Source organism: Pleurodeles waltl, chromosome 11 (genome assembly GCF_031143425.1).
Source record: "Pleurodeles waltl isolate 20211129_DDA chromosome 11, aPleWal1.hap1.20221129, whole genome shotgun sequence".
Classification (NCBI taxonomy): domain Eukaryota; kingdom Metazoa; phylum Chordata; class Amphibia; order Caudata; family Salamandridae; genus Pleurodeles; species Pleurodeles waltl.
In genome coordinates this window covers 303,090,044-303,162,132 of record NC_090450.1, presented here as the reverse complement: position 1 = coordinate 303,162,132, position 72,089 = coordinate 303,090,044, and positions in this window count along the sequence as shown.

Genomic DNA, 72,089 nt, shown 5'->3' with positions numbered 1-72,089 from the left:
CTCGAAGACAACAACATCCTCGACCCCTCCCAATCCGGTTTCAGATACAACCACAACACCGAAACCGGCCTCCTTGCCGCCACAGACGACATCAGAAGCCACCTCGACAATGGAGAAACATCAGCCCTCATCCTCCTAGACCTATCAGCCGCCTTTGACACCGTATGTCACCACACCCTAAAATCCCACCTCCATGCAGTAGGAATCCAGGACCAGGCCCTCGAATGGACTGCATCCTTCCTCGCCGGCAGAACCCAAAGAGTCCGCCTCCCCCGTACCAATCCAAAGCCTTCAACATCATCTGCGGCATACCCCAGGGCTCATCCCTCAGCCCGACGCTGTTCAACATCTACATGGCCCCCCTCGCACAAGTGTCCCGTCAGCACAACCTCAACATCATCTCCTACGCTGATGACACCCAACTCATCCTCTCCCTCACCAAGGACCCGCACACTGCCAAAACTAACCTCCACGAGGGACTAAAAGCCATCACCGACTAGATGAGAGACAGCTGGCTAAAACTGAACTCGGACAAAACAGAGGTCCTCATCCTTGGGCACACCCCCTCCGCCTGGGACAACTCATGGTGGCCGTCCGTACTGGGTCCCCCACCGACGCCCACTGACAGCGCACAAAACTTCGGCTTCACCCTCGACTCCTCACTCTCCATGTCAAAGCAGGTCAGCGCCATCTCCTCCTCCTGCTTCAACACCCTCCACATGCTTCACAGAATTTACAAATGGATCCCAACAGAAACAACAAAAACAGTAACCCAGGCCCTCGTCAGCAGCAGACTCAACTACGGCAACGCCCTCTACATCGGTATCTCATCCAAACTCCTCCAACGCCTCCAACGCATCCAAAACGCCACCGCCCTCATCCTCAACATTCCTCACCACTGCCACATCACCCCCCACCTAAGAGACCTTCACTGGCTCCCCATCAACAAGAGGATCACCTTCCAGCGCCTCACCCACGCACACAAGGCACTCCACAACACCGGACCATCATACCTGAACAACAGACTTAGCTTCTACACCCCCACCCGGCATCTCCGCTCCCCTAACCTCGCCCTCGCCTCCGTCCCCAGCATCCGACGCAAATCTTCCGGCGGCAGATCATTCCGTACCTCGCCGGCAAGACCTGGAACACCCTCCCTCCAGATCTACGACAGACCCAGGACGTTCTTTCCTTCAGAAAACTACTCAAGACTTGGCTCTTCGAGCAGTAGCACCTCCCCCCACCAACGCATTGAAACCCTCACGGGTATGTAGTGCACTTTACAAATTAATTGATTGATATGATGCAGTAACCTTAAAAGTCATTGTGTGAGTGTAGTGCTTGATTTCAATAAGTTGAAGTTGTAATTGGGTCCGACATGGCCTAAGATTCCAGGATAGTATTAAAAAGTGTAGAAGACACTATGGGGGTTATTCCAACTTTGGAGGAAGTGGTAATCCGTCCCAAAAGTGACGGTAAAGTGACGGATATACCACCAGCCGTATTACGAGTCCATTATATCCTATGGAACTCGTAATACGGCTGGTGGTAAATCCGTCACATTTGGGACGGATTACCACCTCCTCCAAAGTTAGAATAACCCCCTATATTGTAATTGTCTGCTAAATTTGGTTGTGCTTTCCCAGAGACATCGTGTACAGCACAATTCAGAGAGGGATTTTTATCTTTGGGTAAAAGAGGTGTGATTGGTGTGGCGGATTCTTAGGGCCATATTTATACTTTTTGACGCAAAACTGCGCTAACGCAGTTTTGCGTAAAAAAAATTAGCGCCGGCTAACGCCATTCTGAAGCGCCATGCGGGCGCCATATTTAATCAATGACGTTAGCCGGCGTTAGCCGCCGGCGCTGCCTGGTGTGCGTGGAAAAAAACGACGTAAACCAGGCAGCGCCGGCGTAGGGGGATATGGAGCTTGGGCGTCAAAAAATGGGGCAAGTCAGGCTGAGGCAAATTTTTCGCCTCAACCCGATTTGCGCCATTTTTTTCGACTCCCAACCCCCATAGAAATGACTCCTGTCTTAGCAAAGACAGGAGTCATGCCCCCTTGCCCAATGGCCATGCCCAGGGGACTTCTGTCGCCTGGGCATGGTCATTGGGCATAGTGGCATGTACGGGGGCACAAATCAGGCCCCCCTATGCCAAAAAAAAAATTACAAAAAATACTTACCGGAACTTACCTTAATGTCCCTGGGATGGGTCCCTCCAGCCTTGGGTGTCCTCCTGGGGTGGGCAAGGGTGACAGGGGGTGTCCCTGGGGGCATGGGAGGGCACCTCTGGGCTCCTTCCGAGCCCACAGGTCCCTTAACGCCTGCCTTGTCCAGGCGCTAAAAAACGGCGCAAAAGCGGCCGTACGTCATTTTTTTTGACCCGCCGACTCCCGGGCGTGAATTTTGCCCGGGAGTGTAAATACGGCACACATGCCTCGGAGTCAATTTTTTAGACGGGAACGCCTACCTTGCATCTCATTAACGCAAAGTAGGTGTCCACGCAAAAAAATGACGCAAACTCCATGGACTTTGGCGCTAGACGCGTCTAACGCCAAAGTATAAATATGGAGTTAGTTTTGCATCGGAATTGCGTAAAAAAAAACGACGCAATTCCGGCGCTTAGTGTACAGGAAAACACTACACCAATCCAGGTGATTCCCCACAGATTGAGGTTTTATTCAAGAGTGAGTCAGAGTGTGTGGAAAAATGTAATTCCGAACAGTTTCTTATGTGATTGATTACTTTAATTTCTTCAGTTGAGCAGACAAAGTTGTTTGTTGAATTTGCTTTGCAATTTGTTGTGCGTGTTTACCATTAAGCAGAGTGTGCCGGTGAAAATTATAAAGAAGGGTGAACCACTGTGAAGAGTGAGGCTGACATCACAGTGTGAGGTGCTGGGATTGGTCGGTTGATGTCGAGCCATGCTGGTTTTGGTCGACTATGTCATAGAGTGCTGCACTGCTATTGGCTGTTACTGTAAGACAGTAAAAGTAGATTTAGGGGGTCATTACAACATTGGCGGTAAAAGCTGCTTACCGCCGTGCAGAAGACCGCCAATACACCGCCGCGGCCGTGGAATTCCGCCACAGCTATTATGACCAACATCTCGGAATCCGCCGAAAACCAGACACCCACACAAGTCCGCCACACCAAAGGTCAGTGTTAAACTGGCGAAAACAAATACTCCACCTCCACGCCAACAGAAACACGCCCATGCTATTATGACTCACGAATCCACGCGGCGGTCTTTCAACCGTGGTATTCCATTGGCGGTACACACCGCCGCTTTCAAAATACACACACATCTCCAAAACACCGCCACATTGGAAAATTCCAAATACAAACACCTGATACACATACACACACCACTCCCACACACCCAATTCAATATAAAACACACACCCACATCACCCACACACCCCTACGACCAAAAATTAGTCACAAAGGCCAGAGAGACAGCACAGAATAGACAATCCCACCACACTGAGGCACACAACACCATCACCCACACAACATCCACACACAAAACACCACACACCACTACACATCACCACACACATCATCACTGACACCGCCCCACACATCACACACACCACCCCATGTCACGCCAAAGACACCCCCGCTTTTCTGAGGAGGAGCTCCGGGTCATGGTGGAGGAAATCCTACGGGTAGAGCCACAGCTATTTGGCTCACAGGTGCAGCACACATCCATAGCCAGGAAGATGGAGCTATGGCGCAGAATAGTCGACAGGGTCAACGCTGTGGGACAGCATCCAAGAAATCGGGAGGACATCAGGAAGAGGTGGAACGACCTACGGGGGAAGGTGCGTTCAGCGGTCTCCAGGCACAACATCGCGGTTCAGCGGACTGGCGGCAGACCCCCACCTCCTCCCCCACAACTAACAACATGGGAGGAGCAAGTCTTGACCATCATGCATCCAGAGGGCCTTGGAGGAGTCGGTGGAGAAATGGACACTGGTAAGTCAAATCTTAACTATCAGATCCCCCACCCTACCTGCATGCTATCACACACCCCCACCCTCACCCCCTCCCATATCACCCAAACTCCTCACTAATGAACTAAGAACACGAACCACACATTCCAACACCAAGCCCTGCATGACACAACTAAGCATGGACACCCATCACTAAAGCATGCTCACTGCACATACACATAACAACCCCTAACCATCATCACACAAGCCCCCACACAGGAATGCTTGCACTGGGGTACACGCACACCCACCCATTGCACACCATGACACACACACATGCAATAATCATGCTCTTATGCCCCTGCAGGATCACGAAGGACCGTCACCACACCGGAGGGTCCAGACAACTCCACTCCACCCACAGAAGAGGCCCACAGTGACAATAGCAGCTCTGCCCTACTGGATCCTGATGACCAGCCCGGACCATCGTGGGCCTCGGGACAGTCGGTTCCCCTTGCAGAGGCACAGCCCAACACTGACCTTCCACCCTCTGGTAACACCAGCACAGCACCCACCCAGCGGGCCCAAACCTCCGTACCCAGGACAGCTCAATCAGCTGTGTGTCTACCACTACAGGGAACCCAGGATAACCCACCACCCCAACAACAACAGGGACCTGGGGCAGTGGTAGTGGGCACACGGTCCAGGGGACGGAGGCACATGAACACAGGGGAACTGAGAGGGCTGCTGTGCGACAGGGGGCGGACAGGCCAAGGGAACCCACTCTCCACGAGGTCCTCTCATCCATCATGGGAGCATACCACCACTCCCAGGAGACGATGGCGACGGTCCTGGTCAAGTTTCAGGAGACCCAGCGCCTGCAGGAGGACAAGTATTTGGGGTTCAGGGAGGAGCTCAGGACCATCAGCTCCGCCTTTGACACCATCGTAGGGGTGCTGAAGGACATACAGCAGACCTTGAGGGACACCGTGGTACTCCAAGGGGCCCCTGACACTAGCATGGACGATGAACTGCCCACCACCTCCGCCGGCGCTAGTGGACAGGACGACCCGCCACAGGACCACCACACCAGCAACCCACCCCCTGCAGACAGACAACCACCATGCAAGCGGTCCCTGAGATCCAGGAACAGGACAGAGCAAGATGGCAAGATCCCCGCCAGGAAATGAGACCACCCTGATTGTCCTCCCACTGTCCCACTTTGTTACCCTGTCCATACTGAAACTGCCCCAGCTCCACTTCCTATGCCCATATGGGCAGTGCACCTGTGTGATCAATAGACGGGACTATGCCATGGACATTCCTCCACCGTCCCCCATCACCATTTTACAACCCCCCTCCATCTTTGAGCACTTAAATAAACACCCTTGAACCACAAAACAATCTGGAGTCAGTCTGGGAGTTGGTTAATTTGTATAATCAATGACAGTGTCAAAATGCGTACACTATTGTAAAGCCAACATACCTATGCCACACATCACAAGTCCTTGAAGGATGCAAGCAGATGACACACGTTGGTAACCACACCTGTAAAACCATAATGGAAAGGTACAACTCAGTGACCAAATACTGCTATTAAGTAACAGACAGGATAGAGGTAGAAGTGTGAAAGTGAATGTAATGTGAAAAAAAGTTTTTCTCACCTGTGTGTCACTGGAAATATTGCTGTATGACTGACTCCCTGTTGTTGCTGTCTTCTTCCTCAGCTTCCTCCTCATCACTGTCCACAGGCTCCACAGCTGCCACAACACCGCCATCTGGACCATCCTCCTGCAGAAAAGGCACCTGGTGTCGCAAAGCAAGATTGTGAAGCATTGAGCAGGCGGTGATGATCTGGCACACCTTCTTCGGTGAGTAGAATAGGGAACCACTTGTCATATGGAGGCACCTGAACCTGGCCTTCAGGAGGCCGAAGGTGCGTTCGATCACCCTCCTAGTCTGCCCATGGGCCTCATTGTAGCGTTCCTCTGCCCTGGTCCTGGGATTCCTCACTGGTGTCAATAGCCAGGACAGGTTGGGGTAACCAGAGTCCCCCAATAGCCACACACGGTGCCTCTTGAGTTGACCCATCATATCAGGGATGCTGCTATTCCGCAGGATGTAGGCGTCATGCACTGAGCCAGGAAACATAGCATTTACCTGAGAGATGTACTGGTCTGCCAAACATACCATCTGTACATTCATTGAATGATAACTCTTCTGGTTCCTGTACACCTGTTCACTCCTGTGGGGGGGACCAGAGCTACATGGGTGCCATCAATAGCACCTATGACGTTGGGGATATGTCCAAGGGCATAGAAGTCACCTTTAACTGTAGCCAAATCTTCCACCTCAGGGAAAATGATGTATCTCCTTACGTGTTTCAGCAGGCCAGACAACACTCTGGACAGCACGTTGGAAAACATAGGCTGGGACATCCCTGATGCCATGGCCACTGTTGTCTGAAAAGAGCCACTTGCAAGGAAATGGAGCACTGACAGCACCTGCACGTCAGGGGGGATTCCAGTGGGATGGTGGATTGGTGACATCAGGTCTGGCTCCAACTGGGTATATAGTTCCTGGATTGTGGCACGGTCAAACCTGTAGGTGACGATTAAATGTCGCTCCTCCATTGTCAACAGGTCCACCAGCGGTTGGTACACCGGAGGATTCCGCCATCTTCTCAATTGTCCCAAATGACGGTGCCTAGGAAGGACAACAGCGACCACAGAGTCAACATTTTTCCAGGTATATACCCACAGTTACACAGAACCCGACACCAAACACAAAACCCTTCCTGTATGTGTGTTGAGTGTAGGCCTAGGTATGTGTGACGCAGAAGTAAATGAAGCCATGTGGGCCCCTGAAATGGCGGCTGCCTGACCTCTAAACTGGGACAATGGGATTGTGGGGTAACTGCATTGCCGTTGCACACCGTTGCGGTAGGCGGTCATAGACCGCGGCGCAATGCTGCATTGGTAAACATTGGAACCTATGGGTCCCAGGAGCCAATGAACAAGTGCGCTGCCGGTGATGATACGCACCGCCGCGGACGTCACTGCCACGGACGTCACCGCTGCGGACGTCACCGCCATTTTCTATCTGTTCAATCACTAGATACCTGATCTTTGACAGGAGAGGACCTACACTGCAAGTGCTGCTGTGACCTCGGTCTGGAAGCGACGGTGGCTGCTGCATCTGGGAAAAGGGCCCCTGCCTTCACCCCCAGTACACGCTACTCTACGGTCCTCCAGACCAACAGGTTAGTACACAGGTAGCACGTTGTATGGGCGAGGCCTGGGTGGAGAGGGCTGGTTGTAAGAGGGAAGGGGGCAGAGTTCAGGGAACATTAATGCATGTGAATGAATGTGCCACATGGCTAGGGTAGGGAGGGGGGACACTCACTTTGACGGTGCAGTTGGTAATGACTTCTCATCTTCCCTTGTGCATGTCATGTAGGTCAGCACCCACCAGAAGAAGGACATTTGGCGTGCCATCGCCAAGGACGTCCGGACCCTGGGGGTCCACCAGAGACGGGGCACCCACTGCCGTAAAAGATGGGAGGACATTTGCCGCTGGAGCAAGAAGACAGCGGAGGCTCAGCTGGGGATGGCCTCCCAACGTGGGACGGGTGCCCGTCGCACCATGACCCCCGTGATGTTCAGGATCCTGGCGGTAGCCTACCCTGAGTTAGATGGGCGCTTGAGGGGATCACAGCAGACACAGGGAGTACAACCTCATTCTGGTTACTTGGCGCGCAGTGGAGGGGCTGGCTGAGGGAGGAGGGCTGTGGGTGTACCTAGGCCAGACAGAAATACGTAGGCTAGGCCCCTCCGTAATGCAGGCCATGTGGCACTCTACCCCACCGCAGTAGAGTGCCAAGTACAGGTATACATGCCCCTGTGGCATCCATGTGTGCAGATGTCCACCATAGCCATGTAGGCCAGATCCCAGAAATTGCATCTGTAGAGGCCAGTAGCACGGCGTAGTGCAGGGGGCTGCTGTGTCTGTATTGTCCGCCAACGGTAGCGGTATGCCATGCACTCAACCTGTCTTTCTACTGTCTCCCCCCCCCCCTTTTTGTGCTCTCCCTGTTCTTTTGTGCATCAGCATCATCAGGCGGAGTTACAGTGGCACCGGAGCATGAGGGAGCTGCATCCTACATGGCCATGGAGGGCCACACCACGGACTCAGAATGCACCAGTGGGACGGAGGGCGAGGGGAGCTTCACGTCGTTCACCGGATCACCAACCAACGACACGGACTCGTCCGCAGATGGGAGCTCCCTTGTGGTGGCGGCACCATCTGTGCGCCCCACTTCTACAGGTACAGCCGCCACCTCCCCTACCAGCACCGCCCTCCCAACAGCCCCTCAGCATTTGCCCCGTGCCCGCTTACCCAGGAGGGTGGGCATCACCTTCGCACCAGGCACCTCAGGCCCTGCCCCAGTCACCCCTGCTGCCCTCAGTGAGGAGGCCATTGACCTCCTCAGGTCACTCACTGTTGGGCAGTCTACCATTGTGAATGCCATCCAGGGTGTAGAAAGGGAGTTGCAAAACGGTAATGCATTCCTGGAGGGCATTCATTCTGGTCAGGCTGTCCTTCGGCGAACCCTGCAATCTCTGGCCTCAGCACTGATGGCAGCCATTGTCCCTGTGTCTAGCCTCCCCCCTCCTACTTCCTCCACCCAGACCCAATCCCCTGTACCCCAGCCTATCCCAAGCACACCATCAGACCAGCATGCACACACCTCAATATACAAAAGTAGCTCAGGCAAACATAGGCACCACACAACCCACAGGCACTCACGCAAGCATCACCCACATACAAACACAGCAACATCCACTGCCTCCACTGTGTCCCCCTCCTCGTCGTCTCCCTCCTCCCTCCCGTGTCGTCTACACTCTCGCCTGCATGCACTACATCTACAGCGACTAGGACTCGCACCACAACACCCAGCACCACACCCCGCTCACCTGCATTCACCACCTCCACTCCCATTTACACGTCCCCTGTGTCCTCTCCCAGTGTGTCTGTGATGCCCCCTCCCAAAGTACACAAAGGCAGGCACCCACACACCCAACATCCATCCACCTCACGACAGCCTCCACTACCTGCACCTGCACCCAAAACACCTAAAGTGACACCTCCTACAGCCACCTCCTCTTCCTCCACTCCCAGACCCCCTCCAGCTACCCATCCCAGTGTATGTCAGAAACTGTCCCTCTGCAAAGTTGACCTTTTTGCCCCCACACCCCCCTCCAATTCATCAGTCCCATCGTAGCGCCTCAGCCAAAAAGCCTCCAGTACCAGTGGTGCGTGTTCAAGGTGTGTGGAGTGCATCGGCCACCAGGGCAGGCAGTGTGACATGGAGTCAAGGAACTGGCAGTCCACCCCCTGTAAAGGCTCTGAAGTTGGAAAGTGGCCGACAGGACTGTGTGAAGACTCCTGGAGGCAAAACAACTCACAGGGGTCCCATGGGGATTGCAGAGTAAGCTGTGACTCCTCCAAAGGTGGGGAAGGGCCAGAAGAAGTCTGCACAGCCTGGTGTGAGCATCACGGCGGAGAAGGGCGGCATCCTTCCCGGCGGCCGGGACGCCACCGCCAGCACCGTCGTCACTGGTCAGGAGACCACCGCCACCGCCGGAGTCAGTGCCCAGGAAGGCCCAAGTATCGTCACTGGTCAGGAGACCACCGCCACCACCGGAGTCAGTGCCCAGGAGGGCCCAAGTATCGTCAATGGTCAGGAGACGACCGCCGGAGTCAGTGCCCAGGAGGGCCAAAGTATCGTCACTGGTTAGGAGACCACCGCCACCGCCGGAGTCATTGCCCAGGAGGGCCCAAGTTTCGTCACTGGTCAGGAGACGACCGCCGGAGTCAGTGCCCAGGAGGGCCCAAGTATCGTCACTGGTCAGGAGACCACCGCCGGAGTCAGTGCCCAGGAGGGCCCAAGTATCGTCACTGGTCAGGAGACCACCGCCGGAGTCATTGCCCAGGAGGGCCCAAGTATCGTCACTGGTCAGGAGACCACTGCTGGAGTCATTGCCCAGGAGGGCCCAAGTATCATCACTGGTCAGGAGACCACCGCCGGAGTCAGTGCCCAGGAGGGCCCCGGCAGCCGCAGCCCCAGCCCCACTGGGCAATGAGGGACCGTCATGCCACACACCAATGCCCAGTCCAGAGAACGTCATGCCACACACCAATGCCCAGTGCAGAGAACGTCATGCCACACACCAATGCCCAGTCCAGAGACCGCCATGGCAAAGAACTCCTGAACAGTCCAGAGACCGCCATGGCAAAGCACCGCTGTACAGTCCAGAGACCGCCATGGCAAAGCACAGCTGAACAGTCCAGAGACCGCCATGGCAAAGCACCGCTGAACAGTCCAGAGACCGCCATGGCAATGGACCGCTGAACAGGGCAAGCACCGCTGAACAGGGCATGCACCGCTGAACAGTCCAGAGGCCGCCATGGCGAAGCACCGCTGAACAGTCCAGAGACCGCCATGGCAAAGCACTGCTGAACAGGGCATGCACCGCTGAACAGTCCAGAGACCGCCATGGCAAAGCACCGCTGAACAGGGCATGCACAGCTGAACAGTCCAGAGACCGCCATGGCAAAGCACTGCTGAACAGTCCAGAGACCGCCATGGCAAAGCACCACTGAACAGGGCATGCACCGCTGAACAGGGCAAGCACCGCTGAACACGGCATGAACCGCTGAAGAAGGAAAAGGCCGCCACATCAAGCATCGTTATCCCATGTGCAGCTGGGACAGTGACAGGACAGGAACTGTCACGGGGAGACTAATCCAGTCTGGGCACCAGTCCCCCTCCAGAACTAGTGGAGAGATCCATCCACTCTGACTGTCCTTCACAGGATGAAGCACTCTGGGCACCAGTCCCCCTCCAGAACCAGTGGAGGCTGTTATCTACTTGAGAGACGGTGGCTTTGCACTCCCCAGGATGGTACAGTGGGCAAATCAACCACTGTAGAGACTTGAGAGACTGTGGCTTTGCACTCCCCAGGATGGTACAGTGGGCAAACCACCCACTGTAGAGACTTGTGAGACTGTGGCTTTTGCACTCCCCAGGATGGTACAGTGGGCAAACCACCCACTGTAGAGACTTGTGAGACTGTGGCTTTGCACTCCCCAGGATGGTACAGTGGGCAAACCACCCACTGTAGAGACTTGTGAGACTGTGGCTTTGCACTCCCCAGGATGGTACAGTGGGCAAACCACCACTGTAGAGACTTGAGAGACTGTGGCTTTGCACTCCCCAGGATGGTACAGTGGGCAAACCACCCACTGTAGAGACTTGAGAGACTGTGGCTTTGCACTCCCCAGGAAACATCAATGGGCATGGAGCCCCGTCATGGATCTGGCTTTGCACTCATCTGGCTGAGGTGCCCCCCCTTTCCTTCCCCCTGAGGTGCCTGTTGTATTTCTCTCTGATGCCCCGGCAGTGTTCTCACCGTTTGTGGACAGGTATCTTGTGTGGGCCTTGCCCATGCATTTTTGGACTAGTGGTGCACGGACATTGATATGTGCTTATCTGCACTACTTCTCGTAATGTATATACTTTTGAATGGTTTTATAATATATATGTATATATTTGAGACATGTATATTGCTACATTACAATGTTTGAACTGATTTCATTTTGTCCATGCATTCTTCCGGGGGGGTTGTGGGTTGTTACTGTGATGTTTCTAAATGCATTGGTGTGTGTGTTGTAGTGGGTGAGGGTGGGTGTGGGGGTGGGGGTGTTGTGTGTGTGTCCCCTTGACTTTTGCCTCCCCCCTCCCCTATGTCGTAGGTGCAGTACTCACCGTTGTCTTCGTCGGCGCTGGCGTTGGTCTTCTTAGATGAGTAGGAATACAAGGACCAGTAGAATTTGTAATTCCGGCTCCTTGGTGCCCTCCTTCCTCGTGGGATGTGTTAAGGTGAGCATTTTCCCATTGCAGACACTGTTTCCGCCGTGTTTTTATCCACAGTGAATCCACAACGGAAAAGGTGGCGGATTGGTGGGTTGTGATACTATGGCTGGTACATTGTCTTCCGCCTGTCTGTTGGCGGTGACCGCCACGCTGCTTGTCTGTACCGCCGTGGCGGGCGGTGTGTTAAAGTGGCTGTCTTTGTTGGCGGTTTCCGCCAGGGTCATAATTCCCTTTTTTTGACCACCGGGCTGTTTGCGGTATTACCGCACCTTTAACACCGTCCGCCAGGGTTGTAATGACCCCTTTAATCTGGAATTGATTTCAAATTGGAATTGTTGGAAACTCTTGTTGAAAAATGAAATGTTTTAGAGCCTTACTAGACTTATTGAGAGAAGATGTGTAAACACCTGTTAGAGTAGGGGACGCAGCAGCACCCGAAGATACACCTTGTATTTGTATAAATGATAAGATCATAGAAAACAAGAGTGCAATAGGATTTCCACATAATGGCTTATTAACACTTTAGAATTATTAAGAATTTGAGTAAAGTACTATGAGGCAAAACCAAGACCTGGACTAGCACAGAATGAAGTGCTGCTCAAGCCAAGCAAAGTGAGAAATTTCAGGGAAGGGTACAAAAGGCAATGCACATGCTAGATGGGATTTTCATCAGAAAACGTGGTGAACTGATATGATAGAAGGAGCCAGATTGTACTCAGTTTAGTAAGCAAAGACACAGGTCAGGAGAAAGGAACGTTAAGGACACTGAAAGGGGAGAAAGGAAGGGAAATTAGAAATATAGACAAAGATAGTAGCATTGACTTTAGTGATGACATTTTGAATATGCTGTTATCAGCATGCCCACCCCTATACAATGAAACCCAATTTGGAGGAATGAGCGATGTATTTCCAAATGTAGGTTTAGCAGTGCTTTTTGCATCAGCAAATACAGGAGTAGATGTGAATCCAACACAGATGGGAGAAAATTCAGGAGTTATTACCCCTGATAACCCTGTAGTTCAGAATACACCAGATGTGATTACTGTTCCAGCCATGATTGGTCCTGCAGTACCATTGTACAAACCTGATTCATCAGGAGCTGCAACACATGCTTTGATAGTTCCTACAGGAGAAACTCCATTAATAGAGATAAATACACCACACAGTTCCCCTCTGAGCTCAACAGTAAATCAGACAGAATTTGTTCCAGAGGGTCTACTCCAGGATCACTAAACATTGATTGGTCTTTTTGGAGTTCAGTTCTGGGTGCAGTTAGTAATAATTCTGGAGAAAGAGTTGAATCCAGTACCCCTATTGTGCAAAATGGCAAAATGGAAGTAATTCCCATGCCCTAGATGATTTGGTTATGTTCTTTAATGTGTCAATAGCAGAAGGTGAAAGTTCAGGATCAGGCTGAGAAATAGCTCAGACTTCAGTGCGAGAAAATACAGTGGATGTGATCAGACTGAAGCTACAATTAGATGAGATGTGTCTGGAAATCGTGAAACTTCCCACTTGGACGCATATCAGAAGAAGCTTGTAGTTATGTGCAAAGATATTGCTAAATGTGCATTACAAGATCATGATAAGCTGTCTGAATTGGCCTAAACTTATGAGGTAGGTCTGAGTCAAACTATGTCACTGCAGAAAAACTATGGCACATGTTTTGATGAAGATGACATTTGTAGTATGAGAACAAGAATGAAAATGCAAATTAGAGAATTTATCAAGGGCATTTGAAAATGGAGTGAGTTTGATCAATGGAAAAGTAGGTGGATGGAAAAGAAGGAACAAAAGAAGCTGAAGGGAGAGCCGCCTTTGTCCTCAAGGGATAGAGAAGGTACCTCAGTTTTCCCATTAAGAGAAGTGCCTGGTGGAAGTTATGACTATGGCCCTCATTACAACCCTAGAGGTCGGTGATAAAGTGGCAGTAATACCACCAACAGGCTGGCGGTAATTACTGCCAAATTATTACCATGGCAGTGAGAACTCAGATAGACAGCCACTTTACCACACCAACGGCCAGGGGGAAAACAACAGCCACCACGGCAGTAGCTGCCTACTGCCAGGCGGAAACCAATCTCCGGCCCACTGGATTAAGACCCTGCAATCCGCCACCATTCCAGGACGGGACCAACAACATCAAAACCCTGGCAAAAACACTGCACAGAAGTGAAAGGACTCCCCATTGGAGACACAGGGAATGACAACGGTGAGTACAGCCGCCTAGCGCACAAAGGGGGGTAGGAAAAAGAGAGTGACACACACATGCACAACACACCCACCCACCCCCAACACCATACACACCATCAGCTGCAGTAATAAAACATATATACCCCGTACCTCGGATGAAAAATGCAAGGACAACATGAATTTACCAAAGTGAGTGTAATAAGATCAACAGAGTAGAAATAAGAAATATGCAATGTAACTGGTATATACAAAAGTACAGTTCCAGGGACACTGCCCAGTCCTCAGTGTGCGTGGGCCACAGGCCAAAGTCCAAGGCCCCACTTGTCACCTGCACCAACACGGACAGAACTCTACAGGGGCATCAGTTGGAAAATTGGCAGGCACCTCAGGGGGATGGGGAACGGGGGGCACCTCAGCCGGCAGATGGAACAAGACCACTGGTTCTGGAGGGGGCCCGTGCTTGGTCCTCTGTAGTGCAAGGCCACAGTCTCTCGAGTGGGTGACTTGCTCACATGCTCTGGAGTGGGCAACATGCCCATGCTCTCTCCTGGGGAGTGCAAGGCCGCTGTCTCTTGAGTGGGTGACTTGCCCACATGCTCTGGAGGGGGCAACATGCGCTGTGCTTGGTCCTATGGAGTGTAAGGCCACAGTCTCTCGAGTGGGTGACTTGCCCACATGCTCTGGAAAGGGCAAAATGCCCTGTGCTTGGTCCTGGGGAGTGCAAGGCCACAGTCTCTAGAGTGGGTGACTTGCCCACATGCCCTGGAGGGGCAACATGCCCTGTGCTTGATCCTGGGGAGGCTGGGGTTGTCAGGTGTCTAACCCACTGGTTCTGGAGGGGGCATCGTGCCCTGTGCTCTTGATCCTGGGGAAGCTAGGGTTGGTGGGTGTCTTACCAACTACTTCTGGAGGGGGCATTGTGTGATGTGCTCTTGATCCTGGGGAGGCTGGGATTGGTAGGTGTCTTACCCACTGGTTCTGGAGGAGGCATCGTGCCCTGTGCTCTTGATCCTGGGGAGTCTGGGGTTGGTGGGTGTCTTACCCACTGGTTCTGGAGGGGGCATCATGCCCTATGCTCTTCATCGTGGGGAGTGCAAGGTCTCAGTCCCTCAGGTGGATGTCATACCCACTGGATTTGCAGGGGCCAGGCTGCACAGCAGCCCATGGAGGCAGGACTACATACTGTCCGCTGGCAGTGATGGCTGCTCAGTGGTGGTGGTGCTGCTGGTGCTGGTGGTGGGTGGAGGCTCCAGCCCATCCCCTGCAGCCTCAGACAGCTGCTCAATGGTGGTGGTGGTGGTTCTGGTGGGGGGAAGCTCCTGCCCATCCCCTGCTGCCTCGGACGGCTGCCCACTGCTGGTTGTGGTGCTGCTTCTGCTGGTGGGGTGAGGCTCCAGCCCATCCCCTGCAGCCTCGGATGACTGCACATCCATGGTTGGTGGTGGGGACTCTATGAGTCTCTGCCGCAAGCCCCTTGTCCTTCCTGTCTGCTGGTGCTGGCTCCTTGCACTTCCTGGCAGCAGCTGGGGCTAGCTCCTTGCCCTTCCTGGCAGCAGCTGGGGCTGGCTCCTTGCCCATCCTGGCAGCAACTGGGGCTGGCTCCTTGCCCACCCTGGCAGAAGCTGGGGCTGGCTCCTTGCCCTTTTGGGCAGCAGCTGGGGCAGGTACCCTTTCCTTAAGGCTGCCTTCACCCTCTGCACAAGTGCCCTGGATCCTTTCCTACCACGAGTGGGTGAGGAGACTACTGGGCTCGTGGTCGGGGTGGCCTGAGGTGCTTGACAGGGTTTTTCCCACCCTGGCCAGATGTGAAGGATGGGGGAGAGGGGTAGGGAAGAGGTCAATGGTGGAGAGGAAAAGCTTCTTAGGGAAATTGGGCCGGGAAGAGGGAGAAGGTTTGGGAGTGGAGTAAAAGGGTGTCGTTGTAGGAGGTGTCTGTCTGCTGATTTTGGATGCAGTTGCATGTGCTGGATGCTGTTGTGAGGTGGATGGCTGTTGAGTGTCTGAGTGCTTGTGTTTGTGTACTTTAGGAGGGGGGACAGACACAGTGGGAGAGGACACAGGGGACGTGTGCATGGCTGTTGTAGAGGTGTCTGCCAGTGAGGTGTGTGTTCTGCTAGGTGTGGTGATGATGCTGGTAGTGGATGAGGATGTAGTGCATGCAGGTGTGAGTGTAGCGGCAACTGTGAGGGAGGTGGAGGAGGAGGGGGATACAGTGGAAATTGTGGATGTTGGTATGTCTGCATATGGATGGAGTTTATGTGCGTGCCTGTGGAATGATGTGTGGTGCTTCTGTTTGCCAGTGCCACTCTTGTGTGTTGTCTTGTGTGCATGCTCTTCTACCTGTGTGCATGGGATAGGTTGGGTTTGAGGGGAATGGGATTGGGAAAAGGATGTTGGAGGGGGAAGGTGGAAACAGGAACATTGGCTGCCATCAGAGAGGAGGCAAGAACATGGATCGATCTCTGTTGGGCCACCAAGCCAGTAAGAATGCCCTCCAGAAACGCATTAATTTGTTGCATTTGGGCTGCCAGCCCCTGGATGGCATTCACAATGGTTGACTGCCCTACAGAGATGGATCTCAGGAGGTCAATAGCCTCCTCACTCAGGGCAGCAGGGCTAACTGAGGCAGGGCCTAAGGTGCCTGGGGTGAAGGAGATGCCCACCCTCCTGGGTGAGAGGGCACGGGCAACTCGCTGAGGGGCTGCTGAGAGGGCGGTGCTGGTACGGGATTGGTGGATGTACCTGTAGCTGGGTGGTCGGAGAGGTGTCTGCCACCACCAGGGAGCTTCCATAGGAGGAGGTATCTGTGTCTGAACTGTCCCCTCCAGTCTCTGCCGGTGTGCTCCCCTCGCCCTCCATCCCACTGGTGCCCTCAGTGTCTCCTGGGACCTGTGGGATGCAGGTCCCTCCGTAGCTGGTGCCTCTGCTTCCCTGCCAGATGATGCTAATGCACATAAGGACAGGGTGACAAAACCAAAAGGGGGGGGAGACAAGGATTCACCTGGTCAATGGCTGCACCAACACCACCGTTGGCTTACACACCACTGTTAGACCTGACAGTGGTCACCCCTAACTTTTTGCCTGCCTCCCTCCACTTTTTGGACACTGTTTTTGCTGGCTTTTAGACTCTGCGCACTTTATCACTGCTAACCAGTGCTAAAGTGCATATGCTCTCTCCCTTTAAACATGGTAACCTTGGATCATACCTGATTGGACTATTTAATTTACTTATAAGTCCCTAGTGATGTGCACTATATGTGCCTAGGGCCTGTAGATTAAATGCTACTAGTGGGCCTGCAGCACTGGTTGTGCCACCCACTTAAGTAGCCCCTATACCTTGTCTCAGGCCTTCCATTGCAAGGCCTGTGTGTGCAGTTTCACTGTCACCTCGACTTGGCATTTAAAAGTACGTGCCAAGCCTAAACCTCCCCTTTCTCCACATATAAGTCACCTCTAATGTGTGCCCTAGGTAACCCCTAGAGCAGGGTGCTGTGTGGGTGAAAGTCAGGACATGTACCTGTGTAGTTTACATGTCCTGGTAGTGTAAAACTCCTAAATTAGTTTTTAAACTACTGTGAGGCCTGCTCCCTTCATAGGTTAACATTGGGGCTGCCCTCATACAGCATAGAAGTGGTAGCTGCTGATCTGAAGGGAGTAGGAAGGTCATATTTAGTATGGCCAGAATGGTAATACCAAATCCTGCTGACTGGTGAAGTTGGATTTAATATTACTATTCTAGAAATGCCACTTTTAGAAAGTGAGCATTTCTTTGCACTTAAATCTTTCTGTGCCTTACAATCCACGTCTGGCTGGGCTTATTTGACAGCTCCGTGTGCATTCACTCCGACACACCCCAAACACAGGATACTCAGCCTCACTTGCATATATCTGCATTTTGAATGGGTCTTCCTGGGCTGGGAGGGTGGAGGGCCTGCTCTGACACAAAGGACTGCCACACCCCCTACTGGGACCCTGGCAGACAGGATTGAACTGAAAGGGGACCTGGTGCACTTCTTAGCCACTCTTTGAAGTCTCCCCCACTTCAAAGGCACATTTGGGTATAAAACGGGGCCTCTGCCCTACCTCATCAGACACTTGCTGGAGAAGAAACCTGAACCAGAACCTGCATCCTGCCAAGAAGAACTGCCTGGCTGCCTAAAGGATTCACCTGTCTGCTTTCTACAAAGGACTGCTGCCTTACTGTTGCCCTGCTGCCTTGCTGAACTCTTGCCTTGCTGCTGAAGTGCTCTCCAAGGGCTTGGATAGAGCTTGCCTCCTGTTCCCTGAAGTAAAAAAGACTTCTCTTTTCCACTTGGATGATTGTGCGCCAAAAATTTGATGCACAGCTTGCTCCGCAGTGAAAAATTCACCGCACGCCGATCTGGAAAGACACTGCTCGACGCGACGCCTGCGGTGCGACCGGAACTTCGACGCACGGCCTCACCTGGACAAACGCCGCCCAACTCCAGAAAGGAAATCGACGCGACGTCTGCCGTGAGGGAGAAGATTCCATGCACAGCCCACCGGAACGACGCGCAGCCGGAAAACAAGCCTAGGATTCCACTCAGAGACCCCGGGACATCTGGTAATCCCGCGAACCACGGAAAGAGACTGTCCGCGTGCCGGAAAACGACGCCCGACTTCACCACTTGAAAAATAACTATGCAAGTTTCTGGTTTCTTGCAGCGATCAGAACCGAGCACCCTATCTGGAGTCTCATATTACTCCTGATGCCTGGCTCTTTCATTTCAAGGAACTGTATGGCCCTCCACCGGCCAGTGATGTACCAAGTCTGGGAGAGTCGACAACTTTGGGTGAGCCTACGCCCTCCTTGCCTCCCTTCACATTGAATGAAACTGTGCTGGCCATCACTGCCCAGAAAGCTGCAATGGCCCCAGGGTCGGATGGGATTCCCTCTGACATGTTTAAAGCGGACCAGAACATCTGGAGTCCATACATTAACAGGCTCTCCAACGCCATTTTGATTACCAGAACTTACCCTGAATCATGGAAAGAGGCAATTATTGTGCCCATACATAAGAAAGGAGAGAGGAATTCCCCGGGAAATTATAGACCCATCAGCCCTCTCGACAATCTTCAAAAAATATTTTGTCATCAATTGTTGAGCAGGCTGAGCAAATGGATAGTAGAAAACCAAATCCTAAATCACCTCCAAGCGGGTTTTAGAGAAAAAATCAGTACAATAGATCAGATATTCCGTTTTATCTCTGTCAAATGGAAAGTTGTTGATGTAGACTTAGGTCATCTATATGTAGCATTTGTTGACCTAAAATCAGCCTTTGATCTAGTACCCCGCTACAAACTGTGGGAGGTCTTGTCCAAAACAGGAGTTCCTTGCTCTATTCTAAATATTATCAGAGATCTCTATACTGGCAATTATGGAAGAATCAGATGGGGCTGTCAAGGTAAATTAACTGAAAAATTTCCTACCGCTTGCGGCGTAAGACAAGGCTGTGTGCTTGCCCCTACCTTATTTCTCCTTTTCATAAATGCATGTATTCCTTATCTTATGGAGTGTTCCAATGATGCCCCCAAACTAGGAGGGCAGAAGATCCCCTGCCTCCTATTTGCCGATGACACCTTGCTGATATCCCAAACAGCCACAGGTCTTTCAACCCTGCTCTCGAGGTTCATGGATTTCTGTAATGACCATGGCCTTGAAATTAATCGACTAAAAACCAAGTGTATGGTGTTTGGGGATAAAAAAGGCAGGATGCGACGACCTATCTATCTAGAGGGTGCCACGCTGGAAAGAGTTAGCAACTTTGACTACCTAGGCCTGAAATTAGAAGACTCGCATAAGTGGCACTGTCATATCCAGAAGGCCACCCTTCAACTGAAACAACGGGCGAGTGGCATTGTAAGATTCGCAGCTAGATCCCCTAGCTTTGCCATGACGCCCGATGTCGAAATTTACAAATCACAAGCAAGAGGGGGGGCCATTTATGGAGCCGAACTGTGGGGCCACTGTAGTTTAGACGATCTGACAAAGGTGGAAAACTCCTTCTTAAGGTTGTTGCTAAGAGTTCCTTCCAGCACCCCAATGCTCCCAATTCGAATGGATTTAAACCTGCCCCCCATCAGCCAGATCGCCGCACTTAGGCCCTTGTTATATTGGATTTGTTTATGGTCACTAGACTCCCTTGCCCCCTATAGATGTGGGCTAGTCAATTTGATGGCCAACAACACCAGTCCAAAAATCAAGTGGTGTGTATACGTAGAACGGACCTTCTCACTACTTGGTTTGGGGTCTTACTGGAAGGACCCGCTATCTATCCCAAAAAATGCAACACAGACATTAAAGGACGCATTCTGGCTCTATGTCCAACTTTTACAATTGTCTGCTGTTTCGCCATCTTCCACGACGGGCAACTTCTTACAAATCCACTATGAACCTGTGCAATATATGGACATAGGCCCATATTTATACTTTTTGATGCACAACTGCACCAACGCAGTTGTGCGTCAAAAATTTTACCGCCGGCTAACGCCATTCCAAAGCACCATGCGGGCGCCTTATTTATTGAATGACGTTAGCCGGCGCAGAGGACTGGTGTCCGTAAAAAAAAATGACTCACACCAGGCAGCGCCGGCGTAGGGGAAAATGGAGGTTGGGCATCAAAAAATGGGGCAAGTCAGGTCTGAGGCAAAATTCAGGCCTCAACCCGATTTGCGGCATTTTTTTTGACGCCCAACCCCCATTGAAATGACTCCTGTCTTAGCAAAGACAGGAGTCATGCCCCCTTGCCCAATGGCCATGCCCAGGGGACGTATGTCCCCTGGGCATGGTCATTGGGCATAGTGGCATGTAGGGGGGCCCAAATCAGGCCCCCCATGCCAAAAAAAAAAAACGAAAAAAATACTTACCCCAACTTACCTCTACTTCCCTGGGATGGGTCCCTCCATCCTTGGGTGTGCTCCTGGGGTGGGCAAGGGTGGCAGGGGGTTTCCCTAGGGGCATGGGAGGGCACCTCTGGGCTCCTTCTGAGCCCACAGGTCACTTAACGCCTGCCCTGACCCAGGCGTTAAAAAACGGCGCCCATCAGGCTGGGCGCCGTTTTTTAAGGCCTGCCCCCTCCTGTGCATCAAAATGACGTCACAGTATAAATATGGGGCACAGGCCTTAAAGTCATTTTTTGGAAGGGAACGCCTCCCTTGCACATAATTAACGCAAGGCTGGTTCCCCCTTCCAAAAAATTACGCACATGGTGGAACTTTGACGCCCGTGGGGTCGGACGTCAAAGTATAAATATGGGGCAGGGTTTGCGCCGATTGTGCGTCAAAAATTTTGACGCACATTCGGCGCAAACAGAGTATAAATATGCCCCATAGTTTCTTCCCCACTTGCACGTGCATTATATATTAGATTTAGGATAGGCTCTCTTCCTCTGCGTACCCTTACATATAAATGGTCTAACACTAGTTGCACTTCTAAGATGTGCCCGGTGGGCTGTGCCAGAGAAGAATCTATAACCCACATCCTTTTTCAATGCCCCGCATACCACAAACAGAGAGTCCGTTGGATTATTCCTTTATGTAGGAAAATGGGTTTTAAAAACTGTTCACTGGCTTTGAGAATTTTTAAATCTGACTCATCTGTTTTAGTGGCTTGCTGCCTGGCAAAATATCTAGATTCTATCTGGCATAATAGACTGAATACGCTCAAAAAATAGAGGAAAAGCTAACAATGGATGTGGGGAGCGGTCATTGATGAAACCATTTTTGTATGCACTTATCATTTTACATTGCCTAGATGTATTTCTTTCTTCTTTTTTATGCTTAGATATTTTTATATTTTTAAACAGAAATGTCTTATTTTATGTGATATGTTTGGCTAGGTTTGTATTTGACTTTTAATACCTACTATGCATTTTTATACAACTCTATAATATGGTATGAATTTCCAGTAGGAAAAATGCTTATGTCTAACACTTTTTATGCAGCTTAATCTCTTATGTTCCAAAATTTATTTTATGTAGCTTGTCGTTTTGCTAAACCATGAAACTGTTAATTGTGATGTGCTTTTATGGTATTTACTTTTACTGAAATAAAGCTAACGAATTAATGAACTATGCAAGTCCGTGTGTGCAGGGGAGAAATCGACGCACACACCATTTTTCCAAGTATCTCTTCTTCTGCGGCCCTTTGCAGAGATTTTCCACTTTAAACCAGGTACTTTGTGCTTGAAAGAGACTTTGGCGGTCATTCTGACCTCGGCGGTAAAAGGCGCTTACCGCCGGTCAGAAGACCGCCATAACACCGCCGCGGTCGCGGTAAACCGCCACGGTCATTCTGACCCGCAACTGGCAAACCGCCAAAAACCCGACACCAACAAAAGTCCGCCACACCAAAGGTCAGCGGGAAACTGGCAATGACCAAACCTCCATCGTCACGCCAACAGAAATACGCCCATACCATTCCGACCCACAAATCCCCGCAGCGGTCTTTCAACTGCGGTATTCCATTGGCGGTACACACCGCTGCGGTCAAAATACACACACCTTTACAAAACACTACCACATTGGACAATTCAAAATATACACACCTGAGACACATACACACACCACTCCCACACACCCAATTAAATATAAAACACACACCCACATCACCCACAAACCGTTACGACCACAATTGCGACTGAAGGACAGAGAGAGCCAGCACAGCATAGAGTAGACCATCACACAGAGGCAAATCACAACATCACCCACACAATTTCCACGCACAAAACACCATACACCACCACACTCACCACACTCTACAACACATACACCACCCCTCACCTCATCCACACCACCCCATGGCACCCCAAAGACACCCCAGGTTCTCTGACGCAGAACTCAGGGTCATGGTGGAGGAAATAGTTTGTGTAGAGCCCCAGCTCTTCGGGGCACAGGTGCAGCACACCACCATTACCAGGAAGATGGAGCTATGGCAAAGAATAGTGGACAGGGTCAACGCTGTGGGACAGCATCCACGAAATCCTGATGACATCAGGAAGCGGTGGAACGACCTACGGGGGAAGGTGCGTTCCATGGTATCAAGGCACAACATTGCGGTGCCGAAGACTGGCGGCGGACCCCCACCTACTCCCCCAGAATTCACAGCATGGGAGGAGGAAGTGTTGCACATCCTGCATCCTGAGGGCCTCGCAGGAGTAGGCGGAGGAATGGACTCTGGTAAGTCAAATCTCCACTACTTCATTCCCCCACCCCACCTGCATGCCAAATCATACCCCCACCCTCACCCCCACCCCCATCACACCAACTCCTTGCAAATGGCACACCATCACAACCCACCCATCCCAAAACCTAGCCCTGCATGCGTCCCCAAAGCATGGACACCCATCACCAAAGCATGCCCACTGCACACACCCATCACCCCCACAAGCCACCGTCACAAAAGCCTCCACAAGGGAATGCCACACACAGAAGCAATAACCATACTCTTATACCCCTGCAGGACCCGAACGCCGCCACACCGCCACGGAGGGTCCAGAGATGTCCATCCCACCCCCAGAAGAGGCCCCCAGTGATGACAGCAGCTCTGTCTCCCTGGACCCAGATGACCAGCCCGGCCCATCGGGGACCTCAGGACAGTCGGTTCCCCTCAGACAGCCACAGGCTACACCAGACCTAACCCCCTCTGGGAACACCAGCACAGCTCCCACCCAGCGGGCCCATGCCTCTGTCTCCAGGACACGTCAATCAGCGGTGTGTCCACCACTACAGGGCACCCAGGTTGACCCACCACCCCAACAACAACAGGGACCTTTGGGGCAGTGGTAGTGGGCACACCGTCCAGGGGACAGAGGCCCAGGGAAACAGGGGAACTGGGAGGGCTGCTGTGCGACAGGGGGGGGGACAGGCCCAGGGAACCCACTCTCCAAGAGGCCCTCTCCTCCATCATGGGAGCATACCACCACTCCCAGGAGACGATGGCTACGGTACTGGCCAGGTTCCAGGAGATCCAGGTACTGCAGGAGGAACAGTTTATGGGGTTCAGAGAGGAACTGAAGAACATTAGTTCCGCAATGGGGACCATCGTCGTGGCCCTTAACCAGATAGTCACCACATTGCGGGACCATGTGGCACCATAAAGGGCCCCTGTCACTAGCCTAGACCAGGAACAGCCTACCACCTCCGCCGGCGCTAGTGGACAGGAGGCCCCCACACAACGACAGGCCACCAGAACCCCACCTCCTGCAGAAGAAGAACCACCCCGCAAGCGGAACCTGAGATCTCACAAGAAGACAGAGAAGGATGCCAAGACCCCCGCCAGCAAACGATACCCCCTGATGTCATCCCACTGTCCCACATTGTCACCCTGTCCAACCTTGAACTGCCCCTGCTCCATCCTTCCACAGGCATATGGACAATGCACCTGTGAGACTGAGAACTGGACTCTGCCATGGACATTACTCCACCATCACCCATCACCGTTTTACAATCATGTTCCTTAATGTAGCACTTTAATTAAATCACTTATTGCACTTAAAAAATCTGGAGCCTGCTTGTATTTTTAACAAATGTATTAGACATAACGGTGCAAAAATGTTCAGTTACATTGTGATGACAACATACCACTGTCACACAGCTGTAGTCCATGGGCAAACAAAGCAGAGGTCACGCAGTGGGGCCCACAGCTCTGCAAACGGAAGGGAAAGTCACAACTCAGTTAACAGGAACTGGGGGGAAACACAGACAGTAGTGAGGCAGGAGACTTTAAGTAAATGTAAAATGGCGTGGTTGATTTGTACCTGTGTGCTACTGAAAATACTGTTGTATCACTGTGTCCCTGTTGTCTGTGTCGTCCCCGTCGTCTTCCTCCTCTTCACTCTCCACAGGCTCCACAGCTGCTACAACACCACCATCTGGACCATCCTCCTGCAGGAAAGGCACCTGGCATCGCAAAGCCAGGTTGTGAAGCATACAGCAGGCCACGATGATCTGGCACACCTTCTTTGGTGAGTACATTAGGGATCCACCTGTCATATGCAGGCACCTAAACCTGGCCTTCAGGAGGCCGAAGGTTCTTTCTATAATCCTCCTAGTTCGCCCATGGGCCTCATTGTAGCGTTCCTCTGCCCTTGTCCTGGGATTCCTCACTGGGGTAAGTAGCCACGACAGGTTGGGGTAACCAGAGTCACCTATTAGCCACACACAGTGTCTCTGTAGCTGTTCCATCACATAAGGGATGCTGCTATTTCGCATGATGTACGCGTCATGCACTGACCCAGGGAACTTGGCATTTACATGGGAGATGTACTGGTCAGCCAAACAGACCACCTGGACATTCATCGAATGATAACTTTTTCTGTTCCTGTACACCTGCTCACTTCCACTGGGGGGAACCAAAGCCACATGGGTCCCATCAATGGCACCAATGATGTTGGGGATATGTCCAAGGGCATAGAAATCACCCTTCACTGTAGCCAAATCGGCCACCTCAGGGAAAACAATGTAGCTCCGCATGTATTTCATCAGGGCAGACAACACTCTGGACAAAACCTTAGAAAACATAGGCTGAGACATCCCTGATGATATGGCCACTGTTGTTTGGAATGATCCACTTGCCAAAAAATGGAGTACTGACAGAACCTGCACCAGAGGGGGAATCCCTGAGGGTTGGCGAATGGGGGACATCAGGTCTGGCTCCAGCTGGGCACACAGTTCCTGTATAGTGGCTCGGTCAAGTCTGTATGTCAGTATAACATGTCGTTCTTCCATTGTCGACAGGTCCACCAGCGGTCTGTACACGGGAGGATTTCTCCATCTCCTCGCAAGTCCCAGCGGACGGTGCCTAGGAAGGACAACATGGAGCACAGAGTCAAGCAACCCACAGGTACGTAACCACAGCTTGCACAGTACTCGATTCGCCATGCATTGAATGGCTTGTATGAGTGGCCATGCAAGGCCTAGGCCTGTGTGACAGAGTAGAAATTAAGCCATGTGGGCCCTTGAAATGGCGGCTGCCTGACCTGTGAAGTGTGACAATGGGATGTGAGGTCAATGCGCTGGCGTGGCACACTGTGGCGGTAGGCGGTCGAGGACCGCGGCGCAAAGCAGCATTGGTTAACATTGAACCCTATGGGTCTCAGGAGCCAATGACGATGTGCGCCGGCGGTCGCGGTACGCACCTCTGCGGTACGCACCGCCGCGGGCGTGACCGCCATTTTCTAACTGCTTAATCACTCGAGACCTGATCATCCACAGGAGAGGACCTATACTGCAAGTGCTGCTGTGACCTCGGTCTGGGAGATACAATGGCTGCTGTGACTGGGGAAAGGGCTCCTGCCTTCACATCTGAGGAATTGGAGAAACTTGTTGATGGGGTCCTCCTCCAGTATGCGCTACTCTACGGTCCTCCAGACCAACAGGTAAGTACACAGGGAGCACGTAGTATGGGCTATGCCTGTGTTGAGTGGGGTGGATGTAAGATGGTGGGGAGGGGAGCGAATGAGGAGTGCAACGCACAACAGATGAGAGCATGTGCCACATGGCAAGGTTGGGGAGGGGGGGCCACTCACATCGACCAAGCAGAAAAGTGATGATATTTCTTGTTCCACCCTGTACATGTCACATAGGTCAGCACCCATCAGAAGATCGACATTTGGCGTGCCATCGCCAAGGACGTCCGGGCCCTGGGGGTCAACAACAGACAGGGCACCCACTGCCGCAAGAGGTGGGAGGACATCCGCCGCGGGAGCAGAAAGACCACCGAGGCTCTGCTGGGGATGGCCTCCCAACCTAGGAGGGGTGCCACACAGCAATTGACCCCCCTGATGTCCCGGATCCTGGAGGTGGCCTACCCCGATCTGGATGGGCGCGTGAGGACATCACAGCAGACACAAGGGGGTGAGTATCAGCACATTCTGCTATATTAGCGCACAGTGGAGGTGTCTGGGTGGAGGAGGAGGGCTGTGGCTATCTCTAGGCCAGGGCGGTTTCTGTAGGCTAGGCCCCTCCGTTAGGCATGGCCCTGTGCCCCTGCCCCCCACCTCTGTAGGGTGCTAAGTACAGCTATCCATGGTCCGGGCTCACCTATGTGTGCATTTGTCGTCCATAGACTTGTAGGCCAAGTCACAATAATTGAGTAGTGTACCCCGAGTGCGCGGCGTAGTGCAGGGGGCTTCTGTGTCTGTCCTCTCCGCCAACGGTGCCGCCAATGCATGCACTCAACATGTCTTTCTTTTCCCCCCCCCCTTTTTTTTGGTTTTCCTGTTCATGTGTGCATTAGCATCATCAGGCGGAGGAGAAGTGGCATCAGCGCACGAGGGAGCTGCATCTCACATGGCCCCAGAGGGCATTGCAACCGACTCCGAGTACACCAGTGAGACGGAGTACGAGGGGAGCTCCACAACGGGGACCCATGGATATGTCAGCGACACTGACACGTCCTCGGAAGGGAGCTCCCTTGTGGTGGCGGCAACATCCGTGCCCACCGCAACAACAGGTACAGCCGCCACCCAGCGCACCAGCTCCGCCCTCCCAGCAGCCCCTCAGCGTTTGCCCCGTGCCCGCTCGGCCAGGAAGCCGGGCATCTCCTTCGCCCCTGGCACCTCAGGTCCTGCCCCAGTTACCCCTGCTGCCCTCAGTGCGGAGATCATTGACCTCCTGAGGACGCTCATTGTTGGGCAGTCTACCCTTTTGAATCCCATCCAGGGGGTAGAAAGGGAGGTGCATCGGAGCAATGCATACCTGGAGGGCATTCATTCGGGTCAGGCTGCCCATCAGCGATCGTTCAACGCTCTGGCCTCAGCACTGACGGCAGCAATTGTCCCTGTGTCTAGCCTCCCCCCTCCAACTTCCTCAACCCAGTCCCACTCCCCTGTTCCTCTGCCTATACCAGACACACCTACAGACCAGCCTGCACACACCTCAACACCCAAGGGCAGCTCATCCAGACATAAGCACCACAGATCACACATGCATTCACCCAAGCAACATCCACATGCAGACATGCCAACAGCCACTGCCTCCTCTGTGTCCCCCTCCTCCTCGTCTCCCTCCTCCCTCCCTGTGACATCTCCAATCACACCTGCATGCACACCACCATCAGCCAGTACGTCCATCACCACCACACCCACCAGAACAGTCCGCACACGTGCAGTCGCCACCCCCACTGCCATTTAAACGTCCCCTGTGTCCTCTCCCAGTGTGTCTGTCACCCCCTCTTCCAAACCACACAAACGCAGGCAGTCACCCACCCAACAGCCATCCACCTCGCGACAGCCTCCAGCACAAGCACCTGCACCCAAAGACACCAGACTTCACTCTCCTACAACCACATCCTCTTCCTCCACTCCCATACCCACTACAACTACCCGTCCCTGTCTTTCTAAATTGATTTTCCTTTCCAACCTTGACCTCTTTCCAACAACTGACCCACCCCCTCCATCTAATAAGACTCCAATCAGCACCTCAGCCACCACAAGCCCTGCACCTACTAGGACCATCGTTCAGGGCTATTGGAGTCCACCAGCTCTTAGGGCAGGAACATCGGCCAGCAGCAAGGGGACAGCCAGCCCACCCCCTGGGAAAAGAACCAAAAAAGGGAAGGCCCGGCGCGACAGGCCTGAGACGGCTGCCCCCAAGGACACCACCCTTGCACCGTCACCTGGCCCATCCACAAAGGGAGGCAAGGGCCCCAGAGTTTCTGCCAAGGACGGCAAGGGCAGCAGGGCGGACAAGTCCGGCAGCAGGCGAGCTGCCCAGGAGGGCTCCACCAGCCCCATTTGGGGTGTGACGGAGGACACCCACGGGCCCAGGACTCCAGCACAGGAGGGCCCCGCAAGCGAAAGGTCGGATGCCAACTGAGCGGGAATTATTGGCCAGATCTGGTTCCCTAGGAACACAAGACAAGCACCGCTGAACAGGGCCCCGCCGTGAGAAGCACCGCTGAACAGGGCCCCGCCGTGAGAAGCACCGCTGAACAGGGCCCCGCCAAGACAGGCACCGCTGAACAGGGCCCCGCCGTGAGAAGCACCGCTGAACAGGGCCCTGCCAAGACAAGCACCGCTGAACAGGGCCCCGCCGTGAGAAGCCCCGCTGAACAGGGCCCCGCCGTGAGAAGCACTGCTGAACAGGGCCCCGCCAAGACAAGCACCGCTGAACAGGGCCCCGCCAAGACAGGCACCGCTGAACAGGGCCCGCCGTGAGAAGCACCGCTCCGCTGGGCACCACCGTCTCTGAACTGCTCCGCTGGGCCCTTCCTGTCAAGCACCGCTCCGCTGGGCCCTTCATCTCAAGCACCGCTCCGCTGGGCACCGCCGTCTCTGAACTGCTCCGCTGGGCCCTTCATCTCAAGCACCGCTCCGCTGGGCACCGCCATCTCTGAACCGCTCCGCTGGGCCCTTCATCTCAAGCACCGCTCCGCTGGGCCCTTCCTGTCAAGCACCGCTCCACTGGGCCCTTCCTGTCAAGCACCGCTCCGCTGGGCACCGCCGTCTCTGAACTGCTCCGCTGGGCCCTTCCTGTCAAGCACCGCTCCGCTGGGCACCTCCGTCTCTGAACTGCTCCGCTGCGCCCTTCCTGTCAAGCACCGCTCCGCTGGGCCCTTCATCTCAAGCACCGCTCCGCTGGGCACCGCCGTCTCTGAACTGCTCCGCTGGGCCCTTCATCTCAAGCACCGCTCCGCTGGGCACCGCCGTCTCTGAACTGCTCCGCTGGGCCCTTCATCTCAAGCACCGCTCCGCTGGGCCCTTCCTGTCAAGCACCGCTCGCTGGGCACCGCCGTCTCTGAACTGCTCCGCTGGGCCCTTCCTGTCAAGCACCGCTCCGCTGGGCACCGCCATCTCTGAACTGCTCCGCTGGGCCCTTCATCTCAAGCACCGCTCCGCTGGGCACCGCCGTCTCTGAACTGCTCCGCTGGGCCCTTCATCTCAAGCACCGCTCCGCTGGGCCCTTCCTGTCAAGCACCGCTCGCTGGGCACCGCCGTCTCTGAACTGCTCCGCTGGGCCCTTCCTGTCAAGCACCGCTCCGCTGGGCACCGCCATCTCTGAACTGCTCCGCTGGGCCCTTCATCTCAAGCACCGCTGGCCCATTGGCAGGGCCGGATCTTTGTCGGGCAGGGCTTCACGAAGCACTCTGGCCAACATACCTCCTCCATAACCAGTGGAGTCTGTAATCCACCTGATGGACTGTGGCTTTGCACTCCCCCGGATGGTACAGTGGGCAATCCACCCACTGTAGAGACTTGGAAAACTGTGGCTTTGCACTCCCCAGGATGGTACAATGGGCAATCCACCCACTGTAGAGACTTGAGAGACTGTGGCTTTGCACTCCCCAGGATGGTACAGTGGGCATGGAGGCCCCTCGTGGATCTGGCGTCGTGGACTCATGTGGCTGAGGTGCCCCCCCTTCCCTTCCCCCTGAGGTGCCTGTGGTTTTATTATCTGATGCCCCAGCAGTGTTCTCTCCAATGGAATCGGGTCTCGTGTGTGGGCTTTGCCCATGTGTTAATGCACATTGGCCCACGAACAATGGCATGTAGCCAATATGTGCCGGACTTTTGGACTATGTAAATATTGTTAATGTTGTAATATATTTATTTGATAAATTTCATATTTCACTTAAGTTCAAATATGCTTTAATATACTTCAATTTTAATGAACATTTTATTTTGTCTTGGCATTATTCCGGGGGGTGTCACTCTGACTTGTTGCTCTGCATTGGTGCGTAGGGATTTTGGGGGGGGGGGGTGTTGCGTATGTGTGTGCCCGTAACCTTTTCTCCTCCCCCCTCCCCTGTGTCGTAGGTGCAGTACTCACCGTTGTCTTCTGCGCCGGCGTTCGTGCTCCTGGTAGAGGAGCAGGAAGACAATGGCTGGTAGGATGTTTAATTCGGGTTCCATGCTGTCCAGATTCCTCGTGGAGTGTGTATAGGTGAGCGTTTTCCCGTTCATAGTCTGTTTCCACCGTGTTTTTATCGGCGGGGCTCCCGCCCCGGAAAAGGTGGCGGATTGGTGGGTCGTGATAGTGTGGGCGGTACATTGTCTGCCGCCTGTCTGTTCGCGGTGACCGCCGCACTGTTTGTTTGTCCCGCCGTGGCGGTCGGAGTGTTAAAGTGGCGGCCTGTGTTGGCGGTTCCCGCCAAGGTCAGAATTCCATTTTTATTACTGCCTGCCTGTTGGCGGGTTGGCCGCCGCTTTAACACCGACCGCCAGGGTTGGAATGACCCCCTTTGTTTGCTTTTTAAAGACTTAAGACACTTTGGGGGTCATTCCGTGACCGCCGGGGCCGGGGATGCGGGAGCACCGCCAACAGGCTGGCGGTGCTCCTCAGGACATTCTGACTGCGGCGGTTCAGCCGCGGTCAGAACAGGAAAACCGGCGGTCTCCCGCCGGTTTTCCGCTGTCCTGCAGAATCCTCCATTGCGGCGCAGCTTGCTGCGCCGCCATGGGGATTCTGACACCCCATACCGCCATCCTGCTCCTGGCGGGTCGCCCGCCAGGAACAGGATGGCGGTATGGGGTGTTGTGGGGCCCCTGGGGGCCCCTGCAGTGCCCATGCCAATGGCATGGGCACTGCAGGGGCCCCTGTAAGAGGGCTCCACTTTGTATTTCAGTGTCTGCTTTGCAGACACTGAAATACGCAACGGGTGCCACTGCACCCGTCGCACATACCCACTCCGCCGGCTTCCTCGTGGGGAGGGGTTTCCCGCTGGGCTGGCGGGCGGCCTTCTGGCGGTCGCCCGCCAGCCCTGCGGGAAAGCCAGAATGGCCTCCGCGGTCTTTCGACCGCGGAGCGGCCATATGGCGGCTCCCTCCAGGCGGGCGGCTCCCGCCGCCCGCGGGGGTCAGAATGACCCCCTTTATATCACTTTTCAGTGATATCTCTACAATTTTACATTGCATTTTTATTCGTTTTGACCTGCAATTATCTAGATAAATATTATATATTTTTCTAAACACTGTGTGGTGTATTTTTGTGGTGCTATATTGTGTTATTGTATGATTTATTGCACAAATACTTTACACATTGCCTTCTAAGTTAAGCCTGACTGTTTGTGCCAAGCTACCAGAGGGTGGGCACAGGATAATTTGGATTGTGTGTGACTTACCCTGACTAGAGTGAGGGTTCTTGCTTGGACAGAGGGTAACCTGACTGCCAACCAAAAACCCCATTTCTAACAACCAATCTAACACACAGGGAACAGCCCTACGCCCTATAAATTGCACTACCAGTTATTTTGCTAGCCACCAAGGCATGTCGAGGGGCACACACCGCCAAATGCAGCACTCCTGAGACCCACGCAGCACTGACCAGTTGTGGATGACTACAAGATAGGTAGCAGGATTATCCCTTCAGGACTCTTGCGACCAGGGCACCTACTCTGCAATGTCAGGCCTGGGCTAGGGGCACCCACTGACACACAGCCCCCATCCGGATACCACCCTACCATGCGTAAGTTGTAATGACAGGCACTGTACTCACCCCTTTGTGACTGCTGTGATGCCCTCAAGCGCCCATCTAGCTCAAGATAGGCAACTGCCAGTATGCGGGCCAACAGGGGGTCAGGGTTCGATAGGCACCCCTTCCTTGTTGGGAGGCCATCCCTACTTGGGCCTCCGCCGTCTTCCTTGTCCAGTGTCTCAGGACCTCCCACTGTTTCTGACAGTTGGTGCTCCACCTGCCGTAGACCTCCATGGTCCGCACGTCCTTGGTGATGGCACGCCATATACCCTTCTTTTGATGGGTGCTGATCTGCAGAGGTAATACACACAAGAAAATAGTATCAGTCTGACAGTCCTGCCCGTTACACTTATGGCCCATCATACCCCTTCACATCACCATTTGCACAAATATGGCCCAGCACACAACCAATACGCCGCCCAGAGGACATCCACCCATCCTCCTTACACCAGGCCTTCACACACATCACTCCATGCATTCATGCCACATGCATTATGCCCACAGTGTACTCACCTGTTCGTCTGGATGCCCGCACAGCAGTCCGTACTGGGGTAGGACCTCATCCATCAGTCGCTCCAACTGCACTGAGGTGAAGGCAGGGGCCCTTTCCCTAGTCACACCATGGTAGGTTCCAGACTCAGGTCACAGCCACACATGCAGTGTAGGTCCTCTCCTGTTGAATGTCAGGTAGAAAGTGAGTGATCAGATAGAAAATGGTGGTCACGTCCGCGGTGGTGCATACCGTCAACGCCGGCATAGATAACCATTGGCCACTGTACCCCATAGGGCCCAATGTTTACCAGTAAGAAATTGAACGGCAGTTCCTGACCACCTCAACTCGCACAATGTCAGCGGAATTACCTTACTTCCACCTGTCCCTCCACACAGAACAGGAAGATGCCATTTCAGGAGAGTGAAAGCATGAAAGGGAGTGAGGAAGAAGAGAGAAGGCATTGAATTGGAAAGGACTCAGTGTAGATATTATGATGAAAAGAAACAATTGTAAGAGACTAGGTAAACATTTTTGAAACACATGAGGTTTTGATTAGTCCATCTGATAAGAGATTTGTTGTTGTGATGACTCGATTTGTCATCAGAGGGGGGACTAGAACCACACAATTTTGGCTGTACCCCTCCATGTTATAGTAGTTACACAACAATGAAATTTATGTCATACATACTGTGTGCCTTAACCTTATTATTATAAAGTGGAGCATCAATCTGCATTATCGAAAGTACATTCACTAAAGAAATTAGTGGGTTTTTTCTGTGTGTGAGTTTTAATGTTTAGCGCAAATATAAGAATTGTAGTTCTCATTCTTGTTTACACTTGTATCTTGAAGTATTACATTTATTGAAAGGAGCCATGCTCATATGCTTACAATTTATTTCTCATGTCTTCATTTATTGAATATTGTCTTTGCAATTATAGCAGAATCTATAAAAGTGCACATTAGTTATGGCTTGTTAAGATACCATAACCAGGCCTACATTTTATCATGTGAAATGTATTCTCTTTAATTTGTATGACTTTCCTTTGCAGGTGCACATTCTTCTTTCCTTAGCTAGTGAAAGGAGTATTGTGTATTAGAGACAGGCCGAGCAAGAAGACCTTGGAACGTACAGGATGATTTGGTGTGCCTGCTAGTCCTATGGAGGAAGAAATTCAAGGGCAATCTTTTTGTTAGTATTCCGTTGGATGGGAGAATCGCTCCACGTTGTGAGTGCCCTCAGTAAGAAGTAGAAATAACTGGGTTTACAATGACTTGTTCTGAAATTACGGATGCTCCTGGACCATCCCACATTGATTTAGTGTTCACACTTTTTAGAGTAATGGCAGAATTATTTTAAACTTCAAGAAATGCAGACTTCCTATACCCTTTGTCCCCACAGTGCATAGCTTCATGTTAACACTGAATTCACACAGTGGCATAATCGCAGGGTCCCCTGAAGTACTGGGTTTTTCAGAACCCAGCGGTGCCAGGGAACACACCCTAAGACTTCGAGTCCTTCCTGTTTCAGACTACAGAAACACAGAGTCTTCTTGGTGAAGTCAAAGATCTTGTTTATTGGCTGCAGCCAGTAACAGGTATCCTAGAAGTACAACACAGTGTATATTCTCAGGAGACTGCTCCCTTTGCAAAGCTAACCTTCTCTTTTATACAAAATATTATGCTTTAGGCAAACATTTCTTATTTTACAGTTGACCATTCACATATTTTCACTACAAAGAAATAGCAGGTTTATGATGACAAGTCCATATTTCAGTTTGTCCAGCCCTCAATCAATTACCCGGAAAGGCTTAGTACTTTCATCAGATATCGACGGACCCCCAATAAAAACGTGCACCTCCTCCTTGTAAAGCAAGTCATAAAGAAAGAGACAGGGACAGGTGCGTGTAAGATTAGGCATGGTTTGTGTGTGATGAAAGGTTTATGATGTGTTGTGCCTTGATACTAATCTCATTCGGCCACTGGGAAAGAAACTGGCCGAACAGGTTTGGCTTCAGGCAGTGTAGTCAGCTTGCCCAGGTCACAGAGGAGTCAGCAAAGATGTACGTGTCCTTCAGACTCGTTTTCAGCATTAGACATTGGCCTATGTGAGGGCAATCACAAAATGGCTGTCGTTTAAATGGAACACGAGGGTTCAGGACGAAAACTCTGATATTCGGGTGATTTTGTTACCCGAATATGAATACAATGCTTGTGCATACTATTCTAATCATTCCCGGTCTGCTGATACCAAAATCGTTGTGATACGACGACGCTTATAACACGGGTCCAGAATTTTCAGTACCACAGACCCTCCTTTTGCCCTTACATAGGCAATAACCTATACTCACGCTAATCTGAGTCCAGGTCTATATTCATAAAGTCGTTAAGATGTTGCTGTAGCATCATCCTATTACCTAGCTCGTCCCTTGATACAGGTTTCCTTACACACGATGTAGCACAGAGGCCACATATTGCAGGAGCACACTGTACACACAGACAGGACAGGAAAAGAATGGCTAAGATCATCCCAATGACTACTAGAGTCTTTCATCCCCAGGCGGATATCAGCTCCCAGAACCATCCCATCAATGACCGATCTCCTTTATCCACGTGAATAGACTCGGAGATCTTATGCAGTTTGGAAATGGCCTGGTAGACTGTCGGAGCGTTATCTGGAATGAAAACACAGCAACTTGATTGGATCACTTTACATACCCCACCTCGGTCTGCAAGTATGACATCTAATGCGACCCTGTTCTAAAGAGTCATAAGGCGATCCGACTGGAGCTCAGCAGTCAAATTACTAAGGGCACCAGCGGTTTCAACTACTGTGGATTCAACCACCCTTGTCAATTGCCTTGTGTTCCTGCTGTTAACCATAGGTTCCCAAAACGGCAGAAAACCCTTTGCGAAATCTCCAAATTCTTGTCCTGTAGTGTCTTATGACACTCGAACTATCCTTGTCTTATAGTAATCTGCTGCGGCCGTGTAGGTGGGAGGTAACAGGAACAAAACAAAACATGTGCCTGAGAAGTCAGGAGGCAACCATGTATAGGCTCTATTATGGCAGATGAAATAGGTGCCCTTAGCTGCTAAGAACGAAGGAGAAGTCTGAGACGCAAAAACATATGTTTCAGTGCAGATACTTTTCCCTAACTGAGCTCTGGGATTATTGCCATTACCTTGCAGACATAGGTGACCTTGATGGGGTACAATCCAAATCGGGGAGGATCTCTTTGCTCGCTGGTTCCCACTCAGAGTAACTCCATATCCTGTTATGTTCCATCCAATATATGCTAGTGTCTCATCTCTCGGGATAGTCTCATAGGAAATATCTTCCCTAATCATATCTACTATACCCTTAGCTAGAGCACTATTCTTAGGATTATCTTTCACAGAACGTAGGGGGTTGGCTTCATACGCGTATATGAACACCGTTCTATATGCCCACACAGAACCATTATGGCTGAAAGGCAGGACCAGATAAGGGATACCTTTATCAGTAGTATGAGGCATAAGACCACACACTCAACAGTTAGTTGTGTTCACTACTAATTGGTGTTGGTGTAGAAGCTGAATGAATGAATTGTTGACAAATTCTAATCTTCTGGCAGACTCGTGTTCAGGCAGGGGGTGAAAAGAATGCGAGGAAACAGTAGAAGGAGGTATGAGCTGAGTAATGGGTGCAAATGTCACTTGAAAAGAGAATAAAACATATCCTATAAAAAACGTCATTACACTAAGCAACATGAAAATACATAATATCAAAAATCGTTTCTTTGTCATTATTATACCCATTCTGGCATTAAAGTCCATCTGTCTGGCAGGTCTCTCATTCTTGAAAAACTCCATCCTCTCTAATTGCTGCTCGTGGTGGTAGGGTGTTCTATGCTAGGGAATGCTTCTGTCAGTCCAGGGCAACTCCCTTAGACCGACCAGAACTGTCGACCTAACGTCTTCAGCTGCACTCCAAAGACTTGGGCAACCACGACCCTACAGCTGAACCCGGATGGCGGTTCGAAAAGAGAAAAACAAAAATAAGAAAGTTTCTCAGATGAGAGAGCTGCACTTTAAAAAAAAAATAGCAAAGGAACGGGAAAAAAATTATTTGTCCTTAGTTCTTGGTCTCAAATTATAACGGCTTTTTCCAGGTACTGTTTGGTTCTGGAACAAGAGTTCAGGCTCTGTAGTGTTCAATCGAATTGACGGTGGCACAGCTTCTTGCAAATTATTGTCACTTTCTCGTTCAGAAATTGTTCCTTTTACACGTGCATCGCTAAATGGCAAAAAACGAGGCACAGTCTCAGTCTCAGAGTCAGCGATCCCCTCCTGGACCCACCGGTCGTACGGTAGAGGAAAAGGGACTCTCTTGCAGTGTATGCCGTGGATCCAGTTCTTTTTCCCTTCCACTCGAACAGCTGATCTTGTTGAGAGAAGGACGAGGTAGGGGCCGGTCCAACGGGGCTGGTCATTCTTTGTCAGCTGGAAGTTCTTGACCAGTACCCATGATCCAGGATCGATAAGATGTCCTGGAGCTTCAGAGACCTGAGGCAGAGTATCGTGAACCTGTTGGTGTAGAACACGCAATTTAGCCGTCAATTCATACAAATAATCAAGCAGTACAGGGTGTTCGATCTCACTGAATTTTGTTGGTCTTGGCACTCCCCATATGTTGGCCGGGCGGCCAAACACAATTTCATATGGACTAAGTCCCACTCGCGAATGCACAATCATTCTTGTTGATAGGAGTGCTAGAGGCAGAACGTCAGGCCATTTAAGACCAGAGCTCGCTTGTATCTTTGCCAACTTCAGTTTTAGCGTGCCATTATAGCACTCTTCTAGTCCAGCTGATTGGGGGTGATTTGCAGCGTGGAATTTTTGCTGGATACCTAGCCCTTCACATACTTTTTTCATCACTCGACCCACAAATTCACTCCCATTATCACTCCAGACCATTCGCGGCATTCCAAACCTAGGGAAGAATTCTTTGACAAGGGCTTTAGCTGTGGATAAGGCAGTGTTGTCTTTTAAGGGATATGCTTCTACCCATCTAGAAAAAGCACAAACAACAACGAGTACGTATTTCAGATTGTTGCACCTTTCCATGTGGATGAAATCTAGCTGCAAAACCTCGAATGGATACGTTGAAGGCGCAAAATGACCAGCTGGAGTTGGGGTTCCCCTACCAGGATTGTATTTCAGACACACCATGCAATTCTTGACCACATTCTCTGCACATTTAGGAATTCCAGCATTTTGCCATACTGGAGCCAACAACTTACAAATCCCTTTCACACTGATATGGGCCATTCCATGAGCCATTGTCACCACTGCAAGCACATACGCATCGGGTAACAACCATCGCTGATGTTCTGACAAGTCAACCCAACAACCATTTTCATCCAATTTACCCGTACTCTCTTTCCACACGCTCAATTCTTTCTCTGAAGCTTCAGCTTGAATAGACTTCACACCCTCTATCGTATCTTCACATATTCCAACGTCACCAACCCATCTTGCGGGACCTGCAACATACATTCGATTCATCACATCTTTTGCTGTTTCTTTTGCGATTTCGTCAGCAAATGCATTGCCACGACCGACATCATCAGTAACCTTCTTGTGTGCACTGCATTTCACAATCGCAACTTGTAATGGCAAGGTCAGTGACTCAAGAAGCTCATTCACCAACTGACCATGCTGAATTTTAGCTCCATGCGAAGTCAGGAACCCACGTTCTTTCCACAATCGTCCAAAACTATGGGCCACACCAAACGCATACTGGCTGTCGATATATATGGTCACTTTCATTCCTTTCGATAACACACACGCTCTCGTAAGTGCAATCAGCTCTGCTGCTTGAGCTGAATTATGTGGTATACGTGCAGCTTCAACAATCGTATGCAAAGTTGTGACAGCATATGCTGCAGTCGTATCACCATTCGGAAGCTTGAAGCATAAACCATCTACCCATAAGGTACCATCACACTCTACAAGAGGAGTATCTTTAAGATCTACTCTCCCTTTCGTTTCTTCTTCTGTCCTAAGGAAACAATCATGTTGTTCAACATCATCTGTTTCTACTGAAATTGGCAATAACATGGCTGGATTCAACGTATTGCACCTCTTTATGTGCACATGACTCGCTAACAGTGTCAACTCGTAACCTGACAATCGAGCACTAGTTAAATGCTGTGTCTTGGTCCTGTTTAACAACGTGTCCACTGCATGTGGAACCATCACAATCAACATATTATTCATCACTAACCCAGCAGACTGTCGAATAGAAACAGCTGCTGCCGCTGTGGCTCTCAAGCAACTCGGCAATGCTTTAGCTACGGGATCCAAAGTTGACGAAAAATATGCGCATGGGCGCTGCTTGTCTCCAAAAGACTTTGTCAGCACTGACAATGCACAACCCTCTTTCTCATGGACATACAGTGTAAAGGGCTTACTGTAGTCGGTGGTACCCAACACAGGAGCCGAACACAATGCATTACGCAATTCGGAAAAACTTTTCTGACAATCTTCGGACCACGGAACGGGATTCGGTGTATCTTTATAGGTCAATGCTACCAAAGGTTTGGCCAGCAAAGAAAAATTCGGTATCCATTGTCTGCAGTATGATGTAATGCCCAAGAAAGCACGTACTTCTCTCTGTGTCCTTGGCACATTCAATTTTGCAATTGCCTGAATTCTTTCTGTGGTCAGTTTCCTTCCCTCCTTCGATCAGAGATGACCTAAGTAGGTCACTTCTTGTCGACAATATTGCAGTTTTGAAAGGGACACTTTGTGATGTAAATCAGACAAATGACGCAACAACAACAAGGTGGCTTCTTTACAAATCTCTTCAGTATCTGTAGCGACTAGCAAATCATCAATGTACTGAATAAGGGTAGCGCCGTCAGGTAAAACAATTGCATCAAGCTATGTTTTTAAAGCCTGACTATATATTGATGGACTTTCACAGTAGCCTTGAGGAGCGCGTTTGAAGCGGAAACTTCGGCCTCCTAAACTGAAGCCAAAAATATCCCTGCTCTTCTCTGCAATCGGGATGCTGAAGAAAGCATTCTTTAAGTCAATCACCGAGAACCAGGTGGCGGAAGCTGGAATCATAGTCAATAGGGCAGTGATATTAGGAACAACTGGAAACTGTGGCACAACTATTTTATTTACCTCTCTAAGATCAATCACGAGCCTGTAAACAGGTGGCTTAGAGGGGTAAGTACGTTTCAAAACAGGCAGAACAGGACTATTACAAACGTTGCCTCTTGTCTCTTCAATTACATCTTTTTCAATTAAATCATAAATGATCGCTAGCAACGCCTTTTCACCTTCACTAGAGATCTTGTATTGTTGAATGCGTGGTAATTTAACATTGGCTTTCAATGTCACAACATAAGGCGGTATTTCCAACAGTACCACGTCATTAGGACCAGTAGCCCAAATGGTATCAGGAAGAAACGACAATTCGGTCGGAAGTTTATCCTTTGACAAATACATTGGAGAGACCAATTTCCTACCCAGTGTAAGTTGTACTCCCGATGGAGAACAATATAATGTTGCATACAATCTTTTCAACAAATCCAATCCTAACAAGTTTTCACCACAACCTGTCGTCAGAATAAGGGGTGCTTCCAATTCACAAGGTCCAACAGAAAGGGACATAGGACTAGAAATCGGGTTTCTAACCGGGGCGCCAGAAAAACCTAGTGAAACATTCATCTCGCCAGACAAAGGTTCGCCAGGGAGTTTTGAGTGCATAATAGAACTCTTTGTAGCACCAGTATCCAACAGAAAAGGCTCCGACACACCTGATGTAATCACCTTAACATAGGGTCCATTCTGATCCACTGGAACTAAAAAAACTCTCTCTCTTCGTCTATGGCTGTCCTAGCAATTATTACCTTCCAAGTTCTCATCTTCTCCATAGTAGTCGTCAGCATAGTACTGAGCCGTCCTACCAGACGCGTTATGTTGCTGGTCAAAACTATTCATTGAGTTTTGAGACGGAAAGGAACGCGTGTTCTGGGGGAAACTTCCATGTCCTCTACCTCTAGGAGCTTGTTGAACACCTCGACCTCTTGCGCCAGAAGCACCATTCGTACGCTGTAACAAAATAGGACAACTATACTTGAAAGGACCCTCTTCTTTACAATATGAACACTGATTGGGACCTACAGGAACACGTGGTTGAGAAAACTCGAACCTTTGCGAGTTTCTCTGGAACTGTTGAGGTTGCTGATAGTTACTCTGACCACCACGTGACGGATACGCCTGTTGTAAAAGAACCTTCGTCTTTCATTCTTTAGTTTTCTTGTCTGCTCTATCCTTCTCATCTTTATCCCTATTTTCGTAGTACTGTGCAGTAGCCAATATTTGTGCTGAAGAGGAAACGGCCCAAGAACTCTCTGAATCCTTCAATTTCTTACACAGCTCGGCAAGCAAATTGTGCACAAACTTGTCGACGAACAACCGTTGACCACCTTCTGTACTCATATCTGGACCACTGTGGTCGATAAACGTTTCCTCAAACCTGGTGAAGAAATCAGACACTGTTTCATCTTTCTTCTGCTTACACGCAGATAATTTATCCCAATTCACACGCATCGCAGGCATTAAAGTCTTCATGTAAGTAATAATCCTAGCAGGCAGTTCTGCTACCAAAGGCTCAGGCTTGGCACCACCAACTTGTCTATCATTTGCAACACTAATATTAGCCCATGAGTCACCTAACTCTTGTGCATGATCTGTATGGCGAATCAATCCCCACAAAGGCTGTGGAACAACATTCCCAAATAACATGTCTATGTCGGCTAAATTCATAATGCATGAGTCTGCAGTCTGTGATAATTCCTTATAATACCCTGCAGGGTTTTTACAGGGATCAGACAAAGTCTGCTTAAGGGCTAAAACTTAATCTCGCTTCCACGGAACATGTACCCAAACACGCTGAAAATGAGCTGGGACAGCATCAATGTGATTAGCATCATCAGCCTAAACAGCGTCCTTCCATACCGGAGGGACTTCTCTCATTGGGTACTGTCGCACCTTTTTTTTAACAGAAGAGTCATGTTGGAACAATGACTGAGAAGGATCCTTATTCCTAAAGGACAACAACGTTGCAACTGCTGTCTCAACATCGGGTACCACAATCGTGCCCTTTGCAAACTCAAACCGTACACGGCACAAATCAGGCGGATTTGTTTCCAAATCATTATCTTCCAATTCCTCACAAAGGAAAGCACACATTTTCTCAAAAACTTATCTTTGTTTTGGTGCTCCCCATTGACGGAAGACATCCATAACAGACTCTACATCGTATCTCAAAGGGTAAACAACCCATTTACGCGCAATACGGTCCAACATTCCTTTCTCTTGAGCATTAGGCAGTTGACTACGCGACTGCTTACGCTCCGAATCTGGGGTCACACCAGACGACCCAAAGAGAGGAAATATAAGGCTGGCAACAGTATCTGTCATTCTCTGTCGGACAGAAGGAGAAGTTGATGAAAGAACAGGAGGAAAAACAGAGGGAGGCAAGGCAGACGCAGAAGCAGACGCAGAGGCAGTATCAGGAAGAACACCAGAAGAGGCAGTCGATGTAGTACATAAAGTTGTAGGAGGTACAGATGGAGCAGGTAGCGAAGTCGGCGGCCCTTGAAGGGGCTGCGCCATAGTAGTAGGAGCCAACTGAAAAGGAGCTGGCGGCTGTGGAAGAACCTGAGGCACAATAACCGGAGGTTGCACAGCTAAAGGTTGCGGAGGTGCTGTAGCATTCTGCGCATAAGGGGGTGGCGAACTCAACAAGTGTGACATTAAAGGATCTTTCTCAAGTTCTTTTGCTGCATCTTGCTGAAGAAGCGGAAGAACTGGATAACATTTATCGGTCACCAATTTACGTTGCCTGTGCAACTGCTCATTCATCTGTTCTTCTTCATCATCTTTAAACTGCATGGCAGCTTGCATTATCGAGATACCCTCTTCCCTCTTATTTCTCTTTGCTAATTTAATTTCCTTCTGTTTGGCTTCCTTACGCCATAGGCGGAAAGAGTCAAACATCGCCGGCCGGGCTTTCTTCTTAAAAAGTTTAACCTCCAGATTATTCAGAATCTCTGTGTCAAAACTACCATATTGGGGCCATTTCAAAACTCCATCTTTCCTGGTGTATCGGATCCATACTTCATTATATGTGAGGGGGCCTATGCCATGTTTCACATATAGTTCATAGGTTGGAGTTCCAATCGGAGGAACCGGACACGAGTCCTCCAATCGGGAATCCCTATTATAACCAAGACAAAACAAATTTCCATATCTGCTAAGACCAGGCATCTTCGCTCTCTAGTCTAGCTTCAAACTTCAAAGGATTATCGAATACGATAGTCTCGTGAATACACGAATCCCTCGGCTTTGGTACTTGCAAGTTCCAAATCAAAGATCCCAAGGGGATACCAAACTAAGAACCAAACTAAGGACTGGGAGACGCTCCACTTATACTTAACTGAGGTATCGATGACGTCACCAGAAGACTCGTTTATCGTTTCGCTCTACCAAATCATCAAGGGTCCAAAACAGGGCGATAGTCAGGGCAGCAGTCCTTCGTAGCCGTCGGGAAGCGGGGAACCTCGCAGCAAAGACTTTCGGACCACGTCGACATACAGGGGTCGATGAAGTGGCGGCCTTCCTCCAGAATTTTCACACGAAGCTCCTCACGAACCTCTGGCTTGGACCGGTACCGCTGAAATCGCCCCACGTTGGGCGCCAACTGAAGTACTGGGTTTTTCAGAACCCAGTGGTGCCAGGGAGCAAACCCTAAGACTTCGAGTCCTTCCTGTTTCAGACTACAGAAACACAGAGTCTTCTTGGTGAAGTCAAAGATCTTGTTTATTGGCTGCAGCCAGTAACAGGTATCCTAGAAGTACAACACGGTGTATATCCTCAGGAGACTGCTCCCTTTGCAAAGCTAACCTTCTCTTTTATACAAAATATTATGCTTTAGGCAAACATTCCTTATTTTACAGTTGACCATTCACATATTTTCACTACAAAGAAATAGCAGGTTTATGATGACAAGCCCATATTTCTGTTTGTCCAGCCCTCAATCAATTACCCGGAAAGGCTTAGTACTTTCATCAGATATCGACGGACCCCCAATAAAAACGGGCACCTCCTCCTTGTAAAGCAAGTCATAAAGAAAGAGACAGGGACAGGTGCGTGTAAGATTAGGCATGGTTTGTGTGTGATGAAAGGTTTATGATGTGTTGTGCCTTGATACTAATCTCATTCGGCCACTGGGAAAGAAACTGCCCGAACAGGTTTGGCTTCAGGCAGTGGAGTCAGGTTGCCCAGGTCACAGAGGAGTCAGCAAAGATGTACGTGTCCTTCAGACTCGTTTTCAGCATTAGACATTGGCCTATGTGAGGGCAATCACAAAATGGCTGTCGTTTAAATGGAACACGAGGGTTCAGGACGAAAACTCTGATATTCGGGTGATTTCGTTACCCGAATATGAATACAATGCTTGTGCATACTATTCTAATCATTCCCGGTCTGCTGATACCAAAATCGTTGTGATACGACGACGCTTATAACACGGGTCCAGAATTATCAGTACCACACCCCTTCCACACTTTCTATACTATCTACACTGATGCTTTCTATACAAGCATTCCCCCCTTTACTTGATTCTTCAACTATTTCAGGTTTTTTCCTATTTGCTCTAGTCCAAGGGTTTACCATTTTTCTGTTAACATACAGTCCCTTTCCCAATTTCTTAACTGTACTATTACAACAATGTAATATTAATTAGGAGGTACAACACATAACAAGCAGCACCACTATCATTGGGAATAAGGATTTAAACAGACTGGATACCCAATTTGGAAGCCAAATAAACAAATTTGAGTACCATTCATTGTGCACCTCCTTCTTCATGCATAGTATGTTGTAAGTTATGTAACGTTTGTATGGTGTTAGTTGGAGAGCCATTTTCTGCATTATTTCCTGGGATAAATATAGAGCATGTGGTTCCTATTCTTGCACAAACCCCTCTGTCAATATCTGTGAGCAAGTCTAATACATATCTGTTTTGTATTACCATCATTCTTATAGCTCTGAGTTCTTCTTTAATTGAATTGAAACCATCTTTAGTATTGTTTAACATCTTTAAATGTTCCCACCTCGTTCTTTGTAGCCATCTCACATTGGCTTTAATTTGCAACTTGAAAAAGGGTATTGACCTTCCTGCATTGACTTGGCTTTCACTAAAAAGTTGGAATTCTTGTGGGATATTTTTGTATATGTTCCATCCGAAGTACTCCATTTCTCTTCTTGTTCTTTGTTAATGTAGAAGGGTAATCTGTCTGCTCATTTGGGACCACATTTATACTTTTTTTGCACCGCATTTGTGCCGTTTGTTTGACACGAAAGCAGCGTAAACTTACAAAATACAATTATATTTTGTAAGTTTGCGCTGATTTTGCGTTAAAAAATGAATCAAATGTGGCACAAAATAAGTATTAATATGGGCCTTGGTGTTTGTGCAATGCTGAAATATCTGATCCTGGAATTGTTAGCACCGGGGTATGCAGCGTCACCAGGGAACAGACACCATTCCAGCTGAGTGGTAGTTGGGCATTGACCTTTTCTCCAGGTTGTTAGTAATAATCCATTAGTCAGGAGCTGCCTTGTTGTAAGCATTACACGTTTTTAGTGGTGCTGCAGTTATGGTTTATTCCCACTAAAACTGTATTGTTACCTTAAAAACATGAAGAAATATGTGTTAATTGCATCACTTTTATGTTTTTAGGAGTAGGTCTTACAGTGATGTATCTAGAGGCATATGTATTCCAAACGGGCTTACATCCTTTTGTATGTGTTCTATTTAGCCCCTCCTCCCACAGAGATCTTCCTTGGCAAGAAATTATAAGATTGTGACTCCTGTGAATAGATGGGTCCGTTTATTAGCTTTGTTGGCCTAATTTCCACCCATCGTGGGGAGTCTCGTGAATGATGGAGTAATTTATACATCTAAGGTCGGGGTCATACACTGCTAGCATTCCTCACTATATCATATATTCTTTCAGATCTTATAGAATTTCCTAAAACTTGTCATCTTCCTTCCATATCTTCTAATCCTGCACGTATCATAGACCTAACCTGTTATTATTTTTGTAAAACTTTTACTTGTTGCATAGACAGAGATGTTTGTAAATCTGTTCGTTACTTGAATTAAATAAGGCTTTAATTGGCCTCTTACTCTGCAGGCAAGTAGATGTCTCCAGCAGAAGGTGATATGTGGGTCTAGCTCTCTTGTTAAATATAGAATTGGGGCGGATGTTGAATGAGGTATTAATGAACTCACATAACATGATGCATTTGTGGTCTGTTCTCCAATGTTTTTCATATGTGAAATCCATGTGTTATCCTTTGGTCCTGTAAGAATCTTGTTGTCAGTGTAAGTGTTTGATTGTACACTATTCAACTCCCTGATTTCCCTATGTGTACGCTTGTTTGTCCAATCAGTGTTCTATAGCTATTATTACCCCAACAGTGTCGCTCATTAATTCTTTATATTGATCCAATATAATGTATAGACATACACAACACAGCCGTGCATTCTGGAAAAATGACAGAATAATAGATATCTCATATTTCTTTGAGGGTGAACCAAAGTCATAACCCCATGTTGGGGGGAAGGATGTCTCCGGTTGCTTCTACTTTCTTTGGCCTCCCCTCTTTCACTTCATTTGTATCTCCTGATATTATGCTTTGTCAGTCCGTTGTAGGCGTGTGAGGTGTATCCATGGTGTGTTGTATGATGGAACCACGCATGCTGGAAGAACACATGCCTCAAAACTACAGTCGGAACCACAATGTGTCATTTCCACGCATGCCTTAACAATGAATATCGTTGCAAAAGCAAGCCTAGTAAAGGCATGTGTGGAAACGGCATGTAAAACAGCATGCGTGGTTCTGTCATGCAACCCCCACCCACCCTGAGGTCCAAAACTACCCCACCCCAACATCTAAACTACCCCGAGCCCCTCACCTGCCCAGAACCCTAAAAAAGAACTACCCCAACCCCCCACCCCTGCCACATAAAACTAAACCACCTGACACCCCAACAGCCCTGAGGTCTCCAAAAAAACTATCCTGACCCCACTGCCCCTAAAAACTAAATTATCCCAATCCCCCAGACTACCTGAGTCCTAAAAAGTCTATCCTACCCCCACCCCTGCCCCTAAAAACGAAACTGTCCTAAAACCTTCCCCAATAAGTAAACTACCCATACCCACACTCACCCTTAACCCTAAAAACAAAACTAGAATGATCCCCGCACCTGCCCTGAGCCCTAAACAAAAGCTACCCTGCCCCCCATCCCTGCCCCTATCAACTAAAGTACCCTGATATCCCCTACCCACTCTAAGCCCTAAATCCACCCCACCTCTAAAAACTACCTACCAACCTTGCCCCAACCCCACTTACCTCACTGCATCCTCTCCCGATGCTTCCCCCTCCCGCCCTTCCTTAAAGCTTCTACCACCTCTTTAAAAATAGACCACCCTGCCCCTCCACCATAAGCCCTAAAATAAAATACCCTAACACCCACTTCCGCCCTTAAAAAAATAGCTTGGCCTCCACCATAAGCCCTAAAAAAAAAAATAAAAAAAAACCCAAGCCCCCCAACCCCACCCTTTAAAAGAAAATAGCCTGCCCCGTTCCCCCACCCACCCCAATCCCTTAGTGCACCCCCACCCCTGCCTCAGCCCCACTTACCTCACTGCTTCCTCCGTGTCATCTCCCAAACAACGCATGGCTTGTTCTGTGCCTTAACCACGCATATGCATAGTTCCGCACTTCCGAGGTTAAGGCACAGAAAAAGCCATGCGTTGTTCCGGCAAGCGTGGTTACGCTTGCATGTGAGATGCCCACTTTGTTAACCTGATAGGTGCGGGCGTCGGCCACTGGCCGACGCCCACACACCCTCCCTGGTGCGGGTCACGACCAGTGGCCGACACCAGGAAGGGTATCAATAAATCCTCGGGTGCGTCGCACCCGAGGATTTTTATTTTTTTTTAAACCCCCCCCGGGAGATACGGAAGCTTCCGTGTCTCCCCCCGCCCCCCCACCCGCCCCTTTGTGACGTCAGCGCGCCTCGCGGCGCGCTGACGTTGCAAAGGTGTTTTCCCCATCAAAGCAGGAAGCAGCCTTGCGGCCGCTTCCTGCTTTAATGGGGAAAACGGCCTTTCTCACGTTCGGGAAGGCCTCGTAAGAAAGGGGAGTGTCTCCCCTTTCTTACGAGGCCTTCCTGAAAGTGTTTCCTGGCCCCCGATCGCAGCACAGCTGCGATCGGGGGCCAGGAAACACTTTCAGGAAGGCCTCGTAAGAAAGGGGAGACACTCCCCTTTCTTACGAGGCCTTCCTGAAAGTGTTTCCTGGCCCCCCAGTCGCAGCTGTGCTGCGATCGGGGGCCAGGAAACACTTTCAGGTTTCCTGGCCCCCCGATCGCAGCACAGCTGCGATCGGGGGGCCAGGAAACACTTTGAAAAGGCCTCGTAAGAAAGGGGAGACTCTCCCCTTTCTTACGAGGCCTTCTCAAACTGTTTCCTGGCCCCCGATCGCAGCACAGCTGCGATCGGGGGCCAGGAAACACCACTAGACACCAGGGATTTCACTTTGGGGGGGCGGCCCCCTCGGAAAACGGGCCGCCCCCCCCCCCGGGGGCATAATTAATAAAAATAAAAAAAGGTAGGTGCCCCCTGGGGGGGGGGGGGGCGCAATCACGCCCCCCCCCCCAGGGGATTGTTTTTTTTTTTTTTTTTAAATAATGAAAAGAAAAAAAAATGACAGGGGGTCGCCCGTCGGCAGGGTGACCCCCTGTGGGGGCATTTTTTTTTTTAGATGTTGTAGGGTTTCCCTGGGGGCCATTTTGGCCCCCAAGGAAACTATACAACAACTAAAAAAAATAGATCTATATATAGATCTATATTTATATATCTGTGTAGATAGATATACCTATGTACATGGATATATCTATAGATATATCTATGTACATAGATATATATATATATATATAGAGGTAGATCTATATATACCAAAGAGATTTATAAAGTGTGCTACTCACCTGTGAGGGTCTCAAGGCGCTTGGGGGGGGGCGGGGGGAGGGAAAGGGGCTGGGAGGTTCACTGTTCGAAAAGCCAGGTTTTGAGGCCCTTCCTGAAAAGAAGTAGGTTTTGGGTCTTGCGAAGGTGGGTTGTGAGGGCGTTCCAGGTTTTGGGTGCAAGGTAGGAGAAGGATCTGCCCCCGGTGGTGGTGTGTTTGATGCGGGGGACAGAGGCGAGAGAGAGGTCAGCTGAGCGGACGTTTCGTGTGGGGGTGTGGAAGGTGACTCTCGTTGAGGTAGGCAGGGCCTGTGTTGTGGAGTGATTTGTGTGCGAGGATGAGGATCTTGAAGGTGATCCTTTTGTCAATGGGGAGCCAGTGGAGGGATTTGAGGTGTGGAGAGATGTGTTCGTGTCGGCGGAGGTCGAGGATGAGTCGTGCTGCTGAGTTCTAGATGCGTGTAGTTTGCGCTTGAGTTTTAGAGTGGTGCCGGCGTAAAGGGCGTTTCCGTAATCAAGCCTGCTGCTGTGTGCGTGAGTGACAGTTTTTCTGGTCTCTGTGGGGATCCATTTGAATGTTTTTCAGTATACGGAGTGTGTTGAAGCATGAGGAGGTGAGAGCGTTGATTTGTTGGGTCATCGAGAGGGAGGAGTCTAGGATGATGCTGAGGTTGCGTGCGTGGTTGGCGGGGGTGGGTGCAGGGCCTAGCGTGGTGGGCCACCATGAGGGGTCCCAGGTGTTTTTGTGTGGGCCAAAGAGGATTATTTCGGTTTTGCTTGAGTTGAGTTTCAGGTGATTGGCTGTCATATATATATCACTTTTGTCAATATGTGTGTGGTTTCCCTGGGGGGAAAAGGGTCCGACTTGTCTAGTGGCAGTTTTAGTGCCATAAAGAAGCGCAGAAGGTTTATATGCCTACTGCAAAGAGCAAATCTGTATTTTATGTAAATAGCTGAGTACATTAGCAAAGTCTATGGAGAGATGAAGGGCACTTTTGCTGGGTGGTAATGAGGGAATCCGAGGAGGAGGGAGTGGGAGCACCAATAATGACTGTTGGACTGGGTGCAGGAGGTGCTAAAGACTGTGACGAATGGTATGTGACAAGGTGTTTTTTGAGTGTCTTGAAAGTACGTGCTGATTGAGGGAAGAAGCGCAGGTAAGGTGGCCTCTACTGTTGCACGTATCTCACACACCATCGATTTTGTGACTGTCTACGTAGGCTAGTGTTTTAGAGCAACAGTTTAGCCAATAGCAGAGATGGCATCTTGATGGATGACTGCTGCCTACACTCGGGTTATAGAGGACCGCTCTGACATAGGATCAGAGACTGAGACATCAGATACTGAGACAGCATATGAGGGATAGGACAATGGCGCAGACTCTGGGAGTGATTTTTCAGTCAGAGGAGTCCCATTCGATAACTCCTCTTCCAGTACATTATGAGGGAGGTGATGAGGACAGTCCTGCTGTCCCTTCGCAAGCTGTTTGTGCAACTGGGTAATAGTGGGTTAGGTCAACCCAGAGAGCAGGTGAATGTGGCGGCAAGCAGAGAGAGAGTGCTCTCTTGGGAGCTCCCCAATTTAGTTCAGCCTCAAATTCCACCACCCAAATCATATTGTGGAGACATCAAAATTATCCATGGCAAAACAAACTGGTTTTGTAAGGCAGGCACCTGTGTTTTTGGTCCTGGATTCGGCGGCCATATAGAGAAACACACTAAACCCAAACATTTCTGGAAACTAGACATTCGGGGGAGTCCACAGAGGTGTGACTTGTGTGGCTTCCCCAAAGTTTTCTTACCAAGAATACCCTGCAAAGCTGAAATGTTGAAAAAAAACTAAATGTTTCTCGCATTTCTGTCACACAAACTACAGGAATATGCTGGGTTCCACAATATTCCTACCACCCAGTGACTCCTCACCTGTCCTGATAAAAACACTACCCCACTTGAGTGCCTACACCTAGTGTCTGTGTCAGGAATGGATCACCCCAGGGTCAACAGCTGCCTCACGTAAGGACCAACATTGACCGTTGTGTGATCTATTCCTGTCGCAGGCACCAGGCCTAACCACACAAGTGAGGTATCATTTTTATCGGGAGGCTTGGGGGAACGCTGGGTGGAAGGAAATTTGTGGCTCCTCTCAGATTCCAGAACTTTCTGTCACCGAAATGTGAGGAAAACTTGTTTTTTTAGCCACTTTTTGAGGTTTGCAAAGGATTCTGGGTAACAGAACCTGGTCCGAGCCCCGCAAGTTACCCCTCCTTGGATTCCCCTAGGTCTCTAGTTTTCAGAAATGCACAGGTTTGGTAGGTTTCCCTAGGTGCCGGCTGAGCTAGAGGCCAAAATCTACAGGTAGGCACTTTGCAAAAAACAGCTCTGTTTTCTGTGATGTGTCCACGTTGTGTTTTGGGGCATTTCCTGTCGCGGGCGCTAGGCCTACCCACACAAGTGAGGTATCATTTTTATCGGGAGACTTGGGGGGACGCTGGGTGGAAGGAAATTTGAGGCTCCTCTCCGATTCCAGAACTTTCTGTCACCGAAATGTGAGGAAAACTTGTTTTTTTAGCCACTTTTTGAGGTTTGCAAAGGATTCTGGGTAACAGAACCTGGTCCGAGCCCCGCGAGTCACCCCATCTTGGATTCCCCTAGGTCTCTAGTTTTCAGAAATGTACAGGTTTGGTAGGTTTCCCTAGGTGCCGGCTGAGCTAGAGGCCAAAATCTACAGGTAGGCACTTTGCAAAAAACAGCTCTGTTTTCTGTGATGTGTCCACGTTGTGTTTTGGGGCATTTCCTGTCGCGTGCGCTAGGCCTACCCACACAAGTGAGGTATCATTTTTATCGGGAGACTTGGGGGGACGCTGCGTGGAAGGAAATTTGAGGCTCCTCTCCGATTCCAGAACTTTCTGTCACCGAAATGTGAGGAAAACTTGTTTTTTTAGCCACTTTTTGAGGTTTGCAAAGGATTCTGGGTAACAGAACCTGGTCAGAGCCCCGCGAGTCACCCCATCTTGGATTCCCCTAGGTCTCTAGTTTTCAAAAATGTACAGGTTTGGTAGGTTTCCCTAGGTGCCGGCTGAGCTAGAGGCCAAAATCTACAGGTAGGCACTTTGCAAAAAACAGCTCTGTTTTCTGTGATGTGTCCACGTTGTGTTTTGGGGCATTTCCTGTCACGGGCGCTAGGCCTACCCACACAAGTGAGGTATCATTTGTATCGGGAGACTTGGGGGGACGCTGGGTGGAAGGAAATTTGAGGCTCCGCTCCGATTCCAGAACTTTCTGTCACCGAAATGTGAGGAAAACTTGTTTTTTTAGCCACTTTTTGAGGTTTGCAAAGGATTCTGGGTAACAGAACCTGGTCAGAGCCCCGCGAGTCACCCCATCTTGGATTCCCCTAGGTCTCTAGTTTTCAAAAATGTACAGGTTTGGTAGGTTTCCCTAGGTGCCGGCTGAGCTAGAGGCCAAAATCTACAGGTAGGCACTTTGCAAAAAACAGCTCTGTTTTCTGTGATGTGTCCACGTTGTGTTTTGGGGCATTTCCTGTTGCGGGCGCTAGGCCTACCCACACAAGTGAGGTATCATTTTTATCGGGAGACTTGGGGGGACGCTGGGTGGAAGGAAATTTGAGGCTCCTCTCCGATTCCAGAACTTTCTGTCACCGAAATGTGAGGAAAACTTGTTTTTTTAGCCACTTTTTGAGGTTTGCAAAGGATTCTGGGTAACAGAACCTGGTCAGAGCCCCGCGAGTCACCCCATCTTGGATTCCCCTAGGTCTCTAGTTTTCAAAAATGTACAGGTTTGGTAGGTTTCCCTAGGTGCCGGCTGAGCTAGAGGCCAAAATCTACAGGTAGGCACTTTGCAAAAAACAGCTCTGTTTTCTGTGATGTGTCCACGTTGTGTTTTGGGGCATTTCCTGTCGCGGGCGCTAGGCCTACCCACACAAGTGAGGTATCATTTTTATCGGGAGACTTGGGGGGACGCTGGGTGGAAGGAAATTTGAGGCTCCTCTCAGATTCCAGAACTTTCTGTCACCGAAATGTGAGGAAAACTTGTTTTTTTAGCCACTTTTTGAGGTTTGCAAAGGATTCTGGGTAACAGAACCTGGTCAGAGCCCCGCGAGTCACCCCATCTTGGATTCCCCTAGGTCTCTAGTTTTCAAAAATGTACAGGTTTGGTAGGTTTCCCTATGTGCCGACTGAGCTAGAGGCCATAATCCACAGGTAGGCACTTTGCAAAAAAACAGCTCTGTATTTTGTGAAAAAATGGGATGTGTCCACGTTGTGTTTTGGGGCATTTCCTGTCGCGGGCGCTAGGCCTACCCACACAAGTGAGGTATCATTTTTTTCGGGAGACTTGGGGGAACATAGAATAGCAAAACAAGTGTTATTGCCCCTTATCTTTCTCTACATTTTTTCCTTCAAAATATAAGAGAGTGTGTAAAAAAGACGTCTATTTGAGAAATGCCCTGCAATTCACATGCTAGTATGGGCACCTCGGAATTCAAAGATGTGCAAATAACCACTGCTCCTCAAAACCTTATCTTGATCCCATTTTGGAAATGCAAAGGTTTTCTTGATACCTCTTTTTCACTCCTCATATTTCAGCAAATGAATTGCTGTATACCCATTATAGAATGAAAACCAACTGCAGGGTGCACCTCATTTATTGGCTCTGGGTACGTAGGGTTCTTGATGAACCTATAAGCCCTTTATATCCCCGCAACCAGAAGAGTCCAGCAGACAAAACGGTATATTGCTTTCAGAAATCTGACATCGCAGGAAAAAGTTACAGAGTAAAACATAAAGAAAAATGGCTGTTGTTTTCAGCTCAATTTCAATATTTTTTTATTTCAACTGTTATTTTTTGTAGGAAAACCTTGTAGGATCTACACAAATGACCCCTTGCTGAATTCAGAATTTTGTCTAGTTTTCAGAAATGTTTAGCTTTCCGGGATCCAGCATTGGTTTCACACCCATTCCTGTCACTAACTGGAAGGAGGTTGAAAGCACCAAAAATAGTAAAAATGGGGTATGTCCCAGTAAAATGCCAAATTTGTGTTGGAAAATGTGGTTTTCTGATTCAAGTCTGCCCGTTCCTGAAAGGTGGGGAGATAGTGATTTCAGCACCAGAAACCCTTTGTTGATGGCATTTTCAGGGAAAAAACCACAAGCCTTCTTCGGCGGCCCTTTTTTCCCATTTTTTTGGAAAAAACTAAATTTTCACTGTATTTTGGCTATTTTCTTGGTCTCCTCCAGGGTAAACCACAAACTCTGGGTACCATTAGAATCCCTAGGATGTTGGAAAAAAAGGACGCAAATTTGGCGTGGTTAGCTTATGTGGACAAAAAGTTATGAAGCCCTAAGCGCGAACTACCCCAAATAGCCAAAAAAGGGCTCAGCACTGGGGGGGAAAAGGCCCAGCAGCTAAGGGGTTAAGGACGCATTGTTAAGAACATTTCCAACCATGGTGTCTTGGCATTTACTTTCAGTGCTGTATCTGTTGATTCAGTGACCATGTAAGGTCCTTCAAACCTAAGGTCTTTCCACTTTCTGATCACCTTCTTAATGTACACTGTGTCTCCTAGTTGTGGGACAGGATCTGGCTCAGCAGGGTCATGGGAGCTCATTTGTTGGTATCATAACACCTGTTTGAAAAACAATTTTGATGCCTTTGTTAGTTGAGGCAAACAGTCATACATTTATTTTCCTAGTACATTACTACTTGTTTCAGCATCTATCCTTCGTCTAGATGGAGGATGCTGCATTTCAATAGTTCGCACTGTTACTATTTGATGTGGTGTGAGGTGATGATCACTACTTGGTGTGTTTTATAGTGAGAATAAATCAATGGGGAGGCTGTGTTACCATTTCTTGTTTAATGTTGCTGATATTTTGCTAATTTAATTTCCTTTATAGGTGACAAGCTACAGTCTATGCTTTATTCCTAAATAACATGTCTGTAATATGCTTGAAGGTGTAATTTAATAAATGAGTTCCGTTATCTGATCTTATTGCTTCTGGGACTCCCCATCTTGGTATAACGTCTCTCATTAGGAAGTTGGTTGCTGATTTTGCATCACAATGTACGTATGGGCCTGCCTCTATCCATCGTGAGAATGGACAAACTACAAGTAATAAACGTCTGTAATTTTGCACTTATCTAACATATCTACAAAGTCAAGATGCAAAGCTTGAACGGGACCCTGTGTGCATGGTATTGTTGATGTGATTACCTTTAGAGTTGATTTTGGGGAACATTTACAACATGTTTGGCACTTACTTAAATAAATACTCACCACTTCACGTAAGTTTGCTTTGAACCAGTCTGATTGAAACTCGTTGCATATTGGAGTAATAGCGGTGTGTGCTGGGTGATATATGTAATCTAAAGCAATGATCAATACCTTCTGGGGCATCACCAGTTTGCCTGTAGTGTTTTGTCTGAATATCCAGTCAGTGCTAAATTGTTGACAGCCCCTCAGTTTGTAGAGTTCTTTCTCAAACTGAGGGGCTGCCTCTTGCAAATCTCTGAGATGTAGTTGGGAAATCTTGACATATGGTATTGTTCTGGATATGTCTACTTTATCTGTCTTATTGTCTTTACTCTCCTCTTTTTGTCCAGCCTGGAAAATTTGATGTGTTGGTAGTGTGCCTCTAGCTGCTTCTTTGGACACTTAGGCGGTCATTATAAACATGGCGGGCTGGACCCCCTAGGTCTGCTAACTAATTTCTTCTGGACACAAAATCTTGTGTTCCTGTATGTGCTGAACTGCTGCCACTTTAGTTGATAGTTCTAATGCTTCAATGATAAGTTCTAAGATATCTGTATGTGCTACTAGTGTGCTATTGCTTTTAAGAAATCCCCCTTTTTCTAGCTAGAGATACTAGAATGCAGAGTGGTGGTGACTTATTATGAATCTGAATACACTGTAATATTCTTTCCCCTCTCATGTTCCAGGGCAACCAGCAGAGCTATGAGCTCCGCTACCTGTGCTGAATAACAGGAAGGTAGTGTTATTTGGTCCATTATCAAGAACACCTTACTGTGTATCCTACCCTCCACTACCCCTGCACCGGTATGTTGTACTCCTGTTTCTTAGTCAATTGTGGTTGAGCCATTAACAAAGCATATTGTACTATCCAGTATTGGCTCTTCTTCTGCCCTTAGAACCTCATTGAGGGTAAATGTGGGGTAGTCATGTACTTCATCTCCTCCCTGTTCAGGGTGAGCTATGATTGTGACAGAATTTGCAGTGTGACATCACACTATTTTCAATGATGGCAAGGGTAGTATTCTTTCATAACCTGAAACCCGTTGTGTGTAAAATGTGCCTTTTGCTTTCTGTAATATGGCAAACACTGCATTTTCCACATACAATGTGTGAGAAGAGCCCAACACAATAGGGATGCTTTATTCAACAGCAAAGGCAGCCGTTGTAAGTGCTTGTTTACATGGAAAGTTTCCTTTCATTCATGAGTCTAATAATGCACTATAGTAGGCGATTGGCTTATGGCGTAAAGGGTATTTTTGTGTTAGTACGGCTGTCATTGTTGTACCATTACTACAGCAGTAAAGGTAGAATTCTTCCTTGTAATCTGGTGTACTCTGCACAGGGGCAATACTTACCTCTTTTTTCAGGTTTTTGTACATAGCTGTCATTTCCGCTGTCCAGTGTATTCTTTCTTTTGTTTCTGTTGCCTCTTTCATTCCCTGCAAAAATGGTGCTATCAGTGAGCTGTAATGAAACACCCACTGTCGTACATAATTACAGAGGCCTAAGAATTGTTGCATCTCGTTTACTGTTTTAAGTTCTGTCTTTTTCCTGATGCATTCTGCTCTTTCTTGTGTGACCCTTTGCCTGAAGCAGATATTCTTTGGCCCAAGTAATGCACTTTAGGAACTGTGCATTGCACTTTATCTCTTTCAACTCTGTACCCTCTTTGCACTAAGACAGTTTACAAATTAGTTGTATCTTTTCTACACTGTTCTTCGGACCTGCTGCTCATCAGTGTTTCATCCATAGCTTGTAGCACCACACTTTAACACTGAAAGTTTGAAAGGTCATTTTTTACTACTTTGTTAAATATACTAAGGGACTCACAGTACTCCTGTGTATACAAATTCTGAGTTCCCCTATAGGTGAATGCTGTTAGGTACTGAATTTTGGGGTGTAGGGGGAAACTATAGAAAGCATTTTTAAAAACAATCACTGTGAAGTCTGTCACATGGCCTGGGATGTTTGGATCCTGGACCACTGGGAACTCTGGTATCACTATATTATTTAGTTGGCAGAGATCTTGTCCCATCCTCCAGGTACCCCTTTTGATTTATTTACTGGTTATATAGGAGTATTACAGGGTGAGACTCTTGGATATATCACCCATTGCTGCACCAGTACTGTGCTAGTGAGTGTTATTCCCTCATCTGCGTCTTTTGACAATGGGTACTGCTTAACCCTAGGTTTAAGTGCTGCCTCGTAAATTTTTGCCGGTGTTGCTGTCTGGTATCAAACCTACATTGTATGGTTCTGTTGTCCAACACTGTGGCGGTATCTTTGCTAATTCTTTTTTTTTTTGTAGAGTTGGGACTCAGCTTGGGTATGAGTGTTCTTATATCTAATTCTACCTGAATCGCTAATGCATTTTCATATATCACGGTGGAAGTTGCTGGCTTGTTGTCTTCAAACAGTTGTTCATCAAGTAATTCTTGTAACCTTAGTCCAGGGTTCATGAATATTACACATGCCCACGTTGTTTGGTGCTCGTCAGTGGCCAATAGCATGCCGTGTGTGGGTGTTATTTCAATTCCCTCTATGTTTATCAAGAGTGGTGTGTCCTGCAACTGCTGTGATTGGGGTATTCCTTGGTATCCGAACAGGAATTTGTTCGGTATTTCCACTGGTCTTCCCTACAGCTAGGATGTATTTGCTATTATAGCATACACTGCCCTTAGAAACTCTATTACGTCAATGGGTCTGGCTCTGTATTGGTTATTGATCTCCGTTCTCGTAATGTCATTACTCTTTTTTCAGGAACACCTGGGGTTATGCAGGTGATTTTGCCTTCCGGTGCAAAATGTATTGTCATGTTTAGTTTTGACATCAAATCCTTTCCTTAACGATTAGCTGGAGATGATGGTGAGTGCAACAGTTTTCCACCTACCAAAGTTCCTATCTACACCTCTACTGTTTCTGTAAATCGATCCCTATTTCCTGCCCCAGAGAATCCCCGTGTATCCATGGCTGTGTTTCATAGGAGGATTTCCCCTTCTTTAATGCATGATTTTGTTGCCCCTGTATCTACTAGAAAGGTATGTGGGATTTTGTTTAGGGAATTTGTCACAGTGGGTTCCTCATCCGAAACGTGTGTTACTATTAAAACTGGACACATTAGAATGCTCTGTGGGCCCCTTCATTGTATGTATTGTTTTATTGTTGTCCATGTCTCCCATTTTCTCATACAATGGGTTTATTCCAGCAATCACTACCACTTGTCTTTGCTGGTTTAGGGGGTTATTTTGTTGTGGCTGGATTTGTGGACCTTTATACTGATAACCTTAGAAACTGTTTTGCTGGGGTGGGCTCATAATTTGTTGTCCTTGCATTAGGTTATGTTGCAGGAGTGTGTTGGGTATGTTCTGTATATGTTGTCCCTGCAACTACGCTGCTTTTTCCGACATATCTGCCTTCTTGTGCCTGCACTCTCTTGACATGTGGCCCATGTTATATCAGTAGAAACATTCTATCAATTTTTGGTTGTCCTTATTTCCTCTAAGACTTCCTCTTCCCCTTCCACCATTGACCTGTTACCTCCATAATATTGCTATTGTGGTTGCGACATTACCCTTCGCCGCAGCCAATGCTGCCCTTTCTGTTACTGCCTTTTTGCATTAGCCTGGCAGCTGGTTTTTAATTTTCCATCTGTTTTTCTTTCTCCTTCTCTGCCATCTTTTTGGAAGATTGTACGATATGCACCAGGATCTCCCTCAGGACTTTGTTTCCAACTCCACTATAGTCTCTAAATTGGCCTGCACATCTGTTGGTAGTCCTCTTTTTATTATACTATAAAACAATATAGTGTTACTTCCTTCATATGCCCTTGCTTTCCCTGTCTCTTGACTCCATCTTTCTTTCATTTTATTGACATAATCAGTTACATTTTCATCCGGTCTCATTGTTTCTGCCATCATGCCTTCTATATCTGGTTTATTGGGATAGTTTTTCCTCAATGCTTCCAATACTTCTGATCTATAAGAGTGAAACTGAGATCCATAAAACTTATTCTCTGTAAGTATTACTCCTGGAAATTCACTGTTTTGAAAATGTTGTCAGTTTGGCTCACAACTAACCCACTCAAAAGACTTTTTATGTCTCGTATAGCTGAGGACATTTCTGAAAAATGCCTCTCAAAGCTACTGATCCACTTATCTGCCCCATCTGACAGGGGTGGTAACTTATTTTTCAGTCCTTCTTTGTCCATTTAAGGCAATGGGATGTAATTCTACTGGCCTGCTCCTTTTTAAATTAATGGTAACTACATTATTCTACTATTTATTGTATAGGTGTATATCATTACATCCTTCTGTGCCACAGATCACTTGTTGAATTTGATTTCTAGATTGTAATATTGAATACTTTTCCCTAACTAATAGACATTTTGTTATATAATCACAATCCCAGTCTTGGTCCCCCTCTCCTCCTCTAATGAATCGACCTGCTATTGCTATATCATCTGGATCAAGCCTTCCCTGGGCAATGGTTTGCTCTGTTAGTCCTCTTCTTTTGTCCATCTGGTTAAGTAATCACAGAAGGGGTTCACATATAACTCTCCTTCTTTTTCAGATGTTATTTGTTTAGATGTTAGATCTTTTCTTATTCTATTCTTATTTCTTATAACCAATGCAGCATTGGCAGCTGAGCTCACACTTTTAGTAGTCATTCCTGACCTTACGTGTTCTCCTAAATGTGCCCATAGCCTGTCTGCTATTATATTGAAGTTTGCAGTTCTCATCATTGGTGCTTCATTGTCTCTGTTTTCTCCAACTACTGTGTCTGTATGGGACTTTTGAGTTAGTGGTGGTGGAGGAGGCAGCATATTATTATTATTATGCACCTTCCCTGGCATGAGTGGTTGTGGGGTTGCGAGCAGCGAGGAATAGTGTGATTGTCCTGGTGTTTGCATGAGGTCTTCTAGTTCTTTCTCTTCTTCCTCTATATCTCATTTTCCTTCTGAGTCAGCATCTACTCGCTCCTTATACTGTACCCAGTTTTTTGCTGCATCTTTTAATCTGTTGTGTCCTTCTTTGTTTATTCTTAATAAAAGGTGCCCTGTTTTCCACCTTCCAGTTTTAGGATCAGCCCTCTCCCCCTTCTATGTGTTAATTCTGTTTCCTACACCTGTACCCATTTTAGGCGTTGTTTAATAGTTGTAACATTTTGCACATCTGGTAGGTTTTCATATCCTGTTGCAGGGGGAAGTAGATTTGAGTATATAACTACATATGCAAGGGGTGCAAAGGGTGTCATGTGTCCTGTCTCTGTGTCTTTATTATTCTCTTCAAGTTGGCTTTTAATTGATAAGTCTTCTTGATTCTCAGAGCTGTTTTAAAATACGGACCATAAACTAAGAATCCAGTCTCTTTATTTAATTGATTTCCTTTATATTTAGCCCTGATAAATGTTAATGTGTGTGATACAATGTATTTGTGAAAGGAACCATCTTTTGACCATGAAAGTGATATTTTTGGTGTTTGCTTTCTATACTAATATTCTTCAAAGAGTTGAAGGCAACTGTGTGATTCGTGAAGTTTTGATTATGAGACTATGAGAGAAGACACAGCTCTAATTAATGTAGAAGGTGATCCTTATGCCCATACATCGAACGACATTGGAGAAGGTTTACATAAACATGATCATCAAACACTGTCATAGAGCATGCTACTCTCAACAGCAGTAAGGTCCACATTTGTTTATAATGTTGACACTTTCCTGAAACCCCACCATCACTTTTGATACCTCAAAAAGCAAATATTGGTCAAAGATGGACTGCTGAGATAGAGACATTTGAGGATTACATTGACACACTAGAAGAGACTGATAAAAAATTAGTATCTGAAAAATCTTACTGGTGATGGTGTGAAAGAAGTTATAAAAAATGCCTAGAACTGCAAAGAAGTCACATACTATCAGAATAAAAATGCGCTGAATGTCAAGTTCAAAGCAAATCAAAAAATTGATTATGAATGATACATTTTCAGTCAAGAATGCCAAAGAGTTGGTGAAACCATAGATGAGTTTGTGGAAAGACCTGGTGCACCCATCAAACAGTGTAAGTTCAACAAATGTAATGATGAAGAAGCTATGCGTTTTAGAGTTATTGATGGATGCTTGTCAGATTCATTCAATATGGTGAATGGTGAGAGAAATGTTTCGGGCCTGATCACGACCTTGGCGGATGGGGTACTCCATCACAATGTGACAGATATCCCACTCACCGTTTTACTATTTCCACAGGATATAATGGAACGTGTAATTGGGCGGACGGGTGTGCCTGTCATGTTTGTGACAGAGTATCCAATTTGCCAAGGTCATAATCAGGCCCTTAGTCTGGGACGAGTATTGAGAGCTGCAAAACTTGAGGAGTGTGCTGAAAGACAAGATGCTGACATGGAGGTAAAAGGTGCCAGGAGCAAATCAATCATGAGTGTGAAATTAGGCCAAAGCAAATGACTGAAGGACACAAAGTGATGTCCGCCCATAAAAAGAAGTTGTGTTTTAGATGTGAATTTTCATTTCCACACAAAGGAACTTGTCCCGCCATTGGACAGATATATAAAGGCTATGAGAAAGAGAACAATTTTGTGACAATGTGTAGATCAAAGGGAAAAGTAAGTGCATTGTCACGCAATGACAAATGGCCAACAGACCTTTAAAGAAGCAGCATTTGTCGCACACCCAGAAGGTGAAGAAGCAACATCAGTTGAGGCAAATTTACACTAAATCAAGTTGATCATCATCTAAATCATCATCAAACAGTTTTTCGATTTCAATATCAAGTGAAAGTGAAGAAAGTGACTGTGCCATGTTGATATTTACCTCAGAGAAACATGCACATGTTGAACTGGTCGCAAAATGAAGAAAAATGTCAGACAAAGAAAATTCAACATGCCAAAGAAGCAAAGTGATACAAACACTGTCCAAATATAAATGGTTGTTCAATACCTTTCATTATTGACACTGGTGCATCTACTAAAATAAATTTAATGCCTGAAGAGAAATACAATGAATTATCTCCTTTACCACAGCTAATTCCATCAAAGACCAAAATGTATACCTGAGCTGCATCAATGCCCATAAAAATTCAAGGTTCATTTGTAGAGACAGCGAAACATAAGAAAAGAAGGAAACAAGCACCAATCCATGTGCTTCAGGGTTCAGCATCAAGTGCCCATTTAGTTTTGATAGGGCTGCTGATGTGGGACTGATTTCTGTGAATTATAACATAAAAGCACACCATGAAACAGCAACTCAATTTCCTTTAGTGTTTCATGGTTTAAGAAAGTTTAAGACTATGAAGGTAAAATTTTATGTTAATGAAGATGTCCGTCCTGACATAGACAAATCGCCGTTTTTTTTTACAAGAAGCTGCTGAAAAGGAACTTGAATCACTATTTAATCATGACATTTTTTAGCTTTCTACTGGTACAATACCATGGGTTTCTCTCTTAGGTCCTGATTTATACTTTTTTTGCGCAACATTACCGTAATTTTTTTATGCAAAAGCGGCACAAACTTACAAAATACAATTCTATTTTGTTAGTTGGTGCTGCTTTTGCGTCAATAAATGACAGTAATGGGGTGCAGAAAAAGTATAAATCAGGGCTCTAGAGTGTCATAAAAGGACAGTGAAGAAGCTGTACGCATCTGTGTTCACATGCGTCAGCCAAACAAGGCAATTGAATGAGAAACACATTCAGGTCCACACATAGCTGACATGATAATGCAATTGAATGGTGTAAAGATCTTTTCTTGTCTTGATTTAAATAAAGGTTATCCTCAGTTGGAGCTAAAAGAAAGTTGCAGGTGCATTGCAACATTTTCTACACATTTTGGTTTGTTTTGATACAAAGACTTAGGCCCTCATTACAACATTGGCGGTAAAAGCCGCTTACTTCCGTGCAGAAGACTGCCATCACACCGCCGCGGCCGTGGAATTCCGCCACAGCTATTATGACCCACATTTTGGAATCCGCCAAAAATCAGACACCCACACAGGTCCGCCACACCAAAGGTCAGTGGTAAACTGGCGAAAACAAAACCTCCACCGTCACGCCAACAGACAAACGCCCACAATATCACGACACACGAATCCACGTGGCGGTCTTTCAACCGCGGTATTCCATTGGCGGTACACACCGCCGCGCTCAAAATACACACACTTTTACAAAACACAGCCATATTGGACAATTTGAAATACACACACCTGCTACACATACACACCACTCCCACACACCCATTACAATATAAAACACACACCCACATCACCCACAAACCCCTACTGCCAAAAATTCAGAAAGAAGGCCAGAGAGAGACAGCACCAGCAAGAACAACAGCATCCACAGGCACAGAACACCATCACCCACAGAACTTCCACGCACCTCACACAACACCCCACTACATATCAGCGCACTTATCACCACACACTCCACCCCACACATCACCAACACCATCCCATGGCAAGGCAAAGACACCCCAGTTTCTCGGAGGAGGAGCTCAGGGTCATGGTGGAGGAAATCGTCCGGGTAGAGCCACAGCTATTCGGATCACAGGTACAGCAAACCTCCATTGCAAGAAGGATGGAGATATGGCGAAGAATAGTGGACAGGGTCAACACAGTGGGACAGCACCCAAGAAATCGGGAGGACATCAGGAAGAGGTGGAACGACCTACAGGGGAAGGTGTGTTCCGTGGTCTCAAGACACCACATGGCGGTTCAGCGGACTGGCAGCGGACCCCCACCTCCTCACCCACAACTAACAACATGGGAGGAGCAGGTCTTGCCGATTCTGCATCCTGAGGGCCTCGCAGGAGTAGGTGGAGGAATGGACTCTGGTAAGACAAATCTTAACTATTACATCCCCTACCCTACACCATGCCATCACATACCCCCACCCTCACCCCCAGCACTCCAACTCCTCACATATGTCCCAACATCACAAACCACCCATCCCAACACCAAGCCCTGCATGCAACAACAAAGCATGGACACACATCACTAAAGCATGCCCACTGCACATACCCATACAACCCCCTAAACCATCATCACACAAGGTCCCACAGAGGAATGCAAGTACTGGGGTACACGGTCACCCACCCATTGCACACCATGCCACACACAAATTTAATAACCATCCTTTTATACCCCTGCAAGGCCCCTACCAAACGTCACCGGACAGGAGGGTCCACACATGTCCACACCACCAACAGAAGAGGCCCACAGTGTTGACAGCAGCTCTGTCCAACTGAATCTAGATGGCCAGCCCGGCCCATCGGGGACCTCAGGACAGTTGGTTCCCCTCACCCAGTCACAGGCCACCACAGACCTTCCCCCCTCTGGAAACACCAGCACAGCACCCACCCAGCGGGCCCATACCTCCGTCCCCAGGACACGTCAATCAGCTGTGTGTCCACCACAACAGGGAACCCAGGCTAACCCACCACCACAACAACAACAGGGACCTGGGAACAGTGGCAGTGGCAGTGGGCACACGGTCCGGGGGACGGAGGCCCAGGAACACAGGGGAACTGGGAGGGCTGCTGTGCGACAGGGGGCAGACAGGCCAAGGGAACCCACTCTCCACGAGGCCCTCTCCTCCATCATGGGAGCCTACCACTACTCCCAGGAGACGATGGGAACGGTACTGGCCAAGTTTCAGGAGACCTGGCACCTGCAGGAGGAACAGTATATGGGCTTCAGGGAGGAACTCAGAACCATCAGCTCCAACCTGGGCACCATCGTAGGGGTGCTGAAGGAACTTGTGAACACCAGGAGGGACACTGTGGCACTACAAGGGGCCCCTGACAATAGCATGGACGATGAACTGCCCACCACCTCCGCCGGCGCTAGTGGTTAGGACTCCCCGCCACAGGACCACCACACCGGCACCCCACCCCCTGCAGAGGGAGAACCACCCCTCAAACGTCCCTGAGATCCAGGAACAAGACAGAGCACGATGCCAAGACCACCGCCAAGAAATTAGACCACCCTGATTGTCATCCTACTGTCCCACTTTGTCACCCTGTCCATACTTAAACTGCCCCAGCTCCACTTCCTATGCCCATATGGGCAATGCACCTGTGAGACTAATAGACTGGACTCTGCCATGGACATTCCTCCGCCAACACCCCTCACCATTTCACTACCCCCTCCGATATTGAGCACTTAAATAAACACACTTAAAGCACAAAACAATCTGGAGTCTGTCTGTGATTTCAAAATAGTGTATTAGCAATTACAGTGACAAAATGCTCTTTCAATTGTAATGTCAACATACCTATGTCACACAGCTCTAGTCCATGAGGAATCTAAGCATGTGTCACACAGTGGGAACCACATCTGCGAAATCGTAAGGGAAAGTGACAACTCAGTGATCATACACTGGGTGAAAACGACAGACAGTAGAGAGGTAGTAGTGTTAAAGTACATGTAGTTGGCAGGTCTGTACTCTTACCTGTGTCTCACTGGAAATATTGCTGGATCACTGAGTCCCTGTTGTTCATGTCTTCTTCCTCTGCTTCCTCGACTTCACTGGCCACAGGCTCCACAGCTGCCACAAGACCACCACCTGGACCATCCTCCTGCAGAAAAGACACCTGTTGTTGCAAAGCCAAGTTGTGAAGCATACAGCAGGCCACGATGATCTGGCACACCTTCTTTGGTGAGTAGAATAGGGATCCACCTGTCATATGGAGACACCTGAACCTGGCCTTCAGGAGGCCGAAGGTCCGCTCGATCACCCTCCTAGTTCGCCCATGGTCCTCATTGTAGCGTTCCTCTGCCCTTGTCCTGGGATTCCTCACTGGAGTCAGTAGCCATGACAGGTTGGGGTAACCAGAGTCACCTGCAAATGGCGAGGGAAAACTGTTAGACACACACTAACCTGGAGGGATATCCCCAGACCCAGACAACCATTCCCACTGTCTTGCTTCCAGGTGCTCACCTAATAGCCACACACGGTGCCTCTGGACTTGACCCATCACATAAGGGATGCTGCTATTCTGCAGGATGTAGGCGTTATGCACTGAGCCAGGGAACATGGCATTCACATGGGAGATGTACTGGTCTGCCAAACATACCATCTGTACATTCATCGAATGAAAACTCTTCCGGTTTCTGTACACCTGTTCACTCCTGTGGGGGGGGGGCAAAGCCACATGGGTCCCATCAATGGCACCTATGATGTTGGGGATGTGTCCCAGGGCATAGAAATCACCTTTCACTGTAGGCAAATCCTCCACCTGAGGAAAAACAATGTAGCTCCGCATGTGTTTCAGAAGGGCAGACAACACTCTAGACAATATGTTGGAAAACATAAGCTGGGCCATCCCTGATGCTATGGCCACTGTTGTTTGAAAAGACCCACTTGCAAGGAAATGGAGCACTGACAGCACCTGCACTTCAGGGGGCATTCCTGTGGGATGGCAGATTGCTGACATCAGGTCTGGCCCCAATTGGGTACACAGTTCCTGGATTGTGGCACGTTCAAGCCTGTATGTGATAATCACATGTCGCTCCTCCATTGTCGACAGGTCCACCAACTGTCGGTACACCGGAGGATGCCGCCATCTCCTCACATGTCCCAGCGGACGGTGCCTATAAAGGACAACAGCGAGCGCAGAGTCAAACAACTCAGAGGTACGTACCCACAGTTTACACAGAACATCATTCATACACAAAAGGTGGCCTGTATGTGTGTTGAGTCTAGGCCTAGGTATGTGTGACGCAGATGAAAATGAAGCCATGTGGGCCCCTGAAATGGTGGCTGCTTGACCTCTAAAGTGGGAAAATGGGATGTGAGGTAACTGCGCTGGCTTTGTACACCGTCGCGGTAGGCGGTCGAAGACCGCAGCGCAATGCTGCATTGGTTAACATTGGACCCTATGGGTCCCAGGAGCCAATGATGACGTACGCCGGCGGTGACGGTACGCACCGCCGCGGACGTGACCACCATTTTCTATCTGTTCAATCACTCTATACCTGATCTTCGACAGGAGAGGACCTACACTGCAAGTGCTGCTGTGACCTTGGTCTGGAAGAGACAATGGCACGTGCGTCTGGGGAAAGGGCCCCTGCCTTCACATCGGAGGAGTTGGAGAAACTCGTGGAAAGGTCCTCCCCCAGTACACGCTACTCTACTGTCCTCCAGACAAACAGGTAAGTACACAGGGAGCATGTTGTATGGGTTATGCCTGTGTGGAGTGGGCTGAATGTAAGAAGGAAGGGGGGAGAGTGCTGCGTGCATGAAAGACGGTGAATGCATGTGCCACATGGCAAGGGTAGGGATGGGGCCAACAGTTTGACGGTGCAGTTGGTAATAACTTCTCTTTTCTCCTGTACATTTCATGTAGGTCAGCTCCCACCAGAAAAAACATATTTGCCGTGCCATCGCCAAGGACGTCTGGACCCTGGGGTCTACCAAAGACGGAGCACCCACTGCCAGAAAAGATGGGAGGACATTCGCTGCTGGAGCAAGAAGACAACGGAGGCTCAGCTGGGGACGGCCTCCCAACGTGGGAGGGGTTCTCGTCGCACCATGACCCCCCTGATGTTCAGGATCCTGGCGGTGGCCTACCCGGAGTTGGATGGGCGATTGAGGGCATCACAGCAGCAACAAGGGGATGAGTACACTCTCATTCTGCTGACTTTGCGCGCAGTGGAGGTGTCTGGGTGGAGGAGGTGGGCTGTGGGTTTCCCTAGGCCAGGACGAGTTCCGTAGGCAAGGCCCCTCTGTAAGGCAGGCCATGTGGCACCCCACCCCACCTCTTTAGAGTGCCAAGTACACCTAGTCATGTCCCTGTGTCATCTATGTGTGCAGATGTCGTCCATAGCCTTGTAGGCCATTCCCCAGGAATTGAACAGTGGAGCCCAAGAGCGCGGCGTAGTGCAGGGGGCTTCTGTGTCTGTCGTGTCCGCCAACGGTAGCGGTAATGCATGCACTCAACATGTCTTTCTTCTGTCGTCCCCCCTTTTTGTGGTCTCCCTGTTCTTGTGTGCATTAGCATCATCAGGCAGAGGAGCAGTGGCACCGGAGGACCAGGGAGCTGCATCCCACATGGCCATGGAGCGCCACACTACGGACTCGGACTTCACCAGTGGGACGGAGGGCGAGGGGAGCTCCACGGCGGGGATAGGAGCTAGGACCAGTGACACGGACTCATCCTCTGATGGGAGCTCCCTTGTGGTGGCGGCACCATCTGTGCCACCCCCATCTACAGGTACAGCCACCACCCCCCCTTCCAGCACCGCCCTCCCAGCAGCCCTTCAGCCTTCGCCCGTGCCCGCTCAACCGGGAGGGTGGGCATCACCTTCGCCCCAGGCACCTCAGGTCCTGCCCCAGTCACCTCTGCTGCCCTCAGTGAGGAGGCCATTGACCTCCTCAGGTCCCTCACTGTTGGGCAGTCTACCATTTTGAATGCCATCCAGGGTGTAGAAAGGCAGTTGCAACAAACAAATGCATTCCTGGAGTGCATTCATTCTGGTAAGGCAGCCCTTCAGCGAGCTTTTCAGACTCTGGCCTCAGCACTGATGGAAGCCATAGTCCCTGTGTCTTGCCTCCCCCCTACAACTTCCTCCACCCCGACCCAATCCCCTGTACCTCAGCCTATCCCAAGCACACCTACAGACCAGCATGCACACACGTCAACAAACAAGGGAAGCTCAGGCAAACATAAGCATCACACATCCCACAGGCTCTCACGCAAGCATCACACACATGCAGACACACCAACATCCACTGCCTCCACTTTGTCCCCCTCCTCCTCTTCTCCCTCCTCCCTCCCAGTCTCATCTACACTCACACCTGCATGCACTACCTCTACAGCCACTGCGTCCCTCTCCAGCACACCCACCACCACACCCCGCTCATGTGCAGTCACCACCCCACTACCATTCACACGTCCCCTGTGTCCTCCCCCAGTGTGTCTGTGACGCCCCCTCCCAAGATACACAAATGTAAGCACACACCCACACAACAGCCATCCACCTTATGACAGCCTCCAGCACATGCACCGTCAGCAAACGTACACCTCTTACAACAACCACCTCTTCCTCCACTCCCAAATCCCCTCTAGCTACCCGTCCCAGTGTGTCCAAAAAACTTTTCCTGTCCAACCTTGACCTCTTTCCCACATCTCCCCCACCCCGTCCGTCTCCTAGGTCCCGAATTAGCACCTCAGCCACAACATCTCCGGGACCAGTGGTGCCTGTAGTCACTGGAATCTGGAGTGCACCAGCCACCAGGAGCCACAGCACAGACAGTCCCCCACCTGTGAAGCACCCGGAGTTGGGCAGTGCCCGGCGGGAGAGGGGGAAGACTCCAGCCACCAAAGCCGCTCTCAGGGGTCCCGGTGGGAGCGTGGAGTCAGCTGTGACACCTTCCAAGGTGGGGAAGGGCCACAAGAAACCCGGCAAAGCTGGGAAGAGCAGCACGGCGGAGAAGACTGCCATCATTCCCGCTGCCCAGGAGGCCACCTCCAGCACAAGCCCAGCTGCCCAGGACCGCCAGCACAAGCCCAGCTGCCCAGGACAGGCCCGCCAGCACAAGCCCAGCTGCCCAGGACAGGACCGCCAGCACAAGCCCAGCTGCCCAGGACAGGACCGCCAGCACAAGCCCAGCTGCCCAGGACAGGACCGCCAGTACAAGCCCACCTGCCCAGGAGGGGCCTGCCAGCACCAGCCCACCTGCCCAGGAGGCCACTGCCAGCACAAGCCCCGCTGGGCCGTGAAGGACCGCCAGCAAAAGCCCAGCTGGGCCATGAAGGACCGCCAGCAAAAGCCCCGCTGGGCCATGAAGGACCCTCAGCAAAAGCCCCGGTGGGCCATAAAGGACCACCAGCAGCTCAGTCCCTGCAATGGAGACCACCTCCTCAAGCACCGCTGAACGAGGCACCGCCATCTCAAGCACCGCTGAACAGGGCACCGCCATCTCAAGCACCGCTGAACAGGGCACCGGCGTCTCAGGCACCGCTGCACAGGGCACCGCCATCTCAAGGACTGCTGAACAGGGCACTGCCGTCTCAAGCACCACTGAACAGGGCACCGCCATCTCAGGCACTGCTGCACAGGGCACCGCCATCTCAAGCAGTGCTGAACAGGGCACCGCCATCTCAAGCACCGCTGCACAGGGCACCGCCGTCTCAAGCACCGCTGCACAGGGCACCGCCATCTCAAGCACCGCTGCACAGGGCACCGCCATCTCAAGCACCGCTGAACAGGACACCGCCGACTCAAGCACCGCTGAACAGGGCACTGCCATCTCAAGCACCGCTGAACAGGGCACCGCCATCTCAAACACTGCTGAACAGGTAACCGCTGTCTCAAGCACCGCTGGCCCATGAGCGTCAAGGGCACTGATGCAACTGAGTCCGTCACGGTTTAAATGATGCACTCTGGGCACAAAGCCCCCTCCAGAACCAGTGGAGACTGTCATCCACTACCTCTGTCCTTAGCAGGATGAAGCACTCTGGGCACCATGCCTCCTCCAGAACCAGTGGAGAAATCCATCCACTACCTCTGTCCTTAGCAGGATGAAGCACTCTGGGCACCATCCCCCCTCCAGAACCAGTGGCGACTGTCATCCACTACCTCTGTCCTTAGCAGGATGAAGCACTCTGGGCACCATGCCCCCTCCAGAACAAGTGGAGACTGTTATCCACTTGAGAGACTGTGGCTTTGCACTCCCCAGGATATGGCAGTAGGCAAACCACCCACTGTAGAGACTTGAAAGACTGTGGCTTTGCACTCTCCAGGATTGAACAGTGGGCAAACCACCGACTGTAGAGACTTGTGAGACTGTGGCTTTGCACTCCCCAGGATTGAACAGTGGGCAAACCACCCACTGTAGAGACTTGAGAGACTGTGGCTTTGCACTCCCCAGGATGGAACAGTGGGCATGTGGCCCCCTCGTGGATTTGGCGCCGTGCACTCAACCGGCTGAGGTGCCCCCCCTTTCCCTCCCCCTGAGGTGCCTGTTTAGTTGCTCTCTGATGCCCCTGCAGTGTTCTCTCCATCAGGTCGGAGATCTTGTGTGGGCCTCGCCCATACCGTGTGGTCCCAGTGTTCCACTGACTTTCTTAGAGCACTACCTGGACTACTATCCATGGTATATATTTTGTACCTGGTGTATATATATATATATATATATATATTTCTGCCTACTTGCTTTTAATATATTACAATGATTACACTCATTTTCTATTGTCTTTGCATTCTTCCGGTTTGGGGGGTGTAACTGTGATGTATTGCTATGCATTAGTGTGTGTGTTGTAGTGGGTGAGGGTGGGGGTGTTGCGTGTGTATGTTCCTGTTTTTTCCCTCCCCCCTCCCCTGTGTTGTAGGTGCAGTACTCACCGTGGTCTTCGCCACCGGCGTTCATGCTCCTGGTAGAGGAGCAGGAAGACTATTGCAGGTAGAATTTGGAGTTCCAGGTCCATAGCGTCCTCGTGGGGTGTGTAGAGGTGAGCGTTTTTTCCCTCGGGATTCCTGTTTCCGCCGTGTTTTTATCTGCGGTGAATCCGCCCTGGAAAAGGTGGCGCATTGGCCTGTCATAATAGTGTGGGCGGTACATTGTCTCCCGTCTGTCTGTTGGCGGTGACCGCCGCGCTGTTTGTTTGTACCGCCGTGGCAGTCGGAGTGTTAAAGTGGCTGTCTTTGTTGGCGGTTTCTGCCTCGGTCGTAATTGCAATTTTTTTACCACCGGCCTGTTGGCGGT